General features: G+C 40.7%; 1 protein-coding gene across 1 annotated transcript; it reads right to left on the reverse strand.

Moving 5' to 3' along the window:
- Positions 1-4,897: 4,897 nt before the first annotated feature.
- NPY (neuropeptide Y) lies at positions 4,898-12,906 on the reverse strand. Its single transcript, XM_042817125.1, has 4 exons — positions 12,830-12,906; positions 12,520-12,707; positions 7,938-8,018; positions 4,898-5,087 (listed from the first exon to the last, which is right to left on the reverse strand). The coding sequence occupies exons 2-4, from the start codon at positions 12,705-12,707 to the stop codon at positions 5,063-5,065; spliced, it is 294 nt and encodes a 97-aa protein (XP_042673059.1). The 5' UTR covers positions 12,830-12,906; the 3' UTR covers positions 4,898-5,062.
- Positions 12,907-72,089: the final 59,183 nt, after the last annotated feature.

Raw genomic sequence — 72,089 nt, forward strand, 5'->3', positions numbered from 1 at the left:
AAGCTCAAAAATGGGACCCGGAACATTTTTGAAAGAGAAATACGAAAGATCCCTTAAAAAGTCACTCACCTACTTAACACAGAATTTCCTGTACCTTCATTCTGGCTTGCAAAGAGCTGTTCATGAGGGAAAAACATTGCTTGGATTAAGAAGAACTCAGCAAACCTACATACAAACTCAAATCAAGATAACATCAGGCTACGTGTTTGTTAGCAGACTGTTAATTGATGTAATCAGCGACTCTAAAAGTAGAACCACTATATCTTCCACGATATTTAATTCTTAGCTTGAGTTTCCTCATTCTTTCTTCGCATTTGGATGAATTATCTCTCCAGAGTAGGACTTTTTTTTCACTATAGTTCTACCAATAAGCCCCATTTCTGGAGTCCCTGTTTTTGCCATAATACAGATAAATAAATGACCAATAACACTACTGACAGACAATAAAATACCCTGTTCTGCCTTAGTTGGACAATTTCCGCTCAGGTGCAATTGCTCACATAGGTTACAAATCCACCACAGTGAAGCAGGAGGCTTCTTTAGTTTGCACTGTTGGTGTGTGTCAAATTACTCTGATCATTCATTAATGGGAAACCACTATCAAATGTTGAAGTTAAACAACCAGACCTGACAGAATTCCAAATTCTGTGATAACTCAGGAATTGTGAATCATGGGCTGGAAGGCAGGCACTGGCTTATAACCCTGGGGCTCTCCGAGAAGTATCCCAGGCTGATAAGCTGGCCCCAAGTCATAGATTATGCAGTTGGTTTTTATATTTTAGTGAAATCCACATGGAAACCCGTTTTCCTTTGTCACTGTCCACCCGTTTAGTTCACACATATCTGTTTGGTTCCCAGCTATTGTACAGCTAGCATAAATTTCATTTGATTTTGCGATCCATCTGTTTTAGCAGCACAGATTGACACAAACCACTCATTTTTTGCTAAATCATGTTTCCTGTAAGGGGTAAATTTTTACACTCATGACTGCTGTTTTTCAGAGCTGCATATATATATTTTCAGAGCTGTATAAACAGGGGCAATCCCATGTAAATTCACCTGCTCTTATTCCTGGACTAATACCGTGCAGCTCTGAAGACACATTTAGATTCTATGACCAAAAGAAATAAGCTGCAAAATTAAGTTTTGGAAAATATTCATTGAAATACCATGCTGAATATCACCGGAACAGTATCAGTGTTCAGCTACTAAGTTCAACTGCTGCAAGTTTGTGAAATAGTTCAGATGAGCAGGGTGGGAACAAGCATATTGTCACCTTTCTCTCTCAGAAAAGAATATTATGAGCCTTGAAGTTAACCAAAATGCTTCTGATTTCACATATTAATAAAAGAAAAGATGTTCTAGGAAATACTTCCAAATGATCTTTTCCTTAACTCTTGAAAAGCCTTTCCAAAAGTAATTAATTTTTAGTAGGGAGTTTTTGGTTGTGTGTTTTTAACTTAGTGTTGTTATATTCTTGTTAAGGGAACGGGTTGTAAAGCACCTGTTCAGAATGGAGCATGGAGCACCCACTTCCTGTAGCAGTTTGTTCTGGAAATGAAAACAAGGTGTGTTCCCAGGATGGGCATTACAAAGCCACAGCTGCTCATCTGTGGCATTCTGTTGTTTCTCCATTTTTCTCCATTTTCTGACCTAGGCTTTCCACAACCTGTCTAAGAAAACATCAAAAGACAAATACAGATGCTATCACAATAAATTCTGTCCTTTTTTAGAATTTTGCTTCCAAATGTTTGTCCAAGGTCTAATTTGAGGTCAAGATACCCATCAGGGTCACTCCTACCTCAGCTGCCAATGCTTCCTCTTTGCACTTCCCCCAGCCTTACATCACCAGCACCACTGGGATTCCCCGTGGTGGTGCAGCCTGTGGTGGTGTTGTCTTTTGCTCCCTAAACCCTGCTTGGGATAGTCTGGGAGAAGGGACAATCCCTGCCCACCCTGCCTACCCCCAGAATGGGGTTTCCACCTCCTGGATGACAAGTGAGAAGTTTGGCTTGACAGGTGGCACAGAAGACTCTCAGAGCTGAAAGCATTATGATGAACTAGCAATAGGACAAGAAGTAGTGGCTGTCAATTGTGCCAAAGGAAATTCAAGTTGGATATTAAGAAAAAATTATTCTCAGAATGAGTGGTGATACGTTGGAACAGGCTGCCTGGGGAGGTGGTGGAGTCACCGTCCTTGGAGTTGTGTGAGAACTACACAGATGTGACACTGAGGGACATGGTGTTGAGCTGTAACAGGCATGGGTTGATGGCTGGACTAGATGATCTTAGTGGTCTTTCCAACCTTAATGATTCTCTGATTCTAGGGATGGAAAGAGAAAGAATTTCCTCTCCTAGAGAAGATGCATGGTTTAATGGGATCATCTAGATCTCCGAATGTCTTCAAATAAAATTGGGCATAAGTCAGGGATGTGTATTACAGAGATTGCCAAAGGCAAAGGTGGACTGCCTTTTAAATGTTTTACACCTATCTATGTGCATTACTCATGATTTCAAATCCTCAACAAATAAACAAAAGGTGAGCCATCACCTTTGATGGTTCTCCCTTTTGCTGTTTTCCTCCTGGCACTTCCTAAGAGTTTGAGATAAATTTCAGCCTTTGTTTTAGAAACATGGCTTTTTCACATGGTTAAAGGGAAACGAAGATGAAAAGGTTAACCATGAAGCCAAAACACAGAAACCAAGAAACGAAGCCAAACAAATCCACCATTTATCTTCGTTTCACAGATCATTTTTCTAAGCCTACTCTGCAATTTGGGGAGCTGATCCAGTATTTTCAGTCAATAAAAATGGCTCTGCTTGTCAAAAGTTGTATTTGAAGTACATGGGGAAAGTAAGTCCAAAGCACATTGGCCTTCTCTGTGAGGTCTGCCAGGACAGGAAAGTTTTAGAGAAAAAATTGTAGTATAGTGTGGATAGATGCATGACTGCTGTGCCTTGCTTCTGTCTTTTACAGATCATTAATAATAAGCCTGCCTTTTTTTTTCTTTTTTCTTTTTTTCTTTTTTTGAGTTTTCTAGCTTTTCTACGCAGATGGGTGTTCTTTAAGTTCAAGAAAAATCCAGGTAACTGAGTGGAACTGCTCAGAATACCCAATTAGCATGCACTAATTCTCATCTCACTCTCTCCTTCTCCACTAAGGCATGTCTGCAACGGTAGTGCTAAGCAACATGAGTTTGTTTTATCATCTACAGATTTTATCATTAGCATTTTATCATTAATATAAATGTATAGTCACTAGGAATTACCAGGAATTAGAGATAATACGTAGCAGATACTTCACTAATCTTCAATTTTCTTTTTAACAATTATTCAAACCAGCACTGTATGGTGGAATCTCACTCAGTAGGCCCTGGCCTGCAGCTGATAGACTCCTGTAGTTCCAATAAGTACCAGTAAGATTCCAACGGCCACTTCGGAGTCCCTCTGAACACTGTCACTGCATTCGTAGCAATGCTTCGTGCTGCCCCTAGATATTTTATCACTGAATCATAGAATCATCTACCTTGGAAAAGACTTTCAGGATTAAGTCCGACCTTAAACCTGATCTGCTGAGTCCCATCACTAAACCATGCCCCTTAGTGCTTGGGACTGTTCTCACCCCTTACAATTTAACTGTGAAACCCATCAGCAAGCTTGTAAATGAGAGCATTGTGGCTGAAAGCAAAATTTATCTATTTAAGTGCCACGTAGATGTTTAATAAAAATGAAAAATATTTTATGCTGTACTGAAGAAAGTATTCTCAAAATAGGGGGCAAAATCATGGAATGTGGTAACATTTAGTGAATGCAGCATTTCTAGGGATCTGGAACTGATTTGCACTGATGCATCTTTCCTGGAGGTAACAGCCACATGAAAACATTTATACAGCAGGAATGAGATGCAAATGTACTAAATCTTCATGCTGACTCCTTTCCAATTTGGAACTTTTTATGTGCTTTATTATACAATGTCCAGTCCAGGTGTCTGAAGATAAGAATTTGTTCCTGAAGCAGGAATGAAGAACCAACATTTGTGTCACGTTGCATACGACCACACTGCAAGATGAGTTTGTGTGAATTAAAATCATGTGCTGCCATCACATCATGTTACTTGAATAAAAACAGTGAGGGTTTCCTAAAAAGTCCTTGTGTCTAAGTAACTCCTCACTGGATTAATGATGAAATTCATCAAAATGAAAACCTAAAGACAGCTCCCCTTGTCCCTGCTCCGGGAACTTTCTCGTGGAAACAAAAATGTGAAAGACTCCACATGAGAGTGGTGCTCAGAGTGCAGGTAGCCAAAGGCATGTGATTTACAGGAGTATTCCTTTGATGAAGCAGCGTGCCGATCAACTCAGGCAGTATGGCTGTAGAATTGCCCTGATTTATGAGTTACTTTAAATCTTGCTTTCTGCTGCTCTGCATATTGCCAAAACAAAGATATTGCATCTGTTTCATGTAAAATTCCTAATTCAAGCTTACACCCAAGCTTCAAACCAGTTTTGAGAAGTGAGAAGAATTAAGCCAGCACTTCATTGCTTATATTAAAACAAATAGCATTTTTGAAATAATATTTTTGTCAGTGTCAATACTAAGTTTTCATTATGGTGACAATGAAAAATTGCTCAGGATATCATTTTCCTAAATTATTTGGCACATAATAAATTATTTTAAACAATTTGGGGTAAATCAAGCAGTTAAGTGCAGTTTGATGCCACCACAAATGGTGTCTTCGCACACTAATTACTGTAACAACCGTGATACTATTGTTGTCCATACCACTTTAGACTGTAGGGAGGTTATAATTCAGTTTTAATAGTTTAAAACAATTCTTTGCTATACCAATGACAACATTGCTTGTTTTCATTTAGTATGTTGTATTTTGGAATGCACAAATAATTTATTTAAATAAAAGTATATACAAATATGATGAAGGAAAAACTCTACAGAGTTCGGTACAATGGCTGCATGCACTGGGAATGATGCTATGATTTGCTTCAGAGGAGTGAAGTATGAATTGAAAACTAGGAAAAATTTGGATGGTGTGCTGCAAATCCCATCACCACATCGAAGGGTCTTCAAACCTGAAACATATTATGAATAGAAACCTATTAAACACATTTTAAAGTCCTTTCTGGGAAATTCAGAGTTACAACTACTCAAAAATTTTCATTTTAATAATACCACCAATAAGGAATACATATCCACATTTGCAGCACAAGACTCCCATCAAAACAGATGAACCTTGGATGATCAAAAGTCTTGTATACTATATTGAAATATTTTAAGAGAGCTTTTTAGCTTTTAATCAGGAGTAAGCAGTTTCCAAAGAGAATGGTGCCAAAGCCACATCATGCTATCAGCATCTTCAAACAAAACTGAAGTAACCATCCAATATGTTATCATTGTATTCCACTCCTTAGTATCAAACATTTGAAATACATGTTGAAAGCAGTTCTGAGAGCAGGATTTGATCTAGTCATTCTCTGCTTATCCTGGCTACACAGAAAGATATTCAACAAGTTACCACTGAACATGGAGAGAGATACACGGAAATAGATTTGCCATCGTTTCTGCCATCTAAATATTGGGTGGCTAGTCTTACCTAAGCATCTAATCTGCTCTACAGTCACTGGAGAGACACCAACACCCTGAGAGGGTAGTTAAGCCTGCACATTTGAGGATGGAGTGGCTCATATGAGAGAGATCCACCTCTCCTGTTGACTACACAAGGAACTCAACAGCTCCTTCACATGAAATACTTGAGTTTCACAGAAGCAGAATGCATACTGTTACCGAGTCATAACTCCACAGGTCGAATAGATCAGAAAAACAACATCTCACTTTTTTGTTATAAGAACTTACTTTTACTCAGGTCAAAGCACCTCCTTTTTTCAATTCTTCTGTAACTTCCTAACTATTACTTGATTTCTGTAAGAAAATCTTTAAACATTTTTTGGATGCTCTGACATACGATATTTTAGTCAGCGAAAGTGAAGTGCTGAATTCAGCCAGACATGCTGAACACAGTTAAGCTGTTTCTTAATACCTCAGCGTTCAGCTTCATCTAAGATATACGATGTTTTAGAATATCATTAAAGTTTAGAATAATACCAGCCTGCCTTTAATTCATTTCGCTTAGTTTTCTCTAGGAGGAATGCTCACACAGACACACTGTACATCAAACGTGTGTCCAACCTGTGGGGCTCCCCTAGTTTCACTATGAGTTCTCAAACCCCCTGGAAAATTTCCACTAAGTCAGAGAAAGGTACTGATGTCTTGGAGAGAGTCAGCTCCTGATGTGTCATCAAACTCAGGGCTGGATAGAAAGAAGACATGATTATATCTTCACATGGGGGTAAAAGCTGGAATGGGGTGAAGAATCCATACTGTGTTTTATCCTAGAAAACATATCCATAGGAAACTAAACATCATTGTTCCCAGTACTCACATAATTGTCATCAACGAATGACAAACATGTTTTTTTTTCTCAGTTTAAAGTGCTGTTACAGGGGGGTATGAGATAAAAATCTGTTTCTCATCAATTCCTGATCTTAAATGCAGACTTGTTTGTTATTTCGCTCATGAGTCTTAGCTCCCTGGCGTGTTATAAGTAGCATTATTGAAACAATAACAACCATAAAATTTTGTTGTAAAGGGGGGAAAATTACAGAGTATTAGACTTTGTACTACCCTCTGTGTTGCCTCAAATTCATGGCAGCGGAAATTTCCCATTATGTGAGGATTCTGCCTCCTCATTACAAAACACAAAATAGTCTCAAGCATTTCAATGTACTCCATGCAGTTTTTTACATAAGCATATGCAGATAGAACCATTTCCCAACAGATGTGGTTAGTCATCAAGCCTTAAGTCAACATTCTTCCTACATATGGATCCGCAAAGCTGATGGACACTCCGCTGACAGCAAAGTTTTGGTCACCTCTTGGTGACATCATCATCCCCAAAGTCCAGTGCTACAAACTATTACAGTTAATTATTTAACTAGTTTAATTGAGCTTTTGCACAATGGATGGAAGTGCAGAGCTTGGAGACTCCTGAGATGGGTGCTGCACAAAACATTTATTCCTGCAGCAGTGTTAGCAGCAAGCTTCATACTTTCAGCAAAGTCCTAAACTGAGCTTATTCGTGATTTTTTGTGACTGAATGTTTTCTTTTACAAGAAAATAAAAATAAAACCCCCTGTATTTACTTTTTCAGCATAGGCAGAGTAAGGGAAAATTTTCACAGCTGCATAAATTGTGGTCACCACTACAGTATCTTACATTGTAATTTCAGTGTCATTACTTAATTATACATTATACATTTGAAATTCCAGTGCTGTTCAAAACACCACTGTTCTTCCAAACCAAGTGCAAGTGGAAATACAAAGGCCTTTTTTTCCCCCTCTTTATGAAACATTAGGTACAAAACAAGTGTGAAATACTGTATTTTAAAGAACACTCATAGCTATGCATTTGTAAATAAACATATCTGCACATTTATCACTCGTCACACTTCTTTAGAGGGGAAAAATGGCAACTTGTGGAGTAGGAAATAAATAAAAATATGCCATCTTTGGGGATCCAATGTGTAAGTAAATCATCATCGGCCATCAGTGCACGATTCTGTGCAATACAGTCCAGTAAAGGGCAAGACTTACAGAATGCCTCCCCTCCTTCAGCCAGCAGGTTCTGCCTGCTCTGAAAATCAGGAAACAAGGAGCTTGGACTATATTGTACCTGGGAAAGCATTTCTTGCATTGATAGGATGATTCTGGTTCTTAACAAAGAAGTTGAAAATGTGTGTAAGGATATGTTTATCCAGCTGTTGGTGGCATGTGTTTTCTCCCTGTGGAACATGGTTAATGATAACAAATAGGACTGTTAAATCTAAGTTAGAAATGAAAGCCTCTATAAAACTTCCTCAAACATACCGGGATCTAGGAATGTTTTCTGTGCTTTCCCTCAACAAGAGGTCTGAGATCAGTGTCTCTGGGCTTGATCTCTTTCCGTACCTAAGAAAAAAGAAAAAAAGTATATTTTTATTTATCTTGATATTTAATAATGAAGATTAAGCAAAGAACTATTAGGCAGAAAAAAAACCCTAAATACAGCTGATATAAAAACAACTTTGCAGCAAGTATTTTAATTAAATTGATCTACTCATGTTAGAAAATGTTCTTCAGTATTTCTTTTAATATATATTTTTGACAATTGTTACCTGACAATATTGAGCAATTCTATGTTTCTCAATTTGATGGAAGTTCCTGAATATTCGAGGACCTTGATCCTTACTGATCTGAGCATGAAGGAGGAAGCTGTGCATGGCAAGACCTCTGAGCATGTCATTCTTGCCCACAAACCCAGTTCCATCATCTCATTAATTTTCTCATTCTTTTACATACTGTTGTATCCTTCATTAGAAATCACATGAATGTAGAGTCAAATTTATCTATTATATGAACAGTACACAAAATTCATGCGTGCCATTGTGTCTGAAGAACTGGCCGAGATTTTTAAAAGCTAGCTAGTACATTTGGAGGTACCCACTATATACCAGATTCGGTCATAAAAACTAAGCTGCCCCAAGGCAATAACCACTCCTGAACTGCGTGGCTATGGAAGAGAGAACAGCCATCAGAATCAGAGTTCTTTGGTTGAATATCGTCTGCTACTTCTGTCTTATATTTACACAATGGCTGTCTGTTTGTTGTTTCTTTTTCTAAAATCAGGGATATTTTACCAACAGTTTGTCCAACAGTTCAATTACAGCAATTCCTCATTCTAGGAAAGAATTTACTCTCTTTTTCTCAGAAAACAGAAGCAACACCACACAGCCAGCTTGAGAGACACTTACTCACCATAAGAACTCATTAGATTACCAGTGATAACTGTAACCAAACGCTCCCTAGGTTGGAAGGAATTAAGATCGTGGTTTGTAACTTGTGTATGTAATTAGTCTGAATCACAAAGTACGTTAACAGATAATAGCTTTGTGAACATCACTTGAGTGAAATTCTAGCTCCAGAGAAGTCAAAGGTGCCATCAAAGACTTACATTTTATCCCTTGCTGTCAAGATACTTCTCCAATGGCTTAATTAATTTTGGGGAGGAGGGCAAGTTTTATCAATTGATGTCTGATTTTCCTGAAAACTGGACACATTTCTCACTTTATCATTTTATTTCTCTTTGTATTACTGCCTCACTTTAATCATTTCAGACCATCATATTTGGTCCAGAAAGACAAAGTATCAAATTCAGATTTTTAAAACAAATTTCTGAACCTATACTGACTGAAAGGTTAAATGCTATTACAGTAATGCAATCAAGCGTGGTGCTGAATAAAAAGCCATGCACTCTATCACCATAAAGGGATTTCTTTCCTGTTTCCTACTCCAATAAATAAGGATATGACCACGGCTTCAACTGAGGGGTAATCTAATTTGCCATTGTTTTTTAAGAAATTTATTTAACAAATATTAACAGCTTGCTCCAGCAGCTCACGTTTGGGCAAAAAGTCTCACTAACCTCTTGTAAAGTGTTCTCTGAGCAATAGGTAGCAACCTTCAGTAATCAGAGATTTGCTCAAACAGTGGAGAAGACTCTTGGAGACACACACATTATATGAGTCCCTCCAGCATGGCAAGACCAGTACTGCTACCTATACAGGACAGCCCCACCTTGTCATGAAACAGCAAAGCTGCACAGCAGGTGTTCCTTGGATGCACCAACTGGTGTGACCAAGGAGCAGCTGTTCTTCCTACTTCAGGTGCCAAAGCTTCCAGTCTACCCCATAATTTTGCTACTGGGAAACAACCATGGTACAGCCGTAATGCAAAGAGGTCATGAGCAGTTGTGAAAGCAAGGCCTCAGTGCAGATGTTCTCTCTTCTTTCAGCTGCTTCGTGCTTGCTCTGTGTCTTTGATGCACAGCTCTGAGACAACACAAACACAGACATCCAGGCCTTTTTTTGGAAAACATGAAAGGAAGAGGGCCTGTTGGTTACAGTGTGTGCATGTAGCACCAAGCAGCAGGAGAAAAGATTCAAAGAAAGCAGGGCTCTGAAGAAAGCTCTCAAACAGTGCAGCACAGGGGTATGATGCAAGGACATGGGACATTTTGGAGGACAGAAGTGGGATTAATGCAAAGACACGTGGATGTCTGCAGTGCAGGAGTCTGCAGCTGTGCTGGTCATCTTAGATTCTCTTCATCATCAGTGAAGATCTGGAACCTTGTAAACAATGGATTTCATCTGAAATGAGGAGTCTGAAGCAGGCCAGGAATGCAACAGGTATCTATTTCCCTCAGATCACCTCACAGGAGTACAAAGCTAATATGCTATGACTAAAGACAAATGAGATGGGATGTGAAGGAGAGGAACCCTAAAGGAGAGAGGGAGCAGAGCAGCCATGCAGACAAGGGCAAAAGTCAAGAAGGGAAGGAGGGATTGGAAGAAGCTTCACAGAAGCAGGGGTGAAGATCCCGTGGATCTTGGTCACTCACAGAGAATGACGCCCAAATGCCAGAAGCAGAAGGCTAAGCCAGAAGGCTGTCCATGAGACATAAACGTCAAACAAGAGTAGACAGATAAACTGAAGAGACAAAAAAGCACTGATCACAATCCTTGCTGCCCGTCCCGCAGCAAGCAGGCTGTGGACCTGGCCCAGCCCCAGCGGCCTGCTCACATGGGGTGAGCCTGGGCCCTGCCACCTCCCCACAGCAGGGCTGGCTGAACAAGCACCCAGGGCAGAGCCAAACACTGCAGCAAGAGACAGCTCTGAGCACCTCTGCTGTAACAGACCAAGTGATGCACATGTTTACATCAGAAAGCTTCTAAAGACATTTATTTATAAGCAGTTCATTTTGCAAGTGACTGTCACTGCTGAAGCAGGAGCTCTGTCACCTTATTTCTCTGCTGCTAATTCACCACAGAACAGAAAGAGCACAGTTCTAGTTGTTGGATTGTTTGTTTCCAAACTTTCTAGACAGCTTTAAAATCAAGTTGTTGTTACGACTTTATCTGTCGGTTTTCTTTTAAATCCAGGTCAATCCTGGATTGATGGAACCTGAATGAGAAAACTGAAATTCTGAATTGTTTTGTCTATCGCCAACAGTAACTATTCCATTCACTTCAGAGCCTAAATACAAGTGAAAGCAGTCTCAGACTTTGAGCTGTGTACTTGCAGCCAAGTCATAAGCAAAGAAAGCCAGGCAAAGTTAAAGAAGCGCTTGATCTAGTGGTTGGCAGCCCTGCTCATGGCAGGAGGTTGGAGCTAAATCTTTTACGTCCCCTCTGCCCTAAGTCATAGTATGATGCTATGCTTCTACATTTCTATACTGGAGGATGAATATAAAAGGAGGGGGTTGTTCAGCCTTGTACCTTTTAAATCAGAAACAGAATGAAAAAAAGGTGGAGACATGAAACCAGCCTAGAGATCCCAGTGCATGCAAGAGAAAGGGGCAGCAGCAGGAACAGATTATTTTAGCAGTCATCTGACAAAAAGTTACAAGAGCACAGAGCAACGCACAGAAACACACTGCACACACAAACAGCTGTGAATATTGCTTTAAAAGTCCAGGACTGAAGAACCATAATGTTATCAGCCTCCTCATCTCTGTTATGGTATTAGCGCACAGACAGACAATGTCATGGGTTTGCTGGGAAAGCTCTCAGCTACACCATAACCTCCCCTCTGATTTAACTCTTCAGACTTCTACAGGGACAAATGCAAGCCTTATTATAGATCTCTCATCTGGTTATGATATTAAACAAATATCAAAGGTCTTGTGTCACACACAGTTTAGGGACCTCAGGGAATGCTTCTATTAATCAGTCTGAACTGGACAGATGTTCCAAAGAACATAATTTTATAGCACAATGTTAACTTTTCTCAGCCTGAGCCTTCAGCACCCCTTTAAGCAGCACAGTGACCGTCAGAACACCAGCATGGGGCAAGGCAGCTTTAGGTCACACTCTTCTCTTTCAGCTTGGGCTCAAGTTCTCATTTATAGTCTTGAGAGAGTTTTTGTCAGACTACTGGGGTTTGGGGCATTCACTGCTCTATTAAGTAGCTGACAAAGTGCTTCAACTCCTACAACTTCTCAGCACAGAGCACTTTTTCCCAGTGAAACATTCACTAGTCAGTGGCAGCGACAGAAGAGTGAAACAGCTCCTACTGCTCTGCCTCATCCTCCCCAGGGTTAGTTACATTTTCTCTCGATTTTGAGGGGGACTCTCCCCATGCCCACTGCCCCGTGGCCACACTCCTGCCCACCAGCCCGTGTGTGCCAGGTGCCAGAAAGGGCTGAAGGAGAGGATGCAGCGTCGAGGCATGTGGAAATCCACCTCCGCACCCAAGGAGCGCGGGCACCACATCCTAACCCCCGCCGGGTTTTCCTGAAGGAACTCAGGAGAGACCTCCAGAGAGGCATCTCACTCCCCTCCCTCCCGCCTCGCCCCAGGAGAAGGGCAGCACAGCGAGCGGGGAGGGGGACGCTGCAGGGCCCGCCGCCTACCTCTGCCTGGTGATGAGGTTGATGTAGTGCCTCAGAGCCGAGTAGTATCTGGCCATGTCCTCTGCGGGAGCGTCCTCGCCGGGGCTGTCCGGTTTGGAGGGGTACGCTTCTGCCAGCGTCCCCAGGCAGACCAGCAGCGATAGGGCGAAAGTCAGCACCGACACCCACAGCCTCATGGTGCCCTGCATCTGGACGGCGAGCGGGGGAGAGCGGCCGTCAGCGCCCGCCTCGACGGCAGAGCAGCGCGGCCGACCCCCGGCGCGCAGCCCCGCGACCCCCGTGCCCGCGCCCACCCTGTCGCGGTACTCACGGCGGCGGTTGCAGTGGAGCGGCTCTGGGCGAAGCTTGGCTCTTCTTGCCCGTGGGTCGGGGCTCCCGAGTGTGGGACTCCGCGCCTCGCCGGGGTGTTTTAAGGCTTCCCCGGCAGGCAGGAGGGGCCTTGGGCGATCACGCCTCGTCAGCCCCAGCCCCCCCTGCCAAACCTCCGCCTGCGCCCTGCCCCGGGAGGGGCACCGGGCGGGGCCGGGCGCCGCCGCCGTCCCCCGCATCACGAGCACCGGCAGGGGAGCAAATCCCGCTCCGGGGTACCCTCCGGCCCCGGGGGTCCCCGATGTGGCTGTCCGAGAGCGGCAGGGAAGGGGGAACCGGGGCGGGAGGAAGCGTACCCCGCCTCTGTGGCATCGGGGGGATCCCAGCCTGGATCTGCTCAGCGGGATGCTGCCCGACCCAGTGCCAAGGAAGCGTGGAAGAAGGTTTTAAGGTTTGCGGCATCCAGAAATGCCAAATCAGTGCCCCAGGCTCAGTCGTTGCCCCCACTAAATAAATACACCTCGAGGATTACCTGCCCAGGGAACTGGCAGCAATGAAACTGTCACTGTGCACTCACTGCCGGGATGGCCCTGCATACCCATGGCTGCCTTCTGAGATACCATCCTAAATCTTATTGTGTTATGTTTCTGTGCCTGAACAACACACCACAGCAAACAGCCCACCAGTGTCATGGGATCCTGCTCTGACCCGCGGTGGTTGCCCCCTGCTGAACGGCACATGACAGCTTCTCACAGGACGAAGCTGACGGACCCATCTGTCCAAGGTGCCTGATTGTGGGGTCTCTTTAAACTTGCCCAGTCCTTGAGTCCTTAAAGAGAAATGGGCACCTTACAGCGAGCTAACCCCTCACACAATGGAGCTCTGAGACAAGGCAGAGTTCGAGAAACGTTTGGTCAGTGCTCTCAGAAATACGGTTTGAGTTTAAGGTGGTGCTGTGTGGATCCAGGAGTTGGATTCAGCAATCCTAATGAGTCCCTTCCAGCTGGGGGTACTCTATTGTTTTGTGATTCTAAGCAGGGTGGGCATCCTCAGCAACATGTCCTTCTGCACTGACAGCAGCAGAGTGCTGATGATGCATAGGGTGAAGCCAACTCACAAAGTTTCTGAATTCGTTGAGGAGTTTGGTGGAGTTAGCAACTACTCATACATATTAGTAAAATTGAATTAATTCTTTAGAAACAGGTAATTTGATTAGTGTCTTGATGGCCAATGACTAATTCCAGTTAGAATGACAAATCATGACTCTAAACAGATCTTATTTTTGCTGTAATTTGAAGGTAAAATAACAACCGCACAAGTAAGAATATCAGACATACTGACAGAAAGCTTTAAGACATCTTCTAAAATTGTATTATGCATATACTACATCATAGGTATTCATTGCTATAGTTATTAATATATGTAGTTACTGCTTTAATGCTCACAGAACATATTTTGAAAAACAATAATCAGGCAAGAGTAAAGCTGGAAATCATTTCCATCACTCTACATTGCCCCCAAAACCCTTATCAAGTAAATGACTCCTGCAGCATGCGAGGAAACTCACTGGTCTGTGTCCATCTCAAGCCATGGAAGCAAAGAAAATTCCAAAGCTCTTAATGTCAAAATGTTTTGAACTCTTCGTGACTCAGTAGTGCTTTGGCCACAAGCATTACAGCAAGACTGCAGCTCTCTTTTATCAAACGCTGCCTGAAGAATTTTAATTCATGTGAGGAACTTTCCATGGCATAGCCTGAGACTCCAGCTTCTGAGTACAGCACAGCCGAGGACAGGGTGACACTGTGCCCCACCATGTGGCCTTGCTGCACCCCATGCACTTTGTTCCCCCAGCAGCAACACTGCTGCAGCACCACTGAAGAGCACTGAAGGTGTTCATGTTGACTCAACACAAAATCACAGAATCATTAAGGCTGGAAAAGACTACTAAGGTCATCTAGTCCAACCACCAACCCATCCCCACCATGCCCACTGACCATGTCCCTCATTGCCACATCTGTACTGTTCTCAAACAACTCCAGGGACAGTGATTCCATCACCTCCCTGGGCAGCCACTGCATCACCACACTGTCACAGAAGAATATTTTCCAGATATCCAACATGAACCTCTTCTGGTGCAGATTGAGGCCATTACACCTCATCCTATCACTTAAATACCTGGAATAAGAGGCCAACCCCCACCTTGCCACAACCTCCTTTCAGGCAGTTGAATAGATATTAGGTCTTCCCTGAGCCTCTTCTTCTCCACACTGAACAATCCCAGCTCCCTCAGCCTCTCTCCATAGGAATTGTGCTCCAGACTCTTCACAGCTTCATTCCCCTTCTCTGAACATGGTCCAGAGCCGGAACTGAACACAGTACTCGAGGTGCAGCCTCACCATTGCTGAGTACAGAGGGAGGATCTCCCCCTGCTCCTGCTGGCTACACTGTTTCTGACACAAGACAGGATGCCATTGGCCTTCTTGGCCACCTGGGCACGCTGCTGGCTCATGTTCAGTTGTATGTCCACTATCACCCCCAGATCCTTTTCCTCTATAGCTTTCCAGCCACTCTGCCCCAAACCTGTAGCATTGCATGGCATTGTCGTGACCAAAGTGCAGGATCTGGCACTTGATCAGAAGGAGTCTAATCCCTGTGATGCTGCAAATGTGAACAACTGTGCTTTACTTCTATCACTTTACCAAATCCAAATCTTGCACCCATCTGGTTTGTCAGCTCTGAGGGGTGCAGGGGACCAGCAGGGACAGCACTGCAGCCCAGCACAGCAGGAAGACATGCCATCACCACAGTACTCCGCTCCAGCCTGGCTCTGCCACAACCACCTCCCGTGCCCTCAGCTCTGGACGTGACTTTCTCACCTTTAAACCATTTCACAAGCGTCTTCCAGTCACGCCTGTGTGGGGTGCCAAACCATACCACTTACTGCATAACTTCAGGATATTACTTCTTGTACAGTTCCAGCATTCAATTTAGGAAATCCCAAGTGATTAACCCAACATTTTAAACCAAATGATTTAGGAGGAAATTGTTCCACTGTTAACTCCTGCCGCTGCTCTCAGCATTCCCACACAGGCTGTAGCCTGGAAAGACGCTCTGTCCTCCACAGTGCCGACTTCTGCAGCAGTGCTGAAGCACTGCTCGCTGTCAGAGGTGTGCAGACACCCTATGCTGTCTTTCAGGATTAAGAAGACACTTTAGAGATTTCTTGAGGATGGAAACTTTTGCGTTTGAATAGAGAGCAACGGAGGGTACATCACTGTGGGGAAAAAGTGAAAAGGAAGATAACAATCAGATGTTATCTGTGTTTTAGTGACATAGTATGTAAAGATTCAAGCTGATTAGCCTACAAATATCAGACAACACCATGTACGTGAAGATGTCCAACACATCTTTCCACGGGCAGCATAAAGGTGTAATAAAATCACGTCATTTATTAATGGCAATATATATGATTACATTAAAGCGTGTTCGTTGCCACAATTAAAACTAAATGTAGTATTATTAAATTTAGAAACAATGTTAATTATAGCACGCTTTTTGTGGTATTCATTGAATTAAGCTTTATTATTATTATTATTATTATAAATACATACTATTACATTTGGATTAGTTGATCTTAGTGATCTTTTCCAACCTTAATGATTCTATGATTGTATGATCAGTGATCTTGAATTACCATTCTGTAACAGCCCACTAATAGTCCTTGTTTAAAATGCAAGAACAAGGCATCTGCAAGTACAAAGAAAGCATTAAAAACTGGAGCCCCCAGGAAGATAGATGAGCTACCAGGGATCTGGAAATGGCAGATTCTATCATCTGATGTTGCCTGCACTCTTGCAATTAAAATGTCTCACTAAAGGTCTCCGTAGCTGAGCAAATTGTCCAGAAATGCTCAATCTTTGGGACTGGAAGTTCAGTCAGATAAGCACTGCATAATTATTCAGTAGTCACATGAATTTATCTAAACCTATTTGGACAGAAAATTGACCTTCTGATTTACCAAATCTCTCTCGCGCACTTTACAGTATTGCACATTTCAGTCTGCTTAGAAACACTTTCAGAATAGCTTCTCACTGTACTTTGATGCATCACACCAATATACATTGCCAGACTTTTACGGGCTCCTTTCAGTGCTCTTATTCAGCTGTGCATAGCAGTAAGAGTTGAACAGAACATCTTGTAATCCCAGAGCAATGACCCCTCCTGGCAATTTGGTAATAGCACTATTTTCAAGAAGTGTATTTGTGAATCCAGTAAATGTTAAGAAGGTTCATTACGTTCCACCAAAATTATGGTTCTGGCTAAAAACAAACTGCATGAAAACAGAAGACAAAGGAAAATCCAGTGATAAAACCAAAAGCCCATCTGTCCTCTCTTCAATAGCACCTAGAATGGGTTTCTAAAGCTTTCATTCAGAACAGGAAAAGCACGCTATTCTGTTTGCTCAGTCTACTTTCCCAACTTGTAGAAAACTGTGCTCCAGGGACATTTAAGAGGGATGGCCAGCAGGGCAAGGCAGGTTATCATCCCCCTCTGCTCTGCCCCTGTGAGGCCTCATCTGCAGTACTGTGTCCAGGCCTGAAGCCCCCAGCACAAGAAGGACATGGAGCTGCTGAAGCAGATCCAGAAGAGGACTACAAAGATGACCAGAAGGCTGGAGCACCTCTTTGAAGAAAAGTTGAGGGAGCTGGGCTTGTTCAGCCTGGAAAAGAGGCTCTGGAAAGACCTCACTGCAACCCTGAAGTGAGCTTATAGGCAGGAGGGAAATTAACTTTTTATATGGGTAGAGAGTGACAAGGGGGGATGGCTTTTAGCTAAGAGGAGAAATTCAGGCTAGACATCAGGGGGAACTTCTTCACTGAGGGAGTGGTGCGGTCCTGGCACAGGCTGCCCATAGAAGCTGTGGGTGTCCCATCCCTCCAGGCATTCAAAGCCAGGTTCAAGGCCATGGGCAGCCTGATTTGGTGGGCGGCAGCCCTGCCCATGGCAGGGGGTTGAAACTAGATGATCTTTAAGGTTCCTTTCAACCCAAGCCATTCTACAGTTCTATGATTCTTGACTCTGTAACTTCGCAACTTAGCAGCCCTCCTTGGCATGGACCACTTCTGGCAATGCATGAACAGCTCCCATACAACCACTTGACTGTAAGCTGCAGAACTAAGATGGAATAAATTGTTATTTAAGTCTATGTTGTTCAGGTTGAAGGCCCTGCAAATATTTGACTCACAGTCATTGCAGCATATGGCTAGAAATCAGAAGAACAAAGCCTGGTTTCAGAGGAATCTTAACATGAAAGCTGTTGGGTGTTGGTTTTTGTATCTGAAAACACAGCCAGAGATACTTCTGAAATGCCACAACAAGGTCAGAGGGCCATCAGCAATTGTCCCGGGGACATATGGTAAAAAGCTCTGTTTTGGCATGAAAGCAATGATACTCAAATAAGCAGCAGAACTAGAAGCAGTACTTGCAATTATAATGACATTTGTTTTGCAGCACCTTCTTTTCTTTCGTACTCCCTCAGGACAAAAGAACTACAAAGAGAAAGTATTGGAATGGAGATCAGAATGCAACCTCTGGGAACGTGTCTACTGCTGAGACCAAAGTCAGGAAGGAACAGCTTACAAGAAGGTAGTGGTATAAAGCAAATGAATCAAAACAGTGTTTATATCAGAAACAGAAATTTATCCTCACTGAAAGAAAGTGATTTTTTGTTCATGTAAGATGAGGAAGTTGGCAAAGCTGTCATGACTTAAAGACAACCAGAATTACTAGAAATAACCATTCTCTGCCTCAGAGTATGTCTTGACTTCAATCCTGTTAAGGAGGGAAATTGGAGAAAAAGTGAGAGCAGCCCAAACAGACTGCATTGTGAGATTGTGCTGAGATGACTCTGCCTAAAAAGGCAAATGGCAAAAACTTGCCTGAAACACAAGAGATAGCAGAGGTTGATGGGATTGTGCCAAGGACTGAAGAAATCCAATCATGCTCACACAGAGAACAGTCACACAACTTACCTGCAGGGAATAAATCACAGAGGCAGATATACAAAAGACATCTGCAAAGGCTTCTGAAAAACACTCCTCTGTGCGTTCATTTATAGAGTATTACCACTTACTGGTATGTGCACAGCAATGAATTCATGTACATTCAAGGCACTGGAGCTGAAAAACTTTATGCTTAAAATGTAGATATTATACAGACCAAAATAAATAAATAAATCTCCCAGCAGATCAACAGCCCAAGCACAGTCAGAGTCACTTTTGCTTCCTGTCCTGAAACAGTGACACAGCTGAGAGTAAACTTTATCCCGGGTGGTTCCAGAATTTTGTATGTTGGATGCTTCATCACCCATCAAGGCATGTAGTGCAGGAAACCTCTGGTGCTAAAGCTACAGCACTTTTAAAAGGGGATCTAAACGTGGAGATGGGGTGATGTATAGATGACCTCAGTGGTAATATATGATGGGATTTACTAGCTTTGACTATCTAAAAAGCAGGCTCCTGATTTAAGTGGCCCAGGCTCACTGTGTGGTCAAACCAAGAAAAAGGCAAGTGGCTGCAGAGTATTTCACCTAAGGTAAGTATCTCCACAACTAAGACTCCACTGCGAGATGCTCCTCTCTCCCTGTCCTCTTCAAACACAGAGATCATAGGCTACCCAGCTGAGCGCAGCCAATGAAACCAATAACAAAACACACACTGATGGCAGGGAATCCTCAGCCATCACAAGGGCTTAGATTCCACAGAGGACCACCACAGCTGTCTGCATTAGAGATCATTCTTCACTGACACCATGATATCCACATTTGAAAAGACAGGCATGGGGTTTAGGAACGGGTCGTATATTTAGGACAGCATCATGAAGAATGGGATAGTCTCAAAAGGCACGGACACGTGAATGTCTTGACACCCTCCTAAAAAGGTGTCCAAATAGTCTTAGGGGTGCTCTGGCCTTGAACACTTTATTTGTATCTTACTAACAGATTTTAATTAATGCCTAGTAGATGAGCTCTATCAGATAAATTCCATGTTCAACCATTAATTCAGCTGACATCAGGAAAAACAGATTGCTTATCTATTATTCTGTGTTTGTGTTTTTGTTTTTTTTTCTTCCTAACTGGTACAGTGTGGAGTGTAAGAGCATGGCAACTGCAATGGTAAATGCAGGTTTATTTTGGATATGAAAAGCACAAGAATATGAGTAACAAATTCTATTTTAGAAACATACATTTTTTAAAAAGTTCTCATAGAATTAGAATCAATTATGTCTTATTTTAATTCTTATTGTTTACTTCTAATCCACTCACACTCATTTCTGTCGCGCACTACAGCCCCAGAAGGTCCATCAGAACACATCTTCAAAAAACATGACTGAAAATGGATTCTGCCAGATGTAAGCACACACATATGCTTTTTTCCTTTGCTTGCAGTTTGACAATATGTGGTTATTTACCAACATCATACTTTATTTTACGAAAATTAGCAGTGAAATTCTTTATGCAAGTACAAGCAATTGGACAAGAGCTGATACGGTGGCCCTCAACCTGCCATTGTGCTGTTGGTAATTTCACCCTCTAATTGTTGTCTGCTGAGAGACTGCACGGGTAAATACGGAGTTATCCACTTTGTGATCTGTAACTGAGGTTACGATCTTGTGGAAATGCCTTTTTTTGTACACTCTCCCTTGAGAAAAGGAACAGACTTAAACACTTTTGGTTCCCTTTTTGCATTATTCCAACCTCCACTCAAAGCAGGAAAATACAAAAGGATTTGCTGGAGCTATAGCACTGGAATGGGAGCCAAAGTCTGGGAAGTATCAGCGTGGGCAGGTTGGAAGGATCGGCTGCAAGCTGGAAGCCAAATGTGGCATGCAGCCAGCCATGCCATATGTACAAGGGCAGGGCTCTGCTGATGTCTGAGGAACGGCCTGCAGGAAGACATCAGGCTGGGGGAAATCTTGCTCGGATTCTCAGGAGCTTCAAGCAATAGTTTCACAGAGGTGTATGTTAATAAAGCTTTTGGCCTCTGCTCTGCAAACTGCAGCTGGCAAAGCACTGATTTGCTATGCAGCGTGTCCATTCTTTGAAAGAAAGGCAACTAGGATACTCAAATATCTCATTTTTCTTTCTGAGGTACACATCCCTACAGTATTTGCAACCATATAAAGTGTGCATGTCACTGAAATTATCTGTACATCTGTTTCTGGCCTTATAAATACAAAGCCTTATAAAGGACTTGCCAAACCTGTGATCATTTGCACACCACAGTATGTTCAAATGGAACCAATAAAACATTGTTCCCAGGAAGCAAAATCTCAGCTGTGCAGTGTAATACCCTAAAATTTATTTGTTTCATAGCAGTCAAAACTTCTGCAGTTATAAGAACCGACATGATCGCTAAATACACTGACAGAGATATTCTGGTATTTGCTTGGATAACTTCTGTGGTTTTCTTCTGCTTTTAATTGTCCAAAGTATAGTAGTGGTTTCCCGTTCTTCAGAAGTTGCCAGATTTTTTTTTCAGTAGCTTTGAATGCTGATGTGATACTGCAGTGCTAATACAGGTCAGACTCACTCTGTGTGTATTTCACTGAAACCATATTTTTTGCTGACTTATTTGATCTCTGGGCTGCCCATTAGTGAAGTATCCAATAAACAGCAGTGAATTCAGCTCCGCCATGCCTTGTGAAGTGGGAAAAGGCTGGCCTTGCATTTGGCAGATGAGTGACTAAAGCCAAGGGAGCCAAGGGAGATGGAGAACATTTCCAAACAGAGCCCTGGTAAAAAAGGAAAGAGAAGCACCAACTCTGAGAATTTTAATTAGTGAGAGAATTAAAAGTAAAGACCCTAATGAAGTCAATGGACTGTGCCTTCTGAAGAAAAAATTTGCAGTGTCTTCTATATGAGTTCAGAGGTGTCCCCTGCTATACTGTGTTTCCCATGGACTAGAATGTGCACACTGCTGAGGTTGTCCCTGCATGGGCCAGTGGTCCCACAGAAACCCACAGTCAAGAGGTGACTGAGAACCCCGGCACACCTGGGTGCCACAGAGCAGCTACCTGTTCCCAAAGCAAACTGCCCTGGGCTGGAATGCAGTAGAAGTGCAGTCCCTTTGGCTGGGACTGATTTACTGCAAGCTAGTAGGTGATATCGCAGGTCCAAAACCTTCCATTTCTTGTCAAGGAAAGCAGGATGTGCATTCCTAGGAAGGAGGAAGTTCTTCTGACAAGTGTGAAGAGTCCTTTATCCTGACCTTTGCTCCAGGGATGGTTTATGGTATATACATAACAAAAGTATATATGCTCCTTGTGTTATAAAGGTGCACTGTGAGCAAGAGCCAGGACACAAGATTGTCCCTCTCTCTACAGAGAATACCTCTCTTACTGGGCTGAGGAGTCAAATTCACCAATTTTCTGCTTTGAGCAGTATCCAGATATAGAAATTTGGTCATCATATTAAATATCTACGTGAATATTTTCAGCATATTCCCACCATGCAAAGTTTTCTGGACTCAGAAAAAGTTTAATCACTTCAACAACCAAATTGCAATTGCTCCAACCTGTAAAGCAGCATGAATGGCCCTAAAAAGTCTGCTACTATCAAAATGGAGCCACCAAGTGACTTTGAGCACTTTCAGCTGCACTACTAAAGAATCACAATCCAGATCTCACATGATGATTTATCCCACCCAACCCCATTTGCCACCTCAGTTCCAGTTTACGTGGCACTGAGGCACAAAGACTTTTGCTTTTTTTTTTTGGTCTGCTAATTTAAACTTCCTCCTGAGATCAGCTTAGTCACCAGGCTCACACTGTGCTGCATGTCTCTGCAAGCATGAGCACTGAGCAGACTAAATCTAGGCTAAGAGCATCTCCAGTGAGGAGCCACCTCACCCTCCTAGATCAGAATATCATTCTGCCATTCCCCTGCAATTTCAGGTTTCTGGGTGACCTGATTTCCATTCTGGCAGGCTAGTGTAGAAGTTGTCCCTGTCAGTGATCCCAGAATTCCTCGCCATTGGCTTCAGCACTGCTGATAAAGGCTAACTCTTATTGAGAGGATCCACAACAACTAGCACTCAGAAGCCACTGACAGAAGTCTTGGCTTTTATTTCCCTTATTGTTTCACTTATTCATTGGGATTACTTTTTAAGGAAATTGTTAGGCCTCCTGAGTCCAAATCACCAGGTATATAAAAAGATCAATGGACAAAATGAGAATGATCACTTGGAGATGTTCAAGATCACACCAGCAAAAAATCAATTTTTGCTTATTACAGAAAGTAGAAGTCACAATTAAAGTTTCGAAAGAAAAGAAAAATCACACAGAAGAAAAGATAAAGCCAAAAGAAAGAAAATAAATGGTTCTGTACATTTGAATATATACAGTAAGTGAGGAGTTTTAACACAAGAAATCTGGTGATGAAAAAGGATGTAAATGTATGCTAAACTGGGCTAACAATAGTCAGAAGGACACTTTGAGCTTCATGGGAGCAAGAGAAATTCTAAAATTGGAACTGAGAATTATAAAATTGCCAAAAATAATGCAGAAAAGGAAAAGGTGTTCAATAAATAACTGCTGTATATAACTTCAGTAAATAACTGCCGAGATCAGGTGATGCAAGAACTTCATATGAAAATCATGGAACAATTTTCACTCCACCAGTGCATCAGAAGGATGTCAAAAAAGAGCTATTGATTTTGGCATATTTATCACCAGTAGTCCCAAAAACCAGCATACGAGAGTTTAAAAGGAGCTACATGAAAACTCTCCCACTGGTGTTGACGTCTCAATAACTGTTTTAATACCAAAGAAGTTCTAGAAGATGAGTGTAAGTAATGTGATGCAATTCTAAAAAAAAGCAAATTAGAGAATAAATGATACATCTCGGGTAATTACAAGTTTTGTCAGACTGACTAACATCAGTCCCAGGCAAAATAAAGAAATGGCTGATATGGGACTCAATTAATGGGGAATAAAAGGAAGGCAGTGTAATTGTTGTCACTCAACAGGGTTTTTGGCAAATAGATCCTGTCAAACTCACTTGATATCTTTCTTTGATGAGATTACAAATTGGCTGATAGAGGTAGCAGGTTTGCTATATTTGGGCTTTTACAAGACTTGTAATGCAGTCAGTACCATATATTGCAAAAAAACCAAACATTAAGAATGTTATGAATCAACATTAAAAACATTAAATGGATTAAAAATGGCAAGCAGTTACACACCAGAACATCACTCTAAAGATATGTGGTCTTCGTGAGGTTCAGTGGGGATTCTGTCTTCATCCTACATCAGTTAACATTTGCCTGAGATGTGAAAGGAAGCAAAAAGTCATAGTTGATGAGAAATGTAAATAGCACAACGTCTGGGTGAGAATTATGTAGCTGAGATGGTAGATGACCAATGCAGAGGGATTTATGGTGCTTTATGATGAATCACAGCTGATGTATGTCATCACACATCAAAAAAATGCACACACACTTTCTCCTACGTGTACATAGGCCAGAAGGAAGGCACATAAAACAAGAAACACAGAATCACAGAATGATCTAGGTTGGAAGGAACCTTACAGATCTCATTCCAACCTCAAAACTTAAAAGCAAACACTCGGTGCTTAGCCAATTATTACCTCATGGCAAGGTGAGCAGAACTAAAAATATGGTATTGAGACCAGCTGGTAGTCCTATGTGTAGAAATGAAGGAAGGGGCATCTCGGTGCAGTCAGTTTGGAGAAACAGAGTCCCTTAAAAATATGAGATCTCATCCAAGTATGAACATTGCTCCTAGAAAGACATGGGAGCATTCAGTTCAGTCCCATGGCCAAAAAAGGAACCTCAGATCCCCTAAAAGGATGAAGAGTTGGTTCTAATTTTGCACTGAACATTGATGTAACCATGTCTGGAATATCATAACCTGGAAAGGACACTGATAAACAGAGGGACTGAGGCAGAGCTGAGAAAGATTGAAGAACTAGAGGAACCATGTGTTAATAACACTGCAGAAACTCAATCTGCTTCGTTGGAATAAAGGTTAGAAGGTAATTTGATGACTATGTAAGTACCTGCAAGGGAATATAACTTTGATAACCTGTTACTTGGTTCAGAAGATAATGAAAAGCAAGTAAATGAAATCTAAGGCTGAAGACAGTTACAATAGAAATGAGATGCAAAATCTGTTTTTGCAGATGGTAGAAAACAGTCCTTTGAGCACAATTTTTAGCAGGGGTGATTTTTGAACAAAGACTGAGCATTGTTCTAAAACAGTACTGTAGATCAAAAACAAATCCACTTCAGAGAGTCCTGCAAGCTATGATACAAGAAAAGTCAGAACGTGCAACTGTAGGACTTATTTCAGCCCTTACTACTTATTTATGGGGCATAACTGGCATCAGAATGTCTCTGTGAGTCTGTAGAGAACCTGAAAAAGGAAATCGAAGAGGCAAGCAATGCCACCAGGCTCAGTAACATTAATGCTAAGGCTTGCTGGGCTGGGCTGGAGTGCCCAATGCAACATCAGAAGAAGGTTTTTTACATCTAACAGAAGGGAAAAGAAGCAGACAGCTCCCATCAGTGTACCGGTGGTGGGCTATGAGCTACTGGAGACCAGTGATCTATTATCCCAACAAGCTGGTGGAGCACACTGGAAAAGGAATACAGCTACAGGGAGAGGTTCAACAATTTCTGTTTTTAAGGGATCCAAAGGCCTCAAGATGTTTTTACCCATTCTTGGAAAGTGATGCTACAATGGGGCACTCACCCTCACACATTCCCTTACAAGAACAATGAACTGTGGGTGCCACTCCTTCCTTCCTCTGCCCCTACTGCTACCACTCTTGCAGCACAAATATATGGGGAAGGGTGAACACTGTTAGTACGGTGAGAATAATATGCAGTAGATAAGCAAAGAGGAAGAAACAGAAAATCTTCCATAACTTATTGAAGCGCTTCTTATCTCTATTCTCAAAAGAAATGTGCACTTAAAAGTATAGAGTGATGTTTGTAGAAAGGGTGTGGATACAAGAGTCCAGGGAGGAGAAACAAAAAGAAGCAGCAAGAGGAGTAATTCTTGATAGAAACAGTAATAAAAGGAAAAGTCAGATCTAAGTCTGTGTTGCATGGCATATAATTCCAGATTTAATCTAAATGTACCAATTTCTCTCACAAAACAATGGGTGATATTCCAACCTGTCACAGTTCATGGAGGAAAATATTATCTGCCACCTACTGTTTCCTGCATTGCTATAGTTAAAAACCATCTCTTTCTTGCAGAGAGCTTTAATTTGAGCCCTATGTTTTCAGTCTTTCAGATGAAGTTCCTCATCTCTCTAAATCCTCCTTAGATTCAAGACTGGCGTGAGAATAGCAGCGGCAATCACTTCTGTTAACAATGGCAAATACAAAATAAGCAGGAAAGAGACACATTCCTTGCCAGACCTTGCAATTACAGATTTGGCTTGGTTCATGCAAGTTCAACTCAATCCAGATTTTTCTGTAAAAGTTGAGAGTCCAAATCCAGCAGAGAAATGTTGCTGAACTGCACAAAAGATGAATTCAACCCAGACGGCAAATTGCCTGAGTATTTCTCACATGCATATCTCCTTTTGGTTTTGTCATGCAGGAAGTCACACACAGATTAGAAACCACCAACAGAAGAGTTTTATGGGGAACATCTGGAAATTTTTGCCAGTTCCAGGTACATTGCAGGGATGGGTCTTTTCGGTCAATATGCAGATTTTTTTTGACTTTCGTGCTAAAGGCTTCAGGGCATGGGCCCAATGCAATAACACTTGTAAATTCTTTCTTTTGGCTTTGTTTGATGATTTTTTTTACAGCCCCACCACAGGGAAAGCCTCCCCTCCCTTTGCCACAGCAGTGCTCACTGGGATGGCTGCTATGAACAAAATAATCACTGAGCTGGTGTGCAGCAGGAGAAATGTGATTCACAAGTAGGTGGTGGATACCCCCAAAAAAGGACATTTCCTGATCAGTACCATACTCTAGGTACATACAGAAGATGATCAGAGGCATCTTCCAGCCCAGAAGCATGTAACACCCAGAAGTGCTGCACATGACTTTTTCCAGCTTTGATCTGGAAAGCTTGGTTTTGCAAACGCTTAGATACAAGCTGAAACACAGAAAGATGTAAAGATACAATAAGAGCTCAGGGCAAAATCAAATAGTCTTTATCAATTATATAAACTCAAAGACAATTTCAGTCACGGTAAATCTGCTGGATGCCTAGGCTTGCACATCACCTGAGTGCAGGCTGATATATACATTCTTTAACACATCATAACATTTTTGCTGGTGTGTGAGGTACTGTGATCCCTTTTGGTGTGCAGGTTTGTTCCTTAGAACTCTTAGGATTGATCTTGGCATCTTTTCTTTCTTTATCCTTAATGAAAAACATCAAGAAATTAGTTTTTTTCTTTAGTATTTCTGCATTTGGTAAATAGAAACTGCCTTTTTTTTCTACTCTAATCAAGTATATAAATTACCTCCCAGCTAAGCATTGTACAAAATCAATTAATGAGTAATTATCTTTTGACTAATAGTACTGTCTCTTAAATGCGTAAGATTGGGACAAGAAAGGCTATGATATTTAAAGTAGTGATCAATTTCCACAGCACTACCTAGAAATTCAAAAGTATGGTTCAGCTCCTTCATAGTCTGGACAGGTCTGTAATGCTCTGAGTGCCCAGGGATTGATGTGGTTTAGCTTACTGGGTTCTCAGATTATACCTAGTCTTCAGTCACAATTCTTTTCTATTCAAACTTTGGAGATTTTTTCAATTAATCCTTTTTAACACTAAAAGCATCTATAAAGCTCTCTGCGTTCTGTTAAGTCATAGAAAATATGAATGTGAAACAAGTAAGGGAATTTCTTTATTTCTCTTTGTGAAGAACACAAATCTCCCAGTCTCAGTTCAGTGTGGGTTAGTGAAACCTTCTCCCTCACATTTGAGGAAGGATGTCACCTTGAGTAAGTCACAAATGTCAGGTCTCTTGCTAAATGGAAGGCTAAGGAGCAGTGTATAAAGCTGAAGTCTCTCCATGGAAGAAGTAGATGATTGAAGCTGGAAAAAGTCATGTGGCATAGCGTGAAATGCTTGTGGGCTGGAGGACGCCTCTGGTTAGCCTCATCCTCTGTGTGCTTCCAGAATCTGGTTTGGTTCAGAAAATGTCTTTTTTGGGGGTGACATATCCAACACGAACTGTTTCTCTAGCTCTACAGAGCTCTCCCATATTGATGCCACCCTGGGATCTCATTATCCACCCATGGCTGAACGCAGTGCTGCACCAAGGCAGGTGACAAGCTAATACAATAGATTTCAGAGTCCATATTCTCAAAAAACAGGGCAGCGAGTCCACAGACAGCTCCATCAGCAGAGTCATTACAGTGGGGTACCTAACTGATTCTGGGAAACTATATTCAAATATTTAAACAAGACTCTTATCCATAATGACTGCAAAAATCCCTACAATGAACCACTACCCATTTGTAATCACCAGCTATAAGCCAGGGTTTTCAACTCAGGCTTTTTTCTTATTTGCCTTATTATTACAAAATTGGGCAGAGATCATTAATATAATACACACACAAAAAAACCTGTATCTTGTAGAGAGCAATCTGTACTTTCCTTCTTCCTTTCTGGGTTTATTAGCAATAACGCTAAGCAATTTCATATTAAGGCAGAATGAGGAGTAATTGAATACATTTTCTCTCATGTTGTATTTTGTTTTATGTAGCAAAAATACAAAAACAGGTCTTCATTGAATAAAAAACAAGCAGCACTTCATTAACTTCTTAAAACCACCGCCAGTCACAGAGGCACATGTGCATCTGCCCAAATTCTCTGATTTATTTTCCTCCTCATAGCTCAGACACCCACATAGTTAAGAAATAGCTTGGAAAAACAGATATGCTTGCAAAACATCTCCTCTCTCAGGATGGAGAGCTGTTTACACAACAGCAATGTTTATCCAACAAAGTTCTGTGGTCGTACTTCAGTACGACCTGTGGTGCACGAGTGACTGCATCCTGCCATCTACCTGCAGGATGGGTGAAGGCAGAGCTGTGGTCCTGCTGCTGCAGGAACCTACTTGCTCTCACACCTTTAGACGCTGGGTGTCACCTCTGAAGTACCCTCAGTGCTTCCTGATGGGCTTGACAGGCAGCCTGCAGGAGCAGAGGGAAAGTGGTTTTAGGTTTTTTACATTGCTCCCAGCCTTGGCCTAACCAGTCTCCATGTTCTCTCAGGGAGGCCCATAGAGTGGAAGGCTATAATGTGGGCACCACAAGTTCCCTGAATGCTCTCTTCCCTGGACAAAACAAATTCTTAATGACAACAATTGGGCTCCAAGGTTGAAACTTGCAGCCTGCAAACTCTTCATTTTGCTCAACAGTATCTGCAGGGCAGATGTGTTTGCATATAACAATACCAGAACATATTTCCAGTGAGTGTTCATGAGCTGTCTGCTGGATGGTAGCCCAGTGTGCATTCAGGTTCAGCTCAAATAAAGGAAAGAGATGGGGTGCTTCAGACACATCCACAGCAAATGCACCTATGGCCAAAGCCTCAGCACAAGAAAAGGGAACAAACAGGAGTTTCACTCTAATCAACGTGTTTTCATTGGGAGCCAACTGCACCAGTCTTACCTGTTCCCCACCTGCTTATTTGATGGCACTCACATGGCTGGAGTGCCAAACCCTTCAGTCCAATCAACATCTCTGGAGCTTGGTCCAAGTCTGACAGCACAGCCAGGTCATCCTTCCTGGAGAGCATGGAAGCGTGGGTGCTGCTTCCCTCCAACCGCCAGACAAAGCAGCTCATGTGTGGGAAAGGAAAAATGGTGCTTACCAGGGCCCCAGTGACTTGTTTTTCAATCCTGATGGCTCGAGAAGTGAGGATCTGTGCCTGAAAATCTGAGAGAAGGTAGGCTGTGTTAGTGTGTGGATGAACAGCAAATAAGACACCTTCCCCCTGTACCATCCCCCTGGCTGGCACTGAGTGTCCTTAGTAAAGAACACAATGATCTGCAAGGGAGCCTCAGATAGCCAAACGAGATGTGTGACGTATGTGCATGTTTCTCAGCTATCTCTTTTGACAGCTTTTCACTTCTTGTCTGGGTACTCTTTTTGATCTCTCTCACCATTAGCTGCATAATTATGCATAATTTCACTTTACACTTTAAGGAAATATTTCTCACGTATGTCCTATTGACTCTGTGGATAACAACAGAAGAATTTATATTTAGTATCAGTGCACTGAGAGAGTAACTGAATTCTTACACAGATGATTTGTATAGAACAAGTATCCCGGATAAAACTCTATTCTTGAAATTATTTAAACACGAGCACATTAGCATAGTATGTTGCAATATAGTACATTTGGCAGTAAAACGTTCTAGTAGGCTGATAATAAAAAATAAATTAGCATAATGTAGCCATTCTAATTTAATAATTTTCAGCTTTCTATGATATACACCAGAGCAAGCGAGCTTCATTTGTTGCTTACACATACGCATTCTATACGTATAAATATATTTGACGTGAGTTTATATGCACCACTATGCTCTTGCCTAAGGATTCATATATCAAATCTATTCAAATTATATCTGGCTTAAAAAAAAAAAAAATCCCTGCTGGGATATTCAGCAACTAAATGAGTTCATTCAGAACTATTAGTGATCATTTTCAAACGGGAGTTACAGAATGAAGGGAATGTGCATATTTTGTGTGATTAATCGAATCATTTTATCTACCAGTCCTTCTTAGAATAGCTAATTGGTTTTTCAGCCTCTGTGCATGGTAGATCTTGGTTAGCTGTGAATTAACAAAGGGCAACTCACAGACCCTGTGCAGTCAGACATCATTATATTCAATCAGACCAGTCAGTTTCCAGGGTAAATTACGAATCCATTGAATATTTCTGTTTGTTGTGACAGTCAGGGAGCTCGTATGCTTGACCCAAGTGGAACCTTGCTTCCTTTCTGGCACTAAGAGATAAAAACTGAATTGAATTCCTTGATTGATGGTGTCTTTTAGAAAAACTACCATCTCCCTTTTTGTTTGGAAAAGTCATTCATTTATTTTTTCGGCATAAAGTGAGAAAAAACACATGCTTAATAAAGCCTGTCAGAATCAACCTACATCTCAAAAAGAAAGGGCAAAAATAGCCTTGGCTATTTGAAATATTTTAAAAACAGTGTTGCTCTCATAATCTTCTTAAAACTTGGTGTCAAGCGAGGTAGGTCAGGAATGGTTTCTGGCATGGAGCAGGCACATCTGCCTGCCAAAGTATGTGAAGTCAGACCCTACGTTTTCAGGTACAAGTATCCAGGCACTGTGGCACAAGTCAGTAAGTGGGTTATCTGTGTTTGATCTCTTTTCCAAGAGCAGATGAGCTGAGAAAATGAAAACTTCCTTTACAATAGTGTTGCAGGCGAATGCGAGACAGGATGTGATGTGTCAGGACCTCCCAGCTCTATGATGGATGTGTGGCACATGCTTTCGGGGCGTAGATGAGGCACATAAGGTATATAAGCTAGAGTTCACGTGTAATAAACACCATTTTGCTGTTCACCATATTGGTGTATACGTGCAGTTATTTGGTCCTGACTTGGTTAGGGTTAGTAGTGTATATTGCAACACAATAGTTCAAGTCAGTTGCACACTTCTTCTTTCCCTCTTTCTTCTCTTCCCTTTCTTTCCCTACTTTCCTCTCTCTAGAGAAAAGACATGAGGAGGAGGAAGGCAATGCGAAGAACGCAATCTCTGACGAAGAAATGACAGAAGCCTTCTGTTTGCAATGCTAACTTTTGAATAAAAGTAAGAGTAGTCACGTTAAAAGTCAGTCACTTGTTCCTTAAGTATCTACTATATTTTTCAACTTCTGTTTAAAATATTTACAGCCATTTTAACACAGGTAGACACCTAAATCAACCACTCACATTCAACTCAGTGGAGTCTGTGCTCCAGGAGCTTTGTCCATACGGTCACCACAGGCTTCTTACATGCTCCATGGAAAAAGGTAGACACGTACCTGCAAGTGGTCATGGACATCTAAGCTAAAGGACTGTTTCTCTCTACTGACCTTATAAAGAAAAAAACGCAGAAATTCAATACCTGCTTTCTCTTAACATCCAAACTGAGTCTTCTGTAGAAAGGCACTAGAACTTCTGCTCTTTGTGCTGAGCAGTAATGGCAGTTTCCTGGTAGAATGTCCATCAAGAAATGGAAAATCCTCTTTGGCCATGTTTCCCACAACCTCATTGCATTACCTGGTTAGGCTACATTAGTTCATCACTGCTTAAATTAGGAAAGGACCAGAATTGCCCATCCCAGTTTGTGCTCTACTACCTGCTAGGTCAGAGTCAGGTTCCCATGTGTACTCAGACAGAAGTCTTCACCTTCTGCCTACCTGCCCAGTGTCAATAGGAGAGAGGAACGTGGTGATACCATGAGCTTCTCACTTGGACTGAAAAATCTTCTATGGAGGTAGAGTGACAGCATCTGGGCTTACCAAAGGGTGGTCTCTCCAATCCTTGCCCAGAGAAAGTAGAAGAAGAGGTGCCCTTTTAAGGTGCAGTCACTGCCCTGAATTTCACAGAACTTTCATCTGACCAAGAGAAAATAAGTTGACTTCAGCTAAAATTAGCCTTGAGGTTGCCATCTTTGAACTTCAGGAAAAATTTAAGAAAACTGGACCACTTGCATCACTATGCCAATAAAATGATACTTCTCTCTCTTTCACCCTTTTTGTTGAGGCACGTTGAGCCACCTATGACCAGGGCAATATCTGCCAGGGATTTTTACACGTTTAAGTTTCTTCAGAGCCTATCTTCTCACTGTAGGCCAGGAAAAGCCACTGTGTTAATAACAGAAATTATTCGCTCTAATAAGAATGAATTATGGCCCAAAGCCAGATTCAACTGTTTCCCAGAGATGGGATGGCCCCGTTAGATGGGAGATAGCCTAGGATTTATATGTCACCACAAGCCTCCTCTGTGCACATCACCAAGATGTTTGAGCCAAATCAGAGGAGTTGCGCTCCTCTGTTCTCAGATTGCCATTGGTAGAATGACAGTCATGACTCTTCTCCATTTCAGAGGGATGTTGCAAGGACATTGCATGAAAAAATGCAAACATGAGTATTTAGAAGAACATCAGAAAGTATAAAATACCCTGCTTCCAGGCAAGCATACCTTTTTATCTTTTTGGTGCTGATGAGTTGAAGTAAAAATTTTTGCTAGCACGTATTTCCCTTAGCAAGATGCTAAAACCATTTCTTTTTAAATGGTGATTCCTACGTACAACCTATACCCAAGCTCCAGTTCCAGCTGCAAGTTCTATTCCCATGACTTGCAAAGCAGGTGCGGACTCACAAACGGCTATGGCTTTGCAAACCCACTCTTACTGGAAAGGCTTCCTGTTCTTATCAGGGAAGGAATCCTCATTCAAATTTTGAATATTCACTTCCAATGGTACTGATGGTCAAAAGATTATTCTGCCAACACAGTATCACAAAACTAGAATGTGACGCTGTTATTTGAGTAAAAATTAAGGATGAACAATCAATGTGGACTTTAAAATTATCTCTGTTAGAATGTGTCACTGGTAATAAAAGATTAATCCATTTCCTAAATATATAATTTTTAACTTTTTCCTCCTCTATTTTCAATTTGCCTTTACTTATCAGTCCATCTTTTTCAGTACAAACATGTTTTCTCTCAACACTCGTTGAACTTTTCTTTTGTGTAGGGTCTTAGTCATCTCCGCCAGCGCTGTGCTTCCCTCCAATGATAGAGAAAGCAGCCCGCACTGTGATACTGTTGTATATATGCATTAAGTGAAACCAGGCTGCTTTTATGACCTATTTTTAAAACACTCAGGGTAATTTACTGTTGTTTTTGTAAAATTGTGAATAACAGGGAATAACAATATTTTGAACAAATGACGACATTCTTTGATGACGAAGAATAAACAGGCTTGTTAGGGTGTAATTGTTGTGTATGAGTTTCTGGTTAGTTGTTTCTATTTCACAGGGAAATAGGACGCACTTGAAAGCATCCACATCAATCCAGCTCCAGTGCTGGTACAGCAGATGAATATTTCCAAGGAGAGGTAGAAATGTCGATTCCACTAACAAATTTACAATGCAGTATAGTGAAAGAATAAAACACGGTTTATGGGTTGCTTTCTCAAGCTTATTTTTTATCTTGCAGAATAATACTTTAAAAGCACACCAACAAAATGTTTCTCTTCCTGCTGAACTATCTTTATTTTTGGATTGGATACTTACCCTATATATCTATTTAGTCTGATCTAGCTGATGCAAGAGGTTGCTCTTTCAGTGTACAGCCTCCATTGCCCTGCATAAGCTCAAGATGTGGGTGCATACTTAATGAACCAGCCATCTGAACTTGGAAGCGTGTTCTTGGAGGAGCAGAGCAAAGAAATTTAATCTTTGAAAGTCCTCATCACATTGGGTTAATTTAGCAGGCCGTGCTTCTGTTCTGTTTGCATGACCACAGAGTGCTTGATTGACTTTGACATTTGAGTAAAATAGACAGATATTAATGAAAGGATGCAGATTAGGAGCTGCAGAGACAAATACCGGGATCAGACTGTTAATGCTTTCATATTCAGACTATATACATGTGTATATATAAAAAAATGCTTTTGCAAACACTAGAATGTTCATTACACTATTCAGAAAAGGAGGTTTACTGTGACAATCTGCTGAAAACTGCTTCTGTGATGATAACAAGAAATCAGTCACTTATTTTGCTGGATTGTTCAGGAAACTGACAGACAGGCTCTGACTGAATCTGAGAAGCCTGCACCTGGTCAGAAAACCATGCGATGTGACAACAGTCTCTGTGTTGCTAATAATTATGCATCAATTTAATCATCAACCTCATGCTTAGCAAAATGAAAGCATAAAACTGGATAAATGATGCAGCTATAGGTATTTAAATCATGCGGCATTTTTTTGTTCAATGGGCATGGTGATGAGTTGCTCTTTTTTCTAATTCTAGATGATGCTGACGGTATTTAAAATTGAGGTTAGAAATTACAGCAAGAATCTGACTTGTGATATGTGTCATAAGATATGGCATTTCACTCTGAATCAAATATAGACTGTTGGTCATTTTAATCAATAGCTCCAAAAACCCACAACACAAGTAAAATTAAAACTACTCGTTCCTTCATATGCATAATGGTCACTTCTTTGATTCCCATTTAGCATTTAAATTAGTTCAGCCACAAAGCACGGAGTACAGATGCAAGTTTGATTATATCATTAGTGAAGTTCTTCTGGATCAATTTAAAACTATTACTCTTCAGAAATAATTAAGACGGAGCTCCACGGGAAGATAAGGTATCTTATAAGGTATTTACAGACACAGATCTTGTCTATTGTCACGTATGTGTGTATGAGTGCTTTGGTTTTGTTTTCTCCTACAAGGAAGATGCACTATTAATTCTTTCAAAATTTTTAGCATGCTATTCCATCACAGCAACATGTCTTTGCCACCGTCATACCTCATACTTGACTTTCTTTTGGCTCTGGTCTTCACTCTCATAAGTAAAAACTTCACTTGAGTACACTGAAAAAGAAAGTGAAAGGAAAAAAAAACAAATACGAGAACATTAGATACTTACAGAAGCAATAACACTAATCTGATTTCAATCTCAGTGTTGAACAAACAGTAGCTACCGTCCAAGAACCACTCATCTGTGACTAATGGAGATATCAGATTGCCTTGGTGTGTGGTGAAGGGTACATTATGTACTGTGAACTGTTCATGCAACTCCTGCTATAAAATCCAGAGAGCTGCTAAACACAGACTGGCATACAGAAGAATCGCACTTGTCCTCTGGTTACTGTATATACGGTATTTCCCGAACTCTGTGGGGTGCTCTGTATTTTCCCTCGTCAGATGTCTGAAGGACCAGCAGAACCTCAGCCCGGCAGCTCCGAGGAAGGAAGGGGTGATGAAGGGAAGGTGGTGGACCTCCTAGGGTATTCACTGTTCTGGGAGTGGTCAGGGGATCACAGAGAAGAAGAAATAAGGAATAGCAGGCAAGATCCACTAGTGTGGCAGGCTGCCTGCAGCAGTATCCCCATCCCACCACACACACAGCTTCAAACAGCAGCACCAAGCCAGGCTCTGCCCTGTACTGTGACAGGCTGGGTGAGACATTCATCTGTCCTAGCAGCATTTTGAAATCATTTACCAAGTTGGTTACTTTCATTCCTCCTCCTCCTCCTCTAAGTCTGTCACATGCACAGAACTGAGGCTTTTTGACATTTGACAGCTAGACGATTTGAAGTTTTGATCAGCTAAAATATGCACGCTAAAACAAGACTTCCTTTTTACCACGGGCCTTTGGAATATACAACATAAAAACTGACATTAGAATACACTCACAATAAATTCCTGAAGACAGCTGACTGAACTGCCTTCCAGGTGACTACCCAGCTCAGAAAAAGCTATTGGATACAGAAATACTACTTTTAAGAGCAGCTATTTTAAATTACTCTCATTCTTCTGGAATTTTTCCTGTGAAAAAGAGGCAGGAAGTAGCACTTTCTAGGGGAGCACATAAGAGAGTCAGAGTTGATAAATGTCTGTCTCTGCCCTGAGCTAGGAGGGCTCACTATTGCCACATGCTGGAAGGATACAGAGGTGAGACACTGCCCAGGCACTCAGAAAATGAGAGATGATACCAGAAAGATGAGTCTGCCATCTCTTGTTAGTTTCAAAGCTGTATAGCTCTCATTGCTTTAAGCATAATGCTTTTGTAGCAAAGAAAATCCTTTCTGTTCTGCTATGTAGTTATCAACATAGATATTCCCCAGACTAGGCAATTCACTTTTTTGTCCTGGAAACTTGTGAAACTTTGAAACCAGCCACATCAAGAAGATGACCATCCAGAAGGTTAATGGAGCCTCACCACATCTACAGTGAAGTTAAATGTTGTGACGTCCCACTCAACTGCTGATGACTCATTTCTGAGTGGTTCTTCATCAACAATGTTAAACAAGTAAAAAAGTAAATAGATGAACACAGGCAAGATCCACATAATTTTGCTGTATTCATTATATTTTACTCTGCTACGTTTTTCATTATTTTAGGGAAAATATTTTCACTTTTGGGAAAATCACCACAGTTCATAGAGGACATAGCATATTTTTAACAAACATGGCAGGTTAAGAATGACACTTTTATACATTTATAATTGCTTATTAAAGAAAAAATTATTCTTCTTATTTAAGCTCCTTCACTGGAAGGGAAGCAATTTTCAACATTGGCAGTTCTGTGCAACCCAGTGAAGCAGGAGGTGTCTCTGCCCATGGTAGGGGTTGGAACTGGATGGTCTTCAAGGTCCCCTCCAACCCAAACCAATCTATGACTGCAATTACAACTATTTGGTATCTGTTTCCAAAGGCATGCTTTTGTTTTAAAATCAGGCTGCTCTCAGCAACCCACAGTTCTATTTGAAAGTTATTGTTAAATGGCCAAATGAAGTACAACAGTTAAATTTAAAGACTTGCTGTTTTATTTAATTATGTTGCAGTATACAACATTTCTGCACAGGAACCTTCTTCTAACATATCTCCTAAACCACCACCTCATGAATTTTAATCATGTGTGGCAAAGAGAAGTCTACAACATTAAGACCATAAAAGATGTATTATATTATTGCTTCATTGCAATTACAAACAGGGACCTTAGAAAAGCAACGAAAAAAAAAACAAAAAGAACTCCAACTAATTAAGCAATCATTACCTTCAGAATTATTCGGTTATCATATGGTGATGGATGATAACAAGCAAAACTAACAGAGCAGCTGGGCTTGCATGTGAGAGATGTTACAGGCAGCACTGCCCTTAATTATGTTGTTTTCAAATGGTTTATGGACACTTCCTTTGAAAACAAACCAAGAAGAGTCTTACTGGAAACTTAAAGAACAGAAAATCTGGGATATATACTCTGAAACAAAAAGGGAATTACAATACACTGAAGTCATTCCTTCAGCTTTGTAAAACCCTCACAGAAAGGCCATACTGGTATGAGCAAAACAAAAGAAAGCATTTGCTCCTTCAGGATCTATATAGAACCTGAACTGAATTACAGAAAAAAAGAATGAAGAGCCTTTTCACTTCTTTTTTGCAACAATATTCACTTACGTAAATTATAATTTTAATTGCCCTCTTATTCATTGGTATTTATGGATGTCTATATGATATATATGTAATAATTTCTATGCACAGGCAAACAGCCAAGGAAAGCCTCGTGGGATTCTTTTCAAACAACAATAACACCCATGAGCTTTTTTCACATACTACCAACAAAGTGTTTCTCCTCTGATAACAGCAGAGCCACATAAGCACAAAAGTGCATAACACAAAGATGACAACAGGTTAGGTGCGGCCAGGAAAACCATAAGAAACTACAAAATGATGTAGCTGGGAATGTTTGCTGGAACAGGTTGCAAGGGAGGCGGTGGAGTCACCATCCCTGGAGATGTTCAAAAAACGTGTAGATGTGGCACTGAGGAACAAGGATAATAGCATGGTGGTGATGAGTTGGTGGTTGGACTCAATGATCTGAAGTGTCATTTCCAACCCCAATGATTCTGTGATTCTGTGACTGTTACCACTGACTTCTGCTGGCGTTGAGGAAGTGCATCCAGAAACATCAGCCAGCAAGAAGTTAATTCAGAGCCACCCTTTGGCTTTCATCCATCCATCATCATTTCAGCAGTGTGCTGCTTCCTGTGGTGCTTATAAGACCTTCACCTCTTGGCTTGAAAAAGGAAGTCGACTTGGTGAAGCGCTTTAGGAACAATGTGCTAACTCATAGGTAGATGCACTGATAGCAGACAGGTAGCACAGTAAATCACTATTATCAGAACAGTAGGTGTGATCTCACCTTTACAAGCAAGAAATGTTTCACAGGAGGTGCTGTGTAGCAGTGACATACATCAGATATTGCTTAAAGGTTTTTGAAACCTTTAGAAGTTATTACTTTTCTTCTCATAATGGAGACGTAATAGTTCCACTTTGCACTTTGCAGAAATTAAGTATTTTCAAGCTTCAAATAATTAATTATATGGCATACTGTAACTTCTTCAAAAGAGGTAGGGGGTAGATTCAATGTCTGGATGTTTAATGGTTATATTCTGCCACTTTACTAACCTTGGCATACTTAAAGTTCAATGACTTAATGTTTAATTAAATGAATGAGACAGGGACAGTAAGCTCAACTGGGTATGAATTGTTCAGAGAATACAGAAAACTGCAAAAACTGAGAAAAACCCTATGATTCTGATAATTACTGACAAAGACAGAGAGAAAAAGTAAGATATACTTTCACTCATGCAGATACTGGAAACTGGCACTTTAAAATGTAGATATAATGAAGGCTCATCGCTTGAATTGAATTTCAAAAGCTCTAAAACATTGGCTTTCTTAAAATGAAGGCACATGAAGACAATCTGAAATTTACTCTTCTTTTATTTATCTGGAAATAAAAGGCTTTGAAGAAAATATTATCTGAAGCACCAATGCTATTTGCTGTGCAATTAGACAGCACAGAGCCAGTGACAAGAAGCTCTCTGAGGGCATTCCTGCTCTGAAGCTGGATGGCAGAAATCCTCACCAATCAGCCCAGGGCTTGATGCCTGCCCTGTGAGAGACAGAATTAATCTGTAGCACTGCATAAGATATCTTAGTGTTCTTACAAGGCTAAGAAATAAATGCCATCCCAAGAGTTTAGAATCAGAAAGACAAAATATTTATCATCTCTATCTTGTAAATTAGGACATGATTAAAGGAGGCTGCAGTAGATTAAAGTGGACTTAGCACTGCCTCAGCCCAAGCTCAGTGCCTTAACTGCACAGCCGTCCTACACGAATGAAAAAGGCACCCAGCTGGAGAGATACAGGGGTTGTGCAAAGATTTAGCTCTAATCTTGCAGCATTTTTCATAGCATGATTAACATTAAGAGTTTTGCTTGATGTGGAATACAGTGCTCAGCACTTTGCAGGTTCCAGTCTGTAACCACTACTTTGAAGAAATAAAAAGCTCAGGAAGGAAGGAAGATTAGCAAACTGTAGGGCTTTACAACTAAGAAGCTAAGCTAATGGATGGAAGTTTCCATGAAGAAACAAATGTTTCAAGGAAAACGTTGGTCATACCTTCAGCCATCTTCTTGTCTCTGGTTGTAGCTCCATGGTGTGTTCAGCCCAACTTGCTCTGCAGCAAAGTCACTCTGAGTACAGGGCTACAATGCTCATGCCTGAACAGTATAGTCATGCTGTTAAATGTGTTTTATGACCTTGAGCATCTTTAAGTCCACCTTGAGCCTCTACAGTACTTGCAGGTTTTCTAAAGAAGTGCCAAAATGCATCTAGCAGTAAGAGACAAAGGCAAGCTTCTAGTGATCACCTTCAGGAACACAAAATAGCACGGGGTGTGCAATAAAAAGCATTTGCCCTGGCTTGTGTGTCAGGATGGGTTCCAATCAAGGGGCAGGAGAACTGAGATAGAAAAAGGGATGGAGTTAAGCAGAACAGGGCAGATTTGAGCTATTTTGAAGAAAAATCCACGCTAGCAGGATAAATAGGGCACTGAAAAGCTGCATGATTTTTTTCTGACTAAATTTAATACCGCTTTGTATTAATTTCTGTTCACTGCTTTGGTTAAGAATACCATAAATCACCAGGAAAAAAAAAGAAAACCTGAAAGATTTCAGAACAATTATTTATATAACAACATTTGTATTCCAGGATTGGTATCATGGTTCTTTCTTTAAATAGAAAGTTATGCGTGAGAGTGGTCCTCAACCTCAACAAGGAAAGAGCCACGAGGTCTCCCATAAAGCACGCAGATTAAGTATTTCTCATCTGTATTATGTAGTAAAGATTGGCAGATGTGAAATTTCCACCAGGCTACAAACTGAGTAAAGGCACTGCTGGAGCCACATGTTACAGGTCTGGGACAGAAGCTTGATGAATTTAGCAGGGTATGTATTGCTCAAGCAGATCCATCCCAGTTGAAAAATAGGAAATGCTTTGCGTACTCCCCTTCCTACAAACCACCCTTTGGTCTAACCTACCTTGCTCTTGACAAATTCCCTGAGAATTCACCGTTTTACTTACAGACTGCAATTGAAGCTACTAATAGCAGCAATAAAAATAAAAATGCCATCAACCCCGCACTTTTCATTTTTAGTTGCCTTCACAACAGTAATTAATCTCCACAAAAAGAAACTATGCTTTCTCTGGCATTGTTGGACGTCGGGAAGACTTACTGCAGCAGAACTAACCGTAGGCATGGCGAAACTTCTCGCTTTACAGATTTATGTCATGGTCAGGCTACAAAAGTACAAGGTTTCCTCCAATGGCCCAGAGAGAAAGCTTTTCAAATCTCCCACGGTAGATAAGTGCAACATGATCATGCACAGAATAACTGGCAGAATAACCTTGCCCTGTGTGCACAACACGCCGTGTGTAAGATATAGAGCTGATTTTAAAGCAATATTGGCTTTAGTAGAAAGGAGAGAAAAAACAAACATTTGAGTCAACTTGGCTTGCCAAACAATTATTACTAACCATACATACTGCCTCTAAATTTATCAGTGAAGAAACAACCTACGTACCTTTCTTGAAAATTTGTACGTCAGTAAAAATCGAAAGGTAATTTTAAAATATTTCCAAGATGTCTGTAAGCACTGATTTTTATTCCAGTGAAATAATCTGGCTTCTTTGATGTTATGAGTGTGAAATTTGATCAATTTATCTTGCTAGACATGTGAAAACAGAAACCTACAAACTGTGCTATTGTTTGGTTTTGTCAGATATGTACATCATGGAGTTCTGATTTAAGCGCAACCATTCAGGAAAAAAAAAACAAAACAGTATGTTCACTTTGTAAAGCTTTGCTGCGTTTTCAGCTATGAGACAAGAGATGCCTGTGGTTTTTCAAGATCTGGGTTTGAACTTTCAAATTGATTAGGCAAGAAGGGTTTAGCAGAGCACCATCTTGCACAAAGAATGACACCCGGTATTGAAGGGAAAAATATATGTATTAAGTACTTTGCTTAAAAACCAGTACAAGATTCAGAATGTGTCTTCTGAAATATTCCTCCTGTACTGGGTGGAATACAGATGTCATATGGGTGAAGATTTAATAGTTTCTCATTTTTACGGCATTTGCAATTAGCTGTGCATATTCTCTCTGGTGCTACACGGAGGAAACAACTCACCCTCACTGCACTGAGTGCTGATGTCGGTTCCCAGCAGTCCCCAGTCCTGCAGAAGTAACATCTGACTCCTGCCAGAGAACTCTCCATGTCGCAGCATGATGAATAATCATGTCTGAAGGCAAAGACAAGCTACCTACAGGTTCTCCCTGGTGCAAAATAAGGGGGAACATTTCATCTCTGGCAGGCTGCAACCCCGACTCCCATTGCACATAAAGATCTCACTTCAGGTTTATGAAGCGGCAATGACACAGCAGGAGAGACACAAATCTGCCAGGACACAACCCTTCACCTACTGTTAATGAAGGGTCACTCAAAGCTTGTATCTGTAGAAATGAGGCAGAACAGAAATCTTTTCCAAACCTCCACAATCAATGTAATAGCAGTACTCAATTTAATCTCTCTTTAAAGTAAACTGAATATAGAGAATTGTTCACAGTCCCCTTCTTGAGATCTCTAGCAGCATATCCATTGCTTATCCAGAGTCTTGAAAAACAGAGAAGCTCTTTAAGTGATGCACTGAGGCTTAATTTAACAGGTTCTGAGGAGGTCTGATTAACATGGCAGGGTTATAGTTGCAGCTGATGCTGTAGGAGTCGGGCAAAACCAAAATGCTATCACGCATATGATCCCAGCAGGCAGAGGCCTCTGTTGAGACAGGGTCCCGTTGCACCAAACACACCAGATCTGTGTGTGCACAGCCTGAGCTGCACACTGTAGACAAACTTATGAAGGAACCTGCTAGCAGGGAAGGTCCTGGTCCTAGTCCTACGGAACCTAGGAGCCAATTTTTTAGCCAACTCTTCAATCAGCCTTAAAATTAGCTGCTAGTTTTTGACCACTGTTTCTACTGAATTACTGTCCATAATTTTTTTTTCCCCAAGTGGTTACTATGAATTTAGATCCCTCTCATTCATACGGGTAATTAAGATAATAACTTTTTCCTGTCTTTATCCAAGAAAAAATTCAATCTACCATAAAATTTAACAATCACCATGATGCTCAGTCACGCTGCCCAGCGTAGGTCTTTAGAATTCCTCAGGTTCTTTTGTAAATCCTTCCTAAATAATATTATATTTTCTTTAAAGTACCAGCATACCATAATTTCCCCAGTGCTACAGGATAAAAGTAGAGGGCATCAACTATAGGGCAGAGTATTACAGCTTTGTCACCTGGAAAGTTAAACATTTATTTGTCCTCATAGAATCATCAAAGAACTAAGGCTGGAAAAGACAGCTAAGTTCCTCAAGCCCAACCTTCAGCCATTGTCACCATGTCCCATGAAACTTTCCCCTCTTCTTTTACTATTGCTAGAATACTCTGAATTCATCAAAATGTACAATGTTCTCTTTATAGAGGGAGGTTACCATGCACCGACTATCCAGCATAGTCATCTCCAAACTGCCCAACTTTCAGCCTGCTGTAAATACACATTACTTGAGATAACAGGTAAACCAGCTGAGCAACTCAAGGCTGGTCAGTTGGCTGCAAGGAGCCTGAAGTGCCTAGGCGTGCTTCTTGGTTTTAAGGAAACTACCTCTTTCTTTCAGTCTCCCTCTAAAGTTTTAAAAATCTTTGACTTTACTCCCAGGAAGCTCTAGAAAGAAAAATGTGCATTTTTCCTTTTCTTCTGATTTTCTGCTAGCACTCAGGTAACCAGCTGATTCCTTCTCTTAGTACTAGATTGCAAGGCCTTTCAAACACTTCTTCACTTCATTGTAGAGCTCCTCTCAAGAGAGCACTCTACCAAAGGGCCAGTTATAAATTTCCAACCTGTAGCAAAGAAAGTCAAGCCTTTGCACTGCACAGCTCTTTCAGTTTCTTCCCTCTCTTTTTCACACAGTACTATTTCCTTTAGAAGCTAACACGAAATGGGCCCTGGTGAAGAGCTAATGTCAAGAATGTACCATGAACTTCACATCTCCATGGTATTAAGAGTTCTTGACAAAAATTTGCACACAGAGCCTGAGCCACACACTGCAAAGAAAATCCTGAAGGAACCTGCCAGAAGTTCTTGACAGATGCTTAAATGCTTTAAATAAATGCTTATTTAAAACAGCTTGAGATAAGCTACATAAATTCAAGCATACTATTAGGGAGGAGTCCAACGAAGATGGTGTTCCTGCCCTCCCTGACAGTGCAGAAGGCACTGCTGCCCTTAGTCCCAAAAAAGCATTTTTGCTCCTTTAAAGTTTAACTATATTTGTACTTTAAAGCAAAAGTTTCTTCTCTCTTTTCCTGTGCTCTGCTCAGTGAAAGCTGAGTTTAAAAAAAAAGTTTACTGCATGTTTCCAAGAGAACTTGGTTTTCAATGTTGGAGGTTCCTTTGTTTTTAGCATCAATAAAGGTCATCCACTTCGTACTGACATTGGCAGGCTCTTGTTTCGTTTGGTTAATACATCCCAGTGAGCATCGTACACAACAATCAGATGTATTCTTAATAGTGGGAAGCTGCAGAGTAACAAAAGGCATATGTCTGCTATCTAAGATTTCCTTGGAGTGAATTACACTGGATGAATTGTTCTGAATTATTCAAAAAAGAAATTGTTTACTATTCTGTCATAACAGATGCTCCAGACAAAGAAAAGAGGAAGCTGTTGCAGCCTCTGACTGAGCCATAGCTTGTCACAGCTGAACATGGTTGCGTGAATTAGTCAGTAAACTTAATGGAAGAGCCCAGAAAGAAGCAATTAGAATTACAGTGCCAGTTAGAGAATCTGTAGTTTGTAATCAACCAAAATTGTGCAGTTTTCCATATTCTCTGCTGATAATGCAAATGTAACCTTTGAAGGAAACTGCTCTGCATGTAGCACATCCTGAAAGCAATTAAAAACACTGAAGTCCAAGCAAATCGCTTTTAGGACGGTAGGTTGATCCAAGTCATGGATGGGTGTTAGGCATATCTTGAGCAAACGCTCAATGTTTGGTATATGAACTTTTAGGGAGACAAAGGCAACAGCTTCCAAACATTCAGTAGGATGCAGTACAGGAGGAACGGAACAAACAACACCTCAGGGTGCTGGAGACAAAGATAAAGAGATATGAACTTGAACTGCAAGGAGAGTGCATGTTAATATCAGGAAAAATCTTCAAAGAGTATTAAAAGTGTACTGCAACTTCAGAGACTGGAAGTTCCTATAAGTACAGCATAACTCATGCAATTTTGCTGCAATCTGGTAAGATTGCTCAATAACTCCAATGGAAAAGGTAAACAGAGACCTTAGATGAAGACAGATCAGGGCATGGCTCTGCCTTGTCATTTTTTGTTTTATTTTTACAGGTCTGTTCTAAATTTTAGTTTCTGGGTTTAGTTTAAGTTCAATTTGTTGATTTTTACAAGGTTTCTTCAGTTGCCCAGAGTAGCAGCTGGAAACCCATAAAATTAAGCAAACTTTCTGCTGCAGTATATGACACAGAGATATGAGGTTCACTGATCCCTGAAACATATTAAACACAAATAATTGCTTTCTTTTTTCACTGCATCTATTGCAAGCCTTTTCCATTCAGTGTTGTGATGTGTGTTATTGGATGCAACAGAACTTTTCCAGATGAGGGAAAAAAAAAGGTCAAACATATAATGATGAAAACACATAAAGATGTTTCACAGTATTACTGTGTATTCCTTTTGCTAGGAAAGAATATTTGCTGTTTAAGTGTATTGCCAATGTGATGAAAAGCCACAGTTGCTATAACTTTATTATTTTTGAAATATCTTCATTTTTACAGTACACAGATAAGTTGCAATAGACAGCATATAATCATAATTCCTGCTCTATTGTATGAATCAGAGAAATGTTCATAAAGAACTAATTTTTACAGTCTGGGACTCTGAAGATTACAGACACGTCAGCATAAATTGCAAAGCCTAAAGTGGCTAAATGGCAAATGCCTTATGATTGTGTTTAATTTTGATTGCTGCAGCTCACTACACATACACCAATCATTCACACAGAAATGTCAGCATTTTGCATATTGTGATAGGTTTAAGACAATCATCTTTTCTGGGGCTTTCTCTCCCATTCTTACAGTGGTTATAAACGAAAGTCAAAATTACAGACCATATTCAGCTATGGAGACACAGCAGCAGTTCAGCCACTTTCGGAGGCAGAGCACTGCTCCTTCCTACCTCTTCCCACAGAGCAGGTGTGCTCTCCGGAGAGGTCCTTTGGAAGTACCTTTCCTGCTCCAGTTATTAAAAGAGATGCAGCTGTGGAGAAGGGGGGGGTTTGAAGCCAATAACTCTGAGTACCTCTTCTGTAAATCTCCCGTTTCCCTGCTCACTCACCTTACAGAAAAGCTTGCCTCTGTTTACAGCAATTTGGCATTAAGATATCAAATGCCAGAACGGGGAATAATAATAATATCCTTCCCCGTGCTCTTTCAGCTCTCTTAATTAACATGCCTATTGTGCTCTTCTCTACCTGGCTTCTCCTGTTACAACCTGCAAAACACAGCATTAAAAACTTCATAAATCACGCTTCTTGGGGACCGATAATTTTATAATCACCTTACTGCATTCACAACATTAATTTTCCCAAGAGCTTAATTTAAAAGCTAAGCATGACACAACAGATGCTGAAATTAGATTTAAACACTTAAACTGAATAAACACAATACAAAATGCTCCCGCCATGTTCTGCCCATTAACAGTGGTTGTTTTAGGCTGACCCCATCAAAATTACGACATGGTGCTAAGATCTTTGTCTGAACAGTCTTCTACGCTACTTAATCCCTAAAAGTAAGGAATGGAAATGGACAGTAAAAAGGTGGTTATTTGATGTAGGTTCCTCTCCATTAGGTAACTCTCTTGTGGGAGAGCTCTTGTCAGTTTGAGGCAACTCATCTCTCTTGACAGACTCTTCTTTAGCCTCATGCAACTCTCAGATAATAAAGCAGTAAGAAGAAGTCTGACAATGCTCTGTAAGGAAGACTCATTGCTCACATCAACTTGTCTTTACATCATGAGAAGAGGAGCACCACTACCTTATGGAGCAACACAGCTTATGGGACCCCAAGTCCAGCGTGGTGAGCCAGGTCCAGGAAAACTCAGGACATCAAAAAGAAAAAAAAACTACTGCACAGTGCAGTTCTGCCACTCAAGATGAAGTGCAAGTAGCCAGATTGTGTACATCAGCCACTGTTGGCCCAAACACTGCTCTCATGGCAGTATTCAGAAACTATAAGCACTGGAGCCACTCACACCTGGAAAACGAGGTGATTTTATACAATAACAGGTGAACCAGCAAAAAATCTGACAATATAGATCACATATCATTATGCAAAGTCTTTTCATTGTACAGCCATGGCCTCACAAAGAAATGGGTACTACAGAGGTAGATTCAATTCCCCTCCACAAGTGTATAGGGTTATTTCCTCAAGAGGCAGCAGCTTGCTCACCAGGAGCCTAAGCAACTTCATCAACAAAGCAACATGGATCTCCTTCACCAAGAGACTTCTACAAGTGAGCAAAAATAATATGATGTGCCAGGCCTGCAACACCTGAAGCTGTTCTGCTGTGACAGAAACAATGGCAGAGATTTATAGAGCTTTCGTGATGTGACATCTATAAGACATGCGTACTTCAGAAATAGCTGCTCTGAGCATGAGGCTTTAATCTGTGGTTTTCTCTCTGCCTCCCTTCTCTGCTGTACTCATGTGCTTATTGATGTGACCTGTGTAAAAGGTGAATGAAGAGTAAATGTAGGGGCCAACATAAGGATAAAAGAGGAGACAAAACCATGGTAACGTCTTATTAAACTATCCAGAGAGGTACCATGGGGCTCACACTGTGCTCACACTCATCAGCAGGATTTGCTGTAAACTGTCACTGCACAAGCTGCAGAGGCAAGCACGAAAGCCAGAATTAATATCAAAGTAATGTCACGGGCAGCAAAAACCCTGTCCCCCACACAATCTCAGCCCCTTAACACAAGCTGGGTACAGTACTGTTACTTATCGTATGCTTGGAGCTATGAATCTCTGGGATCTTAAGTCTTCATAACTAACGCCCCAGGACCTCTAACTGCAAAAACTTTGGTTGAAATTGAAGGCATAGAAGAGACTCCAACAACATATTTCGGGAATGGCATCCCACAGAGTACATAGTTCTGACAGTTCATCACATACAATTTAATCAGAGAGAACTAAACTGAACCATAAGTAAAGATTCACTGAGGCAAATAGATCTGTAGATGCCTGTAGGTTTCCAGAGTCCTCCAGGACTTACTGAACCTGAGATCTTCTAGTGTTTCTATTTAAAAGCTCAACACACAAAAGATATTTTGAAACACACCCCACAAACAGGATACATGTAAATTAAATCAATTTGTTTTGATGTTGAGAAACAACACGTTCACAGAAATCTATGCCTCTGCATGTTTGGAAAGCTCTGTAGGAGGTACAGGTGTATTCAGATAAATTTATTTGCAACCAGTTCTTTCAAGCACATCATTGCTGGGGTCCGGAGAACACTGCAGCAGCTATACTGAAAAAAACTCAATAAATGTACTCTATCACATATGCCTAAAGATTCGGATTGGGTCAAAGATCACATGTTAGTCATCCGTCTGTCATTTTTCCCTCGCAGTGTAGCTCTAGCATCATGCAAACTGTCTTGTTAGTAGGCTGCAGAAGAGAGATGTGCTGCTTTTTTATTGGTAAAACTCAACTACAAATTCCAGCTATGCCAGCCCTGCCTGTCTGCACAGCAGGGCTTTCTCATATGTTTCTTTTCAAACATTTCCTATTGACAATCATTTTTTCCATATACGGGCTCAAGAACTAAAACAGTACTTGAGAAATTAAAAGTTGATTTTAGCTCCAGGAAACTGTGTACGGAAGAAAAAACAAAAACAAAAGGAGTAAAATAAAAAGAAAACATCCCTATCACTAAAGGATACTTCAAACATGAGAAGTGTTTGAGTTTTTTCACTTGGTTGTTTTTCATGTCACTTACGTCTCTTTGTGTTAGACAGATACAAGATAGACATTAGCCGTGGTTTTTTAGAAAGATAGTACTTAATAATTTTGATAGGAATAACATTCTTTACCTCCTAGCCTCCAGACACCACGTGCACAAAGAGTACAGGGCTTGGTTACAACAGCTCAGTTTCATGTTCCTCACTTGATTCGGTAAGAGCAGGGAAGAGAGAATGAGTGTCATAAAAAAGGCTTCAAGCAAGATTTAACACATATTTATACTGCCTTTATGTTCCTGTTATGATAGTTAGCAAAATGGACTCGTTGGGCTATAAACTTCATTTAAATTACTTTTTATGGTATAGTATTGATCAACAATACACACCAGAAAGAGGTCATTTTTTTAGAGCACGATTTAACTATCTATTTAGTTTTTACTCAAAGGGCAGCTCAGAGTGATGCCTTCAATCACCAGACAGCAGGCGAGCTCACCAACCCCTCCGCACACAACTGCAAACCCCAGCTGAGCAGGGCCCATCCTCTGCTGTCCTCTGCACAGCAGGGCTGTCCTGCCCTCAGTCAGTCCTATCTGTCTGTGTGTGTATCTTGATCTAAATCCTGCAACCCTTGGAATCCTCTGCTCCCACACCCTCTTCCCAGCTTCTGCAAGGCCACCCCACCAGGACGAGGACATGGGGCCTCAGCTGCCACCACATCACAAGGAGACACCAAGCTCAGAACACGCAGGCGTTGCCACCACCAATTAACAAGCAGTCCTCACTTTGCAGAGTCTCACCTTCACCAGCAACAAACCTGTACCCACAAATATTAATTTCCCTCTAACTGCTTTTTTCTACTTTTACCCATTACTTTGCCTCATAGCATGTTCTCTTTTTCTTTCTGAAGAAAATGCCTCAGGAGCTATTATGTCAGTTGAGGATTTATGGGTTATGTGTGCTTCAGCCTATGGCACCAGGACCATTATTTTCCTTCTTGTAGGCATTTCTTGGAAGGTAGCTGCCTCCCTCAAGACAGAATGAAATCTCATTAACACTAACGAAGCAGATGATCTAATGGCAAAAGAGAATAAACAATCAAGGACAACTTTCTTACTTTTTGCTGATCCTCTTAGAAGTCCTGTTGTTCAAAGAGCCTGCAAGAAACTCACATCTCTCTCCCATGAGAATCAGCCAACAATTACTCCTATTCCAAGAAAGATTTATTTTGAGTCAATGTTTTTCAAATCTATCTGTTCATCAGGCTTACTCATGCATTAAGGATGATTTTCAGTGTACAATAGAAACTCCTGAAACAAGGAGCAATTAGAAACATCTGATTTCATGATGCATTTTGCTTCCAACAAACCAAGCAACTGTTTCCATGCAGAAGACATAAGGACTCTGTCTTCCAAGCAGTTATTATAAGCACACAGCAAAAGCAGCTACGTTTCAAAAGCTGAAATGCAGCAATAACTTGGCTTGCAATGAAAGCTGTCAATTGACTGAATTTAGTTGTATGACAGCAGAATAAACATAAATATAAACTCAGCTCCACTCAACTGAAGAAAAAAAAAAAAAAAAAAAAAAAAAAAAACCAAAAAACCTGGCTGAAAATGCAGCACCCAGCCAGGAGCACAAGTCAGAAAGTCCTGTCTTTGCCCTGGGTTTCTCACCTAGCTTCAGGCAAGCTCAGCAATTGCATTGCCTGTCTTGAGTAACACTGAATGTTATGTAAAAATGAACACTACAAAGTCAATGGTACTTTTTATGGGTGCTTAAAATTAATCATTAATGTAAGAGTCAGGCTGATGCAGGGACTCAGAGCTGCTACAGTCTATGGGGCTGTACCCAGAGCTTGTATTCTGCCTCAGAGTCACCTTCTGCAGCTTGGGGTGAAAACACACAGGCATGAGAAGTTCAAACAGCAACTTGTGTTAGGGATCTGATCATAGGAAATGCCTGATCTCGATGACAGAAAAGCAATTTGTTTAGCTTTTTTCTTCTTCGGACAACCAACTCAGCAGCTTGCTCTGGTTTACTGAACACCAAATATCAAAGGCATAATCCATCTCTAGTTAGCAAATAAATGTTAAATGGTTCTTCAATTGATATTTCAGTTGGTAGTATTAAAAACAAGCAACAATAAATACCACCCACAATATTCAGTATCTTCTAAATTATTGTTAGTGGCTCGCAATACTACATAATCTATATCTGAAAGTTACAAAACCACATCTTTTCTTAGTCAAATTGCACAGCCCAGATAAAAGCAAATGAATCCACAAGGTAACACAGATATCACATTGCACTTTTCACAGAAACCATGAAATATGGCCTGGAAAATTGAAATACTAAACGCCATGGCTTGTTCATCTCTTCTTTCTGTGTGCCACATCATGGAAAACATGGGGAAATGGAAGAGCTTTCTAAAAACAGGTTTGAAAAAAACTATTTTTAAAACTTCTTTTTTTTTTTTCTTTTTGTTCTGCCTTGCAAACAGACGAAGAAAAGTTACCTGCTTCTCTTACTTCCTCCTCTCTGTTTTTTTATGTGATTTCATTTCTTTCCAGAAAAAGAAAAATGACCCTTTGGACACATCAAGCCAGTTAATGTTCATAGGTAAACTGTGAAACTTGCAGTACAGTGGACAAGCTCTCCCAAAGGGGAAATGTCAGCATAATTCAGCAGCCAGTAAACAAACAGGACTAATAGGCAAGGACTAAATGCAGTCTGTGCTGACTTCTTACCATTGCCAAGGAAGAGCCAAAGGATGGTAAAACAGAAGAAGGCAGCAGCCTTGGATTCTAAAATCAATATTTCTAAAACCAACAGGAAAAAAGGGCGATAGAGGCAGAGAAAAAGAAATAATTTCAAAAAAATAAATTGAAAACAGGCATATCTTTATAGAGATTCTATCCCTGGGATATGCTTGATGGTTCCAGCAGCAGAGTGTAATTCTCACCAGCTTCTGCAACGTGAGCTGTGGGAGCAAATATCCTCATTGGATGCTGGAGAGATGGAGAATGAGCCACCTTTCCAAACTTCCTCTGATCTGGCTACTAACAGCAGCCGTGGACTAGACTCAAGACTCCTTGAGAACTTAGCCATTTCCAGAAAAAGGCAGTGCTTTGCTCTTCGATGGAAAAACCCTAGGGGTCTCTGCTCATTGTGATCACAATCCTTCACCACACTGTAGACGTTTTTTGCATGGGTAGAAGCAAGCTGAAAGAGGCAGAAATGGCAGTTTTGCCACTCAAACAAAAGACTTGTGCTCTGCAGTGGAAATGTATTAACATCACCAGGAGTCCTTTACGCTGCTTGCACTGCTTGGTACATCACTGATTGGCTCAGCACCTGGGCAGGCAATCTGGCTACCTTAATATTTGGCCACAGTAGTACCACTGAGGTAGCAACTAAGGATATCAGCTGTGAGATCCTACCATGATCATCTAGCAATCTGCCTCATCTCCCACACACAGAACTATGAAACGGTTGGGTTGGAAGGGACCTTAAAGATCATTCCCCCATGAATACCTCACACTGGATCAGGTAGCCCTGGGCCCTATCCAACCTGGCCTTGAACACCTCCACATACAGGGCATTGATAGCTTCTCTGGATGGAAAACATGGAGACACTTCCCTACTCTGGCCTGAGCCACTGTACGTACCCCCTCCAACAATGCTTTCTTCCCACAAGTTCCAGAGAAAGGAAGTAAACAGCGTTATTAACCATTGTTTATTTATTCTTATGTATAAAATAATTTACTCTCACTCTCTCATGGTTTTGCTTAGACTGTAAACTCTTCAGAGTTAGACTAGATAGCATTTTCTACCTTATTCAGTGCACTGTGGGCACCAGTGGAGACTTTTAAAGCCTGTTGCACTGTTCAACCAGATAACAGGCAGAGAAATTAAGGGGAGTTAGGCAGCTGAATCCCTTAGTCATCCATTTATGCTTCCCCTTCGTCATAAATCAAAGTACAGGAAAGCAATTTAATCAGAAATAAACACAGAATTAGCACTACAATTTCATTCCTTATGCTATTTCCTAGTCACTTTTGATGAGTAGAGTCAACAAACAACCAAACAGCAAAAGAAAAATATAACGAAAAAATAAAAACCGTGCCTGTATCACTCTGCTGCAGATTTCATGTCTATTCCAGTCTGAAATTGAATATTCTTCAGTTCAGTGGTTAAATTTTTTAGTAAGGACCTGATTCTACTTGTATTACCGCAAATCTCCGAAATAGCAGATAATACTTAAGTAATTGTTTTACATAAGTGTGCGGTCCAATCACAATGATGTGGCCAGATCTCCTATACTCAGCATCTTGTTTTAATGTGATTTGTAAATACGCTTGCAAAAGGACACAGCCGGGAGGTCACTGTGATAGCTTAGTGAAAATGTAATAGAAATGAGCAATGGAAACAAGGGGGAAGAAAACCAAGCCAACTATAAAGAATATAGTAATTAATACCACAAAAATCATTACAGAAAAGGCTAAAGACTCCATTGCCTGAAGAAACAAAGCTTCTCCATGGCTCTCTTTTCTCACAAAGAAAACCAGCCAAAAATTTGGCAAGGGCAAATAAAACATTTAGGAGCACAATAAGACTATAACAAAGGGTTGGAAAAACTAAAGACGCTTGAAGAATAAGTAATGAGAGGATACACAGGAGACAAGTAAAAACAAAAATGCCTTGAAATTAGTATATTATCCTCTGAAAATATAAGCATCAGGATGTGCAAATAAACAAATAGAAAGTAATGTATACTGTGCAGGGCTGCAGGAGGCTTCCCATGGAGTAATCTTTGGGAACACATGGTCAGAAGATATCACGAGCTGAATACCTTTAAAGAGTCCCCAGCAGCCACTAATTAAAAAAGAAAGAGCCTCTAAGAAATGCTGGATATGCCAAAATACAGGTGAGAATTTTTTATTTTTATTTTTTTTATATAAAAAAAGAAATTCTCCTGAATAAGTGAAATAACAATTGCTCTCAATGAAGAGGTAACTGAGGGAACATTAGTACATAACTTCTACTAGTAGGACAAACTTTCAGCTTCAGCATCTGCCTTTGGCCATGGTCAAAGAGCAAAGCAGAGGCTTGACCTTCCAACGCTTCCAATTTCACAGCAAGGCTTACTAACTGCCTCTGGCAACTCTGCTCATCAGCATGAAAAAACAATGAGCATGCACCAGCTTTTGCACCAAGGCAATGTCCCGAATTAGAACAACCGAAGGTGCTGAAGAGAAGCATGTGTGCTACACTACTGAATGCAATTAATTAATGCCCCTCGGTAGAAGGATGCCGTAATTAAACTCCCTCTCTTCATTGAAGACTCAATTTATAGGAGGGCCCAATGGCTTTGCAGCACAGTAATATTCGCAAAGGCCACTCTGACCTGAGAACTGTGTGATGCATTTTGTCTCCACGTAATTGCCAAGGACTTCACACAACACCAGGGATTTGGCCTCCAGCAACATACATTTATTACCACTCCAGCTTTCAGCAATAACAACTGAAACACAAGCACTCATAATGATGGAGATGGCCTCAAGGAGAAAATAGAGGTCTCCAGAATCTTTTCCTTTCAAACTGAGCCTTGTCTCTCTGTCACACACACAGCAGCGATCCTGCCCTTCTGCTGATAAGAAAAAAGGAAAAGATAATATTTCCTGACCTTTAAAAAGTGCTCACTGATCATCAGTAACTGTGCCATTTCACACATCTTGTTACTTCCTAGCTTAGCTATAAAATAAAATTGAAAGCTGAAATTCAGCATGTTGTGCTTCTTACAGAATACCAAAAGCAACATCCTGTTCTCCACGCCTATACATCTTCAGAAGAAGAAGGAAGTCCTGCTCTGCTGGATGGAGCATTCGGCTCCTAGTGATGACAGGAAGAAATGAAAATATCTGACATCAGATAGTACGTTAAGTGTGCATGCATTATAGAAGTGGATTTATCAGCTAGGTTTAAAATCGACAGAATTGACAACATGCTTTTTTTTTAATTTATTATTAAAGCCTCAGTAAAACTCTAGTTAACAGCAGGTAGTTCAAGAGAAAAAAAGATTGTGTAGGACTCATTTATGTAATACAAAAGTATCCACAATCAGCCATACCAAGATGAGTATATCTTCCGTGTGCCAGAGCATGGGGCTGGGGCTTACACAAGCATCATAGAATCGAGAATGGCTTAGGTTGGAAGGCACCCCACAGTTCATCTGGTTCCAAACCCCTGCTATGGGCTGGGTTATCACCCACCAGCTCCGGTTGACCAGGGCCCCATCCAATCCAGTCTCGAATGCCTCTGAGGATGGGGCATGCACAGCATGTAGGTCCTGACCACGCTGGCCAGAACAAAGGGACATCAGCACTGGCCATCTCCCAGGGTGTTCAGCAAGGACCCTACACAAGCTTTGCAACCAACACAACACCCTGCCTAATCACAGTTTATCCTCTCCATTCCCAAATAGAACAATTCAGGCCACTTGTTGCTTGCACTGATTCACCTGGACACGTAAAACCATCTTGAACTCTACATCCCATAGGGCACTAACGTGCTGGATCTCATTCATGCACTAGTATTTATTCAACTCACTGCAGAGGAATGTCTTAGCAGTTCAAAGAGAAAGCCTCAGGACTGCAGAGAAAGCAAATGATTATTCTCACAAAGACAAACTTCAGATAAAAATGAAGCTAATTGGAAATTACTGCTGACTGTTCCCAGGAAACGTCTCACTTTGAAACACTGCTCTTGAGCAACTGAGGTCTTGTGATGGGTCTTCATACGTCACCATGGCACTCACCATGCCCTAGGCATCCTTTCATCACTTCTTGATACAAACAAATGAGTTCGTTCAAAATTTCAAGCTTTTACTTTGCCTCTCACCAACTTTGTCTGGACCAACACTGCCTACCAGCATCATATGATGGATGATTCAAAGATCCCTGGGAACATACTCACCGCAAACTCAACAATGATTTCAACCTCTTCCAATCAACACTGTGGGTCCAGGAGAAGGCAGGAGAATAAAGGTCCTTGACAGCATGGAGTATGACCTTGTTTTTTGATGGGAGGTACGTTGGTGGGAAAAGGAAATAGGAAGATCCTTTGGTCTCTTGCAGCATAGGAATAGTGCTTAAGGGAACACCTTTCATTTTCCTGCCCCAATTCTTCTCTCACTTGTGCATCACGATGTTGACCAGAATAATTGGGGGCTATAGTATAAGAGCTTGGCTAGAGCAAAAATATTCATCTCCTTTCCTTTTCTGATGATTGTTATTAACAGTTTTCCAACATGACCCACATCCACAGGCAGCATCATTTACTCAACAGCTCCCACAGGGATAGTGCAAGTGGTTTGCAAAGACGATTATTCACACAAGTCAGAAATAGGGCTTCCAGTTATCCTGGTAAAAGTGTGCTAGTGAAATATTATTCCATAGCGTCAGTTCTGTTATCAGGATCATTAATTCTAATTTTTCTGTATTTTTAGGCCTTCATTTACTACACATAACTCCGTTCCTTGAGTATAACCTCTTCTCTTTTATTTATGTCTCATACATATATGTATATATAAATATATATATGCCAATACACTTTTCTTTTTTAAACATACGTCATACACAGATATATTCTGTGTATCTACTGTTTTATTTTAACCAAGCATCATGCCAGGAAAGCCAATACTGGTATATGCTTTGAAGTATGGAAGCAATGATGCAGAAAATTGAGAAATAAGAATAAACTCTCAAGTGGTGAGCTGAAATACTTGGAAGTGGCATTAACAAGTATGCCTGTTCAGAAGCTCTCGCAGTACAGTTAAAGATATGTTAGACAATCATAAAATTTGTGAAGTGAAACACAAACTAGTAAATCTGAGGATTTACAGTTACTTTTCAGCAGTTCTGTCCTCTAAAAATCTCTGCAGTTCCTTCTCACATCTCTGTTGCCATTCCTAACAACTTCCTCCTTATCCACAAGTCTAATGAAAACAAATGTTAATGGGAACTATTGCTGAGCAAGATTACAAAGCCTCCAGCCTCAAGGAACTAAAACCTCTGCCTATACCCTTATCAGAACTGCGTTACGTGTTCTGACCATCCTCCTATATAAATGGAGAAGTATATGCGGGGCTAAGTGAGAAAATCACAACTATGCATTCATCCCTTCCCTCAGTATTATCCTTCCCTTTCTGTTCTTCCTCCTCCCTCTAAAAATATGCTAACCATATCCCTCCAGTTCAGATCACCAAATATCATTCTTAATGCTTCGCAGATGCACCCATAATACTTCACAACCTTTCCATTACCCTGTGTTTTAACAGAATGGCCCACATTGTCAAAATTGCTTTTATTCAATTGAACTGAGAAAATAATAATTGGAAAAAATTAAGATTTTGCACTACTTGTTTAGTAGATGACTACTGCATTTACAAATACACACGTTCACCTCTGCTGTGCAAGCTGTGCCTCTTAACATGCACTATTTCTAATGAAACAGATCTGCAAGGCTTTGTTGTTACTTTTATGAAAGTGAAAAAGGAAAGGAAGAAGGCAGGAAATACAGATAAAGCCCCGTGGAAAGAAAGGGGAAAAGGTAATAGCAAGAGACTGAGGGGATTATCACCTGAGTTATTCTCTCTACACCAATTCCCAGTGCTCAGACCCCAGGCTCCCTTGCAGTATGCTTAAGGAAGCACAGGTCCACAAGACTTGCACTTGAACAAGGGAAGGACTTGCTCATTGTGCAGTACCTGCTGGATGTTACAAAGCCCAGCTACAGTGGTGCTGAGAGACAAGAGAAGACAGACTGCTCCAGGGGTGGACTGCAGATCACCGGAGTGAAAGCCATCGTGGAAGTGAAGGAATGAAAGCCCAGCCCAGTTCAGCACAGCTCAAAAGATGGAAAGTCACGGAATCTGTTCCTAATCAGAATGGGAAAACATCTAAGTGAAGGAGAACCAGGAAGAAGGAAACCTGTGGGAAAACTCATCAGAGATCTGCAGTGGGGCTGGCAAGCTTCCCAAAGTGGGATATGAGGACAACTACATCTGCGCAAGAACAAAAGAGGAAGGATTTGTATGAAAAATGCCAAGAAAGTGGTAATGCTCCCCTGCCCTCTCATCATACAAGAACGAAAAATCAGGCTCATTTTGTTTCTGGGTTGACACGAATGCATGATGCAAGGGAGAAGAGAGGCTCCTGGTGCTACCCAGAAGCGTGCCCTATCAGCCAAGCACACAAAGGCTCTGGCTTCAGGGGCTCTGGTTGGGAATGCAAATATCTACAGGGATTCTTGCATATTTATGGAGCACTCCTTTTCAGATTAGGTGCACTCCTTTGACTCTGCAGTTAAATAAAAGTGTAGCTGTACACACATCTAAACCAAGAGAATTTAAACTAACCTCAAATACACCCATTAAAAATTTATTCCTACAGCATGACCAAGGAACAAGGCCACATAACTTTGTAGTGCAACTAGCTTGCAAAAAGAAGTCTGGATAATACATCTGGCCTCACGTTGATGAAACTGCTACTCCTCAGTCAGCTGACACAGTCCACTGGACACTACTACGGAAAGGCTATGGAAAGTTAGAATGTTTGTGAGATGACACTGAATTGCAGCAGAACTGAAAAGTTCCTATTTCTCCCTTCCTTACTTTCTCACAAGACAAAGCATTCCTATTTAACCCTGTGATTATTTTCACTCTGTTCCTTGGCTGATGGTTGTTTTTTTAAATAGCAGTGAAGTAATTATAAACACCATATCTTGACATGAAACTTTCACGTTACACTCCTCTCCTAGATTTCCTGGCTTAGCTCAACCTCACGGCTTTTCTCCACAATTAGACATTTTTTTCTGTTGTATTTTTTTCTTGTTTTCTTCATGGTCCCTGTGAACAGCACAGTAAATTACTGTTTTGAAATAGACTGGCTTTCTTTTGCAGCACAGCTTTATCCCACAGTTCCTCTTGAAATCACTAGAATTACAATTATTCATTAAATAATGCACTTCTCAGCCAAAGCAAGTACATCATAGCCTGCCCAGTCCAATAAATCAAATCAAAGCTTTTTAAGTGGGATATGCAAACTGATTATCTGCTCTGCAATCTGAGCTTCAGTAGGAGCAGAAGGCACTTAAATCTCCTGAAATTAGTGCTGAGAGAAAAAAAAACAACCAAAAAACAGAGAGATGAGTTGGCCCCTCTGTATCAAGTCAGTTCCTAGATTCACCATCAAGGGAACTTGCCCTGCCATTTGTTTGGTGTTCCTTCGCTTGAAAATGTTCAAGACGTGAATAAAAATGAGAAGCTTCTACACAGCACAGAATAAAACCAGATTACTCTGCGAATTTCTTAGGAATTACACCATTTCATGAAAATCAGCACATTTTAGCAGATTTGTTCTTCATCTCCAACGTGTATAATTTGATTCCACATCAGCTCATTAAGTAGATATCTTTGAGATTAATTTCGTATTTTGTCCATATCATCGCAGTGTACAGCGAAGGCCACAGTAAAGCTGCAGTGCAGTTTGCAGAACCCTGTCATGGCTTTCCCCAAAGAGCATAACCCAGATTTTGTTTCAGGAGCCAAATAGGGCCTATATTTCTGAATGCACATTATGAGAACTCTCTGGGCATCCAAAAGCAGTCCTGCAGACTACTCCAGCAGTGTTTTGTCCCTGCAGTGCTAAACCATCTTTATTGCCAGGATACACAAGCAATCAAAAGGGAAGTTTATGGATTGGGACTTTTTTATTTGCTGGTAGTTTTTTTTTTTTTTAACATGCAGTATGTATGCAACAGAAGGCACAACTCTAATGCCTTAGGAGGGAAAAGGTCTTCCCTATTCTCTTCATCTTCTGCATTTTTTTCCTGGTGTTTCCCAGGAAGAAACATTTCATCTGCTGGACTAAGGATGGTCTGCTGGACTAAGAATAGTCTCAAGAGTGTTCTGTGTTTGCATACTTTACTGTAAAAAAAAGGTTCCTGCAGGAGAGGTAAGATTCTAGGCTGTAAATATGATAGCAGTGGGATTAGAGGGCATCATGTCTTGCTTGATTTTCAGCTACTTTTCCCAAGATCATAGATTAAAAGAAAACCACAGTAAACAAGGAGCCTATCAATGGCAAATACATCAAGGCCTATACAACACTCTAAAACCAATGCCCTTCTCAACTGCTTTATTTCACAGCATTCATCCCACACACAACCCTACTTGAAGCCATACATCACATGTTTGCTTTTCAGAGGGAAATACTGGGTAATACAAAGTCAAACCTATGAAAACTTTGAGTTTTCCATTCATTTAACTATACATTGTTGAAATATTTTGACAAGGTCAAACTGAATTGTGGTTCACAGTTTATAGTAAATTTGACCTTGATTCTATCACTGAACTCTCAAGAATTAATTTTCTTAACTCCTAGACACAGAAATACAAATTAGCCAGATTCAGATGTATTTATCTGACATCAAGGTGAACTTACATTCTGAGATACAATTTTTGTTTGTTTGTTTTTTTTTCGCTAGTAAGACACTAAAAAGTCTGTTGATCAGGTATTAGAGCATCCCCATTTCCTACCTGCCAGATATAGCGTTTCTCAGAGACGCTGTCATTATCACTGAAAAGTGATCAAAAAAATCTCTGGAGAAAAAAAAAATCCTGTGCAAAATTCACATCGAAGTAATGATTCAACACGCATTTTTATCACACAGAAGTAAATATTTTACTTATGTCATTGCTTGATTTCAGTTAAGAAGGCTGAATATATAAAGCCATTTTCTGTAAAACTGTTTTGGCACCTCCTCTTTAACAGAAGTTTAGTACGTCAATACATTAAAACACACCTGAAAATGACGTATTTTTTTTAGGACTAGATGATGGAAATTACTTTTAGGCATGGGCTTCCAAAAAGCAGAAGAATCTAAACATTAGGCACCTTCATTATCACCTTCCAGCCCAGCGGATCAAGACACATGAAAGAGCACGACATTGCACCTGTGCACACAGCGCTATTGTGTAAATTGCTGCAACTGAAAAAGAACCTAAAGGCTCTTTGCCAAGTTATACATGCAATATCTACCTGCCACCTATTTACATGTATGTACACAACTGCCAGTAACTCGCTTAATAAAAACCTAAAGCTTTCCACTAGATTTGCTGTCATGGAGCTGCAACATGACTCCAATGCAGGCAGCAGCTCACAGAGACGCCACTCTTCCAACACCAATGGTTTAATCACAGAACTATAATGTTCAGACAATGATAAGAGAACCCCTGAGCCACGGCTTCTCCATGCACAACAGTCCCAGCTCTCACCCTCTCCTCCTGTGTCAGGTGCTGGAGTCCCTTTATCAATTTCATGGCTCTGTGCCAGACTCTCTCCAGTAGGCTCACATCCGTCTTTTAAGACTTGCCCTGATATACGCTTTATCTTTAGGAAGAGGTATCAAACTCAGGGTCCAGCCTTCCAGAGTCATCAGTGCAGTGACAGAACAAAATCATTAACCCTGAGGTGTCGGAACTGTACTGAGAAAGCTAACAGCAAAGTTGATAGGGAACATCTTCCTGCAGATTGAAGCCTGGATAATCTAAAATGAATCATGTATGATGTGAAGCTGTCCATTTTGCCACCAAAACCATGGTTTCTGCATCGCCTGACACTTCCCTACACCTGAGTTTATTTTCATACTGGACATGGCACCAACTGGACTTAGAACAGAGATAGCTGCACTGAGCTGGACAAGAATTCTGTTTGGCCCTGTATTTTCTACTTGATAATCAGTAGGAAATACTGAAAGAACATAAATATCCTGTATATGTCCTTCCTGAAGGTTTTCCCCACTTCCCACAATTGGCACCTCAGGACCTTCACATTACTATGCCCCTGAGACGCAACGAATATTCTCTTGCCTTCTCCACTGCTATATGATTCCAAAGATTTTCTCATCTCTTCCTTACTCTCCTCTTTACAAGCTTAAGTACTAACTCAGTCAGCGTTCTCCTCAAGAAATAGCTATTTCATCCCCTAGGTCATTCATGCTTCCCTTTTTTGCAGTCTTCGAAGTCCAGTTAACTCTTTATAGATAAAGCAATATTCAAGATATGAAGAACATATTATACAAGCAAAAAGATATTTTCTCTTCAATTCCTAGATTTCTTCTAAATTTCTAACAGTATATTCACATTTTGTACACTGGAAAGTGTGGAACTGGTGTTCTAAGCAAACTGTTTAGAATAATGTCTTGTAACTAGAGTCCTTAACTGAGCATACATAGTGTGTTTAGATGGTTTTTCTTCACAGTCATAACTTAGAATTCAGTGATCTGGGGCTTCCTCAGTCAGATAGTACTTCTCAACATTGCCTATGACCTGGAAATCCTGAATGATTGCATTGCATAGTTATTATAGAAATACTTGTGAGGGGCTTTGAAGTTACTGTAGCTATATGCTTGACAAGCAAAGGCTCTAGGCATCTACCCATGCTTTCTCACGAACTTTCAGGTAACAACTGCTTCTTTACTAGAGCCTCTGGTACTTGGGGGAGGTACAGCAGGGTTTAGGATGCTGTGGTTCACAACAGAAAACACCCAATATCTACAACTGAACTGGAATGATAGCAGGTCCTACTTGGCAGACATCAGTCTGATATGGCTTGCCCCATCACTATGTAGAAGTTTCTTCAGCCATCCGTAAGAACACAGACTGCAAGCACACTTCTCACAGACAATGAGCTACTGTAAAACTAGAACTGAATTAAATAGAAGGACATAAATATTATTCTTCTGGTACTGCAGCAGCAATTTGTTTCCTGAAAGTTTTCGTGTATCTTGTGTGTAGTTTGAAAAATCCATATCTCTCTATATTTTTTTTAAAGTATTCTGTATTTTCCAGAGCTCAGCAGACCTTTTTAAAATCTGATAACGCTTCATCTTGCCCAGCAAATTCTCCAAGAACATACTGTGTTTAATCAAGGATTTTCACAAAGAGGCTCTGGAAATACCACTTCAACTTTTTTAAAGACAGACATTCCAAAACTGGAGATGCAGATTCTCACATATATGCATTTACACGCACACAGACATCACCATATAGATCTAAGTATATAACAAATGCTACAAACTTCAGTATTTTTCACATTTTTTCTTTGCTCAGGCTTTCTGAGAGTCCATGCAGTTTTGTTTATATGAAAATGTGCTAAGGAAATCAGAAAGAAGTTTCCCCCTAGAGCTATCATGAAAAACATTATCTGCATATGGGGAATTTCATGTGTTTGTGAGCTCATAAAAAAGTACACCATCTACTCTTGTACTTCATAATGTTTAGTCTTGCTTTAATTTTTTACTCAAGCTTAAAAATTTGGTTCTGACACTGTAGCTCAAGAATGTGTTGAATAGTCTGCCACAAGGGAACTAGCATGAGCTTGTGCTTTATTGGGAAGGTGACATTTTATTGTGCTTCTGCCACCTTTAAAAATTCTGTGTTGTAAAATCTGGTATTGAACACATTATTTTATATTTCAAATTTTGTGTACATTCAGCAAGCATAACTAAGACAAAAGACACCAGGTAGGTTGCAAAGAAAACCTACTCCCTGAGCAAAATCTGACAGGTCTGCACAGCTGGAAAACACAAGCTTAAGTTTTGAGTCTAAAAAATTTGGGAGATATTTTCTCACTCTGTCTGGATTCTAAGATCAGAAATTGTTTGGAGTTGATTTAAACTCCCAAGCTGAAGTTCCTGAAATCTCAGTGCAGAGGATTAGAGCTAATAGCAGCAATTGTCATCCACAAGAAAGGGCATTCCATGGGACTCTTCTGAGATACACAGATACATAAATATACGTCCATGAATATATGAAAAGTACAATCCGAACACAATTTGTGGCCACTGCTTGTGGTTCACATCACAGTTGTATATGGCCAGAGTTCTAAAATCTATGCCAGTACATAACCAGCTTTCTTCAGACAAGTGTCTTTCACCATTCATGCTATATTCCCAAGCATTCCACATCACTTTTGAAATGCATTCATTTATTACTCAGTAAGCCTCTTAAAATGCTTTCTGTCCAGAACAACTAAAGCTCACCAGATTGCTTTGTGGTTCACGCGGCAAAACCAGCTATTTTGAAGGTTATGAAATTTCATGATGCAACTAAGCAACCTGTATTAACTCTGCTGGGAGTCTCTTCTCTTTGTTCAAGGAAAAAATATACTCCTCCACTAATGTACATTTTATTGTCTCTGAGTATATTCCACCATAAAACACAAAGCTGTGAAATCTGAAGACTGTGAGACACAGACTCTCCATCTGCACACATTTCACTTGACCTTCCCAGTCTGACATTTTCTGAGCCAGACCCTCTAGCTCTCAAGGAGAAAAGATAGGGCCTGTTGTGTTTCACTGTCTCCACAGATGACATATTACTCCTTTAAACAGTGTCTTTAAGGAATGTGTTTCTTCATTAAAAAAATAAAAATAAAAATCAGGAATATCAGGGCTTATTATGTGCAGTCAGTCTTCAAGTTAGGTCAAAATTGGGCTCCTTTCTATGAAAAATGCTGGCTTTCCAGTCAAGAGTTAGAACATTTTAAATCTAAAGAGCTTCTAAAGAACTCCACCTGGGTGCTCATTGCTCCTATCCTCTTTTACAAACAGCAACCCCCGGTCAAATTACAATTCCAGACATGCACAACCATCCCATGACAAATCCATTGCCAAGGTGCTCCATGGAAAATACAGTCTTGCTAACGTCCACCTCCAGATAAAACTTAGAATACTATAACCCAGGTGAAAAATAACTTGCAGGCAATGTTCGTTCTGACAAAGCACTTCCAGCCCATCCTATGGTGAGATCTGTGCACTAATCCTGAGCCCTGCTGCCTTGCTGAGGCACGTAACTTTTTTGACTCACTCTAAGTGCCAAATAAATGAGCAAAGTCGTCTTTAATGATAAATCTAGAGTCTGCAGCTGGGCAGTACCCAACACAAAACATTTGGAAGGGACACAGTAACATGAACACTGGGAACAGGAAATATCCAAGGCAGATTACAACACAGGGGCACACAAGGAAACACAACCAGCACTCCAACCATAGAGTTAATGGAAAGCTGTTCTATACCGCCTCTGTCTCTTTTTTGGCAGTTCCTCAAATTCACAATTAAGAATGATGCAAGTGCAATTAGAATATTCAGCAAAATCTGAATAGTTTATGGTTTCTACTAAGTTATTTCCCATGAATCCAAAGAGCTCATAAGATCATTCTGAATAATAAATTAAGTTATTCTTACAGGGACAAGGTATCATTATCTAATATTCATCATGACAAAATACAGTCATCTTGCAATTTATGCTGCAGTATCCAAGATATTATCTAACACCGATTGTCAGCTAGCCTTGAACTGCCTGTGTTACTTTTAAATAAAGAAACCCAGACAGGTGAGATGTTCTACAAAGACGCCATTTTCAAACAAGAAACAGAGAAAAATGCATTAGCTTCTGCAAATGTAATAAACTCCTACTGATATCTGAAACGCATTACAGCACACTAACAAGCATAAAGGCTGATTACTATGATAAAAGAAGCAAAAGAAATAGCTTTGTTTCCTTCATAGGAAAGGAAGTACTATATCTGCTCTTCACTGTACCAATCCACCTGACTGCCTTTGGGCATCCTTCCAAAATGCTCCCCATCCTTTTTGTTAATGCTGCATTCACAAAATAACCCCTTTTCTCCCTACAGCTCCCAGGCTCTGAACACAATTTAAGACATAAGGGATGAAATTTGCAGAGCTGCATTTATTATTTCTAGGGAAGTAATTTAACTGATGATTTCTCTTTCAAATCCAAAAAGTTAAAGAAATGATAGATTACAGCTGATAATGCCAGTTCTTTCCTCTGGCTGATAGTAAGGTGTCAACATAATGAAATTTAGCATTGCGCAACTAGGCAACTGGGTGCCAAAGGGGTTTTAGAACACCACGTATAGAAACATAGATTCAGCAGGTAAGCAACCAGCGCTAGAACAGCCAGATCCTTCTATCAAATCATCCTCTCAACACAAACTAGCGCTGGCCAAAAATACGTGGCTTGTTTCCCCTACGGAAAAAGAGCTATTGTGGAATAACAACTATGAGATAAGAGTTAAAATATGCAGGACCCTGATGTCAAAAAGTGTATCTTGAAAAGGCTTTTGTGGTGACTTTTCCCATGTTTTGTCCCTTGCATATCATCAGGATTTTAATCTTGCCTGAAACCTTAATGTCCACTTTCTTTCTGATGTTGTTAAAAAGCCAAAGCCAAATGTGGAAGCACAATAGAGGATGGGGTTTTCCTGGAGCCTGTGAGAAACCAGGGCCATTCCTGTGAGTTGGCTGTAGGTGAGCCCAGCATCTCTACCAAGTGTGATGCTGAGCCCTTCCTCCTTTCTCGCTGCCCTGAAATCCCTCTACTGCCACTATGAATCCTGATTTGCCAACAATATCAGATGTTCCGTGCTCTGTGCACTTAATGGGCATTTATGGCTGGGGGTTGAAAACAACAAAAACACCACATTTTTTTAGCCATAGGGCTGAAGTATCAAGTACCTAACCAAACCAAAGGGAGGAAAGGTGGCAGCATGCAAAGGAAGAAGGCCTTAGCACTTTGCATGGTGGAGGTCCTCTGTGCTCACTTAAAAGACAGAGTTCAAAACACATTTAAAGAATCCCTTTCCACAATAATTCAAACATTTTCAAGTGCTGTTTGCAGTTAAGGGATAATGTATTCAATTGCTAATTGCCCCGGTCAGTACTGAAATTCAAAACGCCAAGGGAAAGTTGCTTTCTCTGAATTCCCCTAATTTAGCTGGCACGCACAAGGCACTGTGCCAACTGAAACAGTAGAAGCAGTGAGTTTAGCTGTTGGAATCTTTACCCTACTTCAAGATACAGCCAGCCAATTCTCCAGGCTGTTCTGGTGACAATGATTCTGGCTGGATTTCTGGTCTCTTGCTGCACAGCAATTCTATCTATATCTATAGTGCAGAAAAAAAATAAAACCTTTGCAAAGCAATCTTTTCTTTCAAGATTTCATCCTATATTAAAAAAAAAAAAAAAAAAAAAGGTAAGCAGGTGTGGTTGGTGAGAAGGGGAGAAAACAACCTTGCAATTAAAAAGGAAAACAGGATAAATCTTTTAAGAACAAATAAACAAATTCCAGTTCTGTTTTGAAAATGCACGATGTGGATCAAGTTTGGCTGCAAGCACAGGAAGCTAGTCAGTCTTGAGGAGAGATGCCAAGAATTTTGCAGTTAGCAATGTCATTCAAGTCTTCTAAGTGAGCTACAAGCCTGACATAATGCCTCACGGTTGTTCCGAGCTGCTATTATTATTAGGCAATAGCACATGTAAGCATCCTTAACACATTCAGCTTGTCAACACATTTCAATCTCAAGAGGAGCTGAAATAAAATCTTTGCCTATGATGTCCAATAATGCTCTCCAAAGGGAAGAGGGAATGAGAAGGGCAAGATTACAGCACACAAACCTTGGAGATAGTGGATTTTGAATCACCCAAAGCAGAAACAGTCAACAGTCGCTTGCTTAATCTTTTATTTCCTTTCTCTGATGAGCCTGGCTCTATGAATATAGATCTCCTGCCCCTCAGCTGCTATCTGCCACTTCAGAAAGCAAACACAGCTTCAAATTTGACAGCTTTCTTGTTGTTAGTCTTTCTTCTGAAACCACAGTAGCACTCTCCTGATTATCTGAACAGCCAGGGGCTCTGAGCCCTATCCTGTGCAGATTATGGTCTTGTCTCCTGTCAACCTGGTATATTTGTTCAATGCTTTATTTCCCACACCACAAACGAAAGCATCTTTACAGCTAAAATCATGGAGAGTATTCCGGAAGTTACTGAAAACCACTTGAAAGACAATACAGTTGCTGACCATAGCCTACGCAGGCTCACAGAGGGAAAGTCCTGTTTAAGGAACTTCATTTTCTTTTAGCTCTATCTAGCTGACGAAGGGAAGTCAGTTGATGTCAGGGATGAGACATGTTTGGTGAGCTGCCCCTTCTTAAGTGAAGTAATGTTAGCTAGGTTTGTAGCACTGTATTGGAACAACTACGTTTAATAATAATCAGCCCTTCTGAATCTGAGAGAAAGAACCTTATACCTCACATCCAGGCTCCCACAGTGATGAGATTCCTCTGATACAGAGCAGGAACTGGACAATTACGCCATGAAACCTCCCCCAGTAATCTCAAACACCCTGAATTTGAGGCACGATCCGCTACTTAACAGCCAAAGGACTTTTCATCTTCCTGTATGTTTCTGAACACAGATAAACCATGGGGTTTCTGTAACAATGATTTTCTGCACGAAGAAGTACCTCTTTTGTTTCTTTTGAGCTGTCACACAATACACCAGTTCAGGACACAGTAGATCAGTTCAAGACCACCTCTTCGTATAGAATAAAAAGCCATATTGACAAGCATTCCCCTTGCTGTATATCGGTCCTTATGTTACATACAAACACTAAAGGTGTTGTGCAAATCACAGAACATGTGATGTTAGCACCTGAACTTTTTTTTTTTCTTTTATTCTTCAATTTCAGTGAATTTTAAAATTCGTCATGCTGTTCAGTCCTACATTTTCACAACAAAGACAAAACAAGGTGTGCAGTCAGATTCTAACTTTATCAGATTCATTAACAGTTTCATTTTATTTAATCTTCCATTTTCTGTTGGAGAAGAACAGGTGGGAGTAAGGAGATGAAGATATTTATAACACTGACTAGAAAAAAAAAATGTTTTCAATCTTTGCACTGAAAGAAATTTCAGGATTCCAACCTAAAAGTCAGGCTTTGTGGGAAGGACCTAAATATAAATATTTTAGCACTGGTGACTCACCACCATGCAGATTTGCTTGGGTTTAATGTTTTCACAAGTGAAAGCTTCCTAGCCATTCTCAGCACAGCTGGTAATAATTAGGTAAGGGGTTATTCCATACTGTGTGACACCACACAGAAGGCTACAAAGCTGGGGGGAATTGGTGGGGGGGGGGGTGTGTGGCCAGTACTGTTGCTTGTTAGGTTAAGGTTTTTTTTGTTAGTGGGCCGCTCTGCTGTTGGGGGGTGTCTGTTGGGCGGGGGGTTCAATGGGGGTTTTTTTTTTTTGTTATCATTTGTTTTTTTTTTTTTTTTTTCTTCCTTGTTTCCTTTGCTGTCACAGTAAATAGTTTTTATCTCGACGTACGAGTTCTATTTTGTTTCCAATTCTCCCTCATTTCCCCACAGATGGGGAAGAGAGAAAGAAGGGCTGCATGGTGCTGAGCTGCCCACTGGGTTAACAGCCTGAACCAGGCATGCATGTCAAAGCAAAGGAAACATAAGGAAAATCACATCTAAATACAGTAAAGTGATCAAAGATAAATTTTAGACATTTAAGAAACCCAAGAAGTTTGTTCAGGGTAGCAGCATCTTATATAAAAGCCAGAAAACATGACATTAAATACGCACAGAGGGCTTCAGACTCTAGGGACGTAAACTGAAGTAAGGAAATGCAAAAAGATCAAACCAACAGTTCTAAATGCCTAAAAAGGCTGTAATCCAGGGAATTTCTTTCATCATCTTTCATTATTTGCCTGAAATGAAATCAGGAAGGAGTTACTTAAATTTAATTAACTGAAAAACACCTGAATATTCAGAACAGAACTGAATGCATGGCAGCTCAGCCTTCTTCACTTATTACTGCATACAGCAGCAGACTGCCTTCATCATTCCTGCCCTTGGCTAAAACCTGGAGACTCCAGTCAATCACCCCAAAATATCTGTCAAAGCCCAGTTATACTTCATTGCTGTCTCCAGCAGTTACCAGTGAAAGACCAGAAGTGAAGCCACCACTAAAGCAAAGCTGAGGTGGAAATAACATAAACCATAATGACATAAGCACAAGACACAACAAGGCCAGGGAGGAATTGCCTCAGTATAAAGCCCCAGTGAAGGCAGACCCATTAGCACTGCTCCCTTAACTGCACTTCCCAGGTTACCCAGCATGTGTGACTCAGCACACAGGCACAAAACATTCTTCTGAAAGCTGCCCTTCTTACCTAACCACACCTGTCTGTATGGTTGCTTCCATCTCCAAGCAACTGCCAGCAAAGCAAGATTAATAATGCATGTAGACAATTTGTGAGCATACGCTCAGCACAATGCCTCAAATGCAGCAATCATTTCTCACTTTGAGTGAAGTAAGCGGAGCCATGCACACTGCTATACTTGGTCATACAAACACACATAAAGAAACAGGAAAAAGGTGTTAAGAAAATGGTCTTAATTTAAATATCTGACAATGAAACATTTTCTGGCAAATCATATTTGGACTTCAAAACAGACAAGCAACAAAAGTTGGACTTTAGAAGTGTTAACTTCATTCAATAGGCTTTTATGCAGGAGCATGGCAAATATACTAGAGACATCCCAATACTTACATAGGCAACCTTCTCCCTTTTGGTTATCAGGTTAAAAAGGAAACTAAAACACAAATTGCAAAACATAATTTAAAACGTCACATAATAAGAGTAATCAGAACTTAATCATGACTTGGTTAAATTCAGTCATAATAAATAAATCTAGTTATCACAATGGTTCAGGTCTGGGATTTCCTCCCCGATGACATTATCAGAAGAAATGGTTAAAAACCACTCAATAGCAAAGTTAATGGAAAGAAAAAAGCTCTTGAGTGGTATGGGAGAGGCGTTCAGAGGGGAAAAATTGCTGCTTACAGTCTTAATACATAAGGGGCTATCTGACTGGCACTGTCTGTTCCCTCTCTTTCTCCCACACATCGCAATTGTTCTTACTACAAGCAGTGCTGCTGACAGTAACAAGGCAGATCCAAACAAACTTGTTGTTTTGTACGTGACATGCCCTTTGGTCCAGCAGATTGGTCCATCCCCCCAGTGCAATTTCACAGTTGGATGAAGGTGATCTAAATCCATGATGTCTCCTAAAGGGGCAAAGCTGCTCCCAGCCACGTGCTCCTACCTTTGTGCTAGCAGTTGTGCTCACATGGCCATCTGGACAACCAGGTTTACAAGCTGACACACAGTTGAAAATTAACCTTAGGAAATTACTGGCTAACTGCAGATGCACTGCACAGCAACCCGTAAGTCAATGCTGACACAGGGAAGGGAGCAGAAACATACAGGCAGGCATAGGGCAGCGCTGGCCATTTCAGAGGTGGCAGACATAGGTAAACTTAGTCTGTCAAACTGTACCCTGTATTGGCTGTGAAGCACCACCTCCCAGGTGTATCAGTTTTTGATACTGTCATCCAAAATCAGGGAAGAAAACTCTCTAACTCCAACGAGGAGTTAGAAAGCAGCATTCCTTTGTTCCTCACCATACATACCCAGGTGACTCGATGAACAAGCACATGTTCTTAGAGTTCAAGTCCTACACTGAAACCATTAAGAAATACGTATGCAGTACATTAGCATACATATCTATTCTCTTCCAAGAACTCATTAATTTATGCTAATGCTAATGTCCCTCTGGGCATGCTTGGTAGCATCTAGGGGGGGTCATACACCCACTTTATCACTTTTCCACCATCAGCTTCATCGCTGAGACTTTTGTCTGCCCTTTAGCTGCTTTTCCTGTTTAGCAAATTTCCACTGCTTATTAGGCCATAATGAGCAACTTCCAAAACAATATATGTAGAGTCCAAGAAAAATGTCCTTGCACCTCGTGAAATGCAAGGATAAGTAGTCTATTAAGACTCCAGAGCTTCTTGTGAAGTAGAATTAAGAGAAAACAAGGCTGTTTACACGCCAGGCAAAGGTGAAATGGAAAGTTTTAGAATTAGCACTCACTGATTCCTTTTATTAAGCTTATCTACTGATCCCTAAACAGACCAGCCTGCAGCTAAACAAACCAGCCTTTATCAACACATTTTTCATCAAAACTGGTTTTGAACACCATTTTCTACCTGACTATCCCCCTGAGAAGCCTTTCCTAAGCCTCTCCTCTCTCCTATACCAC

The sequence above is a fragment of the Centrocercus urophasianus genome, unplaced genomic scaffold (assembly GCF_019232065.1).
Source record: "Centrocercus urophasianus isolate 14NV4802_14NV808 unplaced genomic scaffold, USGS_Curo_1.0 seq_16, whole genome shotgun sequence".
Classification (NCBI taxonomy): Eukaryota; Metazoa; Chordata; class Aves; order Galliformes; family Phasianidae; genus Centrocercus; species Centrocercus urophasianus.

What these genes read in the sequence shown, in the direction of transcription:
- NPY (XM_042817125.1), bottom strand. Translation starts at nt 12,707, where the DNA reads ATGCAGGGCACCATGAGGCTGTGGGTGTCGGTGCTGACTTTCGCCCTA. An exon ending in AACCTCATCACCAGGCAGAG is followed by an intron (nt 8,019 to 12,519) that starts GTAGGCGGCGGG and finishes CTTTTTTCTTAG; the next exon opens with GTACGGAAAGAGATCAAGCC. An exon ending in GAAAACATTCCTAGATCCCG is followed by an intron (nt 5,088 to 7,937) that starts GTATGTTTGAGG and finishes AATATGTTTCAG; the next exon opens with GTTTGAAGACCCTTCGATGT.